Source organism: Papaver somniferum, chromosome 9 (genome assembly GCF_003573695.1).
Source record: "Papaver somniferum cultivar HN1 chromosome 9, ASM357369v1, whole genome shotgun sequence".
NCBI classification, from domain to species: Eukaryota; Viridiplantae; Streptophyta; class Magnoliopsida; order Ranunculales; family Papaveraceae; genus Papaver; species Papaver somniferum.
Window position 1 is genome coordinate 74753025 of NC_039366.1, and position 72089 is coordinate 74825113.

At 36.9% G+C, this 72089-nt stretch overlaps 1 protein-coding gene across 1 annotated transcript; it reads right to left on the reverse strand.

Annotated features, from left to right (window-relative positions):
* Positions 1-23069: 23069 nt before the first annotated feature.
* Positions 23070-26123, reverse strand: LOC113307932 (non-structural maintenance of chromosomes element 4 homolog A-like). The gene is made up of 7 exons (XM_026556402.1): positions 25540-26123; positions 25336-25416; positions 24784-25018; positions 24610-24703; positions 24089-24305; positions 23896-23987; positions 23070-23698 (listed from the first exon to the last, which is right to left on the reverse strand). Exons 1-7 carry the CDS (start codon positions 25748-25750, stop codon positions 23348-23350), a joined length of 1281 nt encoding a protein of 426 aa, XP_026412187.1. The 5' UTR covers positions 25751-26123; the 3' UTR covers positions 23070-23347.
* Between the last annotated feature and the right edge of the window lie 45966 nt (positions 26124-72089).

Genomic DNA, 72089 nt, shown 5'->3' on the forward strand with positions numbered 1-72089 from the left:
TTGTGCTTTATACTCTTGATAATCTACCGGTGATTCTTAACAATAGAATTTTGTATGTCCAATAAATGACATTGTAGTTCGTTTTGTATATTTGTGGGCATATTGAATATGAAGAACAGGGTAATTGCAGGGGGAGAATTGGGAACTGGGTAATGGCAGGGGGAAAGCAATGAGCATTTAACTAGGTCAACAAAGACTTGACCTTTTTTTTTTGTTGCAAAATATAAGCAACATCAATGATTTGTTGCTAAATTAGAAACAGAACCAATAAATTAGAACCATAACCAACGAGGATACGCTGTTGCTAATAGAAAATTTGGTTCCGGGTAGAGGTATTCCTATAACTAGAAACAGGTTAGCAACGAGGATACGCTGTTGCTAATAGAAAATTTAGTAATGGTAGGCGCCGTTGCTGACCGGGGTTAGCAATAGAGCTTATGTTGTTGCTAAAAATTGCGACAGGGTGTTTTTCAACGGAAAAAAATTGTTGCGACCCATGTCAGCGACAGCCAGGGTAGGTTGTTAAATCCTAAAAATGGTGTAGTGTAAACTTACCCAAACTTCTACTAAACTTGTATCGCCTCCTCTGGGACTCGAGCAACCCTATTATACACCACAGATATCATCGAAATTCTGATTAAATTTCTGTTTTTCTTTCTGTGCAAGTCACGACAATAATCTCTTTCCTTATTTTATTTACGTGTTTCAGGACTGTCCCAATCCTTCCAAACTCTCTATTAGATTGATGCAAATCTTATGAAAGCTTATCTGCCCTTTAGTTTCACTTGATTTCTGAAAATCAATCCACACAGAACCCGTGAAAGTCTCCTCCTCTATTTTATCAAAACACGATTATCTGGCCAAATTCATCCCAATCAAACACCCATACCAGCATTGTATATCCATAACAGGTTCAGCCCATGAAAATCATCGGTTGAATCTCCTTAAAACTCGTCCAAATCTTCAAACCTAATTCTGCCTATTTACACCAATATTTCCCGCCAATTTCAAAATTCAAATTTGGGAAGAAGATGGTCTCCCCTATCCTCGTCTGGGGTGTATTTAGCACATTCCTAGGATGCAAATAGTAATTTCTGAGGTGCAAATACTAAAATTCTTGGGTGTCGTTATCAACTCTACTGGGTGCCTTTAACACAATTTTGTGGTGTCTTTAACACTTTTTCGGGGTGCCTTTATTAATTTTCTTCGGAGGTTCAAATACCACTTTTCGAGGCAATTGTTCCACAAAAGTTTATTTCTCCAAAAACACATACAAAGACATAAAAACGGAAATAAGTACAAAAATGAGCACCAACAATATAGAGAATTGAGATTAAATTAGACACAAAAATGTGTCTATCAAATACCCTCAAACTTATTATTTTCTAGTCCTCGAGCAAATATAATCTAGAAAATAAAATTCTAACTTACTGTCGCAGGTATCGCGACTGCACTTAGAATGTGCAACAAGCCTTTGAATCCTTAGGTGGCCCTAATGGCCGAATTATAATCTCTGGAGGGGTTTAAAAAAGGTGTACCCACTAAACCTTTACTCAAAACCCTATCTACCTGTGAAGAATCTAGGAATGACACTAAACAATCTCCTTAGTTGGCATACTCTCATTGACTACGGGAGGAATTACCCTGATGCAGATCCAATTGGTGTACACAAGTTTGCACTCAAGCGTACTAACATTCATATATAAGTGACAGAGCTCTACTCAGATAGTCGCACTATGGACATCAATATCTAAAGTCAAACAAATCACTTGAATAGGTTAAGAAGGTGGATATAGAGATAGATGGTTTGCAATGTTGACTAAGGTGAACGGTGTTTATCAGAATATTTGTTTGATCATCAACACCAAGATGAATCCTAATTGAAAATGCGGGGGTCTAAGAACCACACCCAACAAATCGTTTGGAAATCTGAGAGGATTTACTCCAATATACTTTCTAGAGAATCAACTAGACAGTCAGACTCAATCTAGAGAAAACTATATCCAAGATTTTAATATCTCTAACTCTTAATTCAATCTGCAATCAGCAAATAGAAATCTGCGAGCCCGATTGAATATAAGAGGAGTAACTTGAACGGTACCAAAGACTAATGTTCAAGTGTGAATCAATGTAAATCAACAACCAAAGGTTGGGTATTCTAATTGATTGATCTTAACGCACAACCTGTGATATTTCAATTATATACAAAATATAATGCGGAAAAGAAATAACACAGACACCAGAATTTGTTAACGAGGAAAACCGCAAATGCAGAAAAACCGCGGGACCTAGTCCAGTTTGAACACCACACTGTATTAAGCCGCTACAGACTCTAGCCTACTACCAATTAACTTCGGAATGGACTGTAGTTGAACCCTAATAAATCTCACACTGATTCAAGGTACAGTTGTGTTCCTTACGTCTCTGATCCCAACAGGATACTACGCACTTGATTCCCTTAGTTGATCTCACCAACAACCAAGAGTTGCTACGACCCAAAGTCGAAGACTTGATAAACAAATTTGTCTCACACAAAAAAGTCTATAGATTGAATAAATCTGTCTACCACAGAAATACCCCAAGAGTTTTTGTTCCGTCTTTTGATAAATCAAGATGAACAGAAACCAATTGATAAACCAGACTTATATTCCCGAAGAACAGCCTAGTATTATCAACCACCTCACAATAATCTTAATCGACTAGCGAAACAAGATATTGTGGAATCACAAACGATGAGACGAAGATGAGTGTGATTATTTTTATCTTGCCTATCGGAGAAATTAATCTCGAGTCAATTATTTCAATTGTACTCAATACGATAGAATCGGGCAAGATCAGAACACGCAACTACAAAGAAAATAGTTGGGTCTGGCTTCACAATCCCAATGAAGTCTTTCAAGTCGTTAACCTACAGGGTCTCGATAGAAACCTAAGGTTAAAGGAGAATCGACTCTAGTTTATGCAACTAGTAACACACAGGAGGTGTGGGGATTAGTTTTTCCAGTTGCTAGAGTTCTCCTTTATATAGTTTTCAAATCAAGGTTTGCAATCCAAGTTACCTTGGTAACAAAGCATTAATATTCACCGTTAGATGAAAACCTTATTCAACCAAGCTAATATCTTTCAACCGTTAGATCGAACTTAGCTTGTTACACACAAATGAAATGTACCCTCATTTAGGTTTATGTAACCGTACCCAAACGTGTACACCATGTTGGTTCACAAATAGTTAACCGAGGTTAGCCATATGATTACTCTATATCAACCTTATTCATCTTAACCATAACTAATTCAAATGACTCAAATGAAACTAGTTAAAGAGTTGTTAAATTGTTATATTCCCATAGAATTATACAAGAACACAATTGAAGCAAAATCGGTTTGATTCACTTGAATCAATCATGAACATTATAGCCACGGTTTGCAAAGATTGCATTCCTTATTATATAAATGTTTATGTTCATGTTCATAATCGATTTTAGAACTTTAACCTTCAAGTATGCAAACGGGTACGCATACTTGAAATACCCGGACTAAGATTGGGTTTCGCCAGTACGCAAACGGATACGCGAACTTTCAATCCCAGCATAAATTCTCGGACATGAACTTGTACGCAAACGGGTACGCATACTTAGGTTCCCGGATTTCTCAAACCAACAGGTACCCAAACATGTGCGCATACTATGGTTCCCGGACATGGATTACATATGTGCAAGAGTGCACAACATGACATATCCAATAATGGTTAAGTGTTCTAAACTCTTATTTCAATCATTGAAACTTTCTTAGAGGATGACAATAGTCGTTTTCACATACTATTAGCATCAAAGCAATTTTCAAGTTATTGAAATAATCATAACGAAACATTCCAAGACAACACCAAATGATTGTATCACACAAACCATGTAAGATGTTACTCGGCAATTTTCACATGATATAATATGAACTTGGTCGAAGCGAAAGCTTGCCAACACATATTTCGAGAAATATGTAAGCGAGATAAACTCAGCTCGAAATCTCAAATGTGTATATAGAAAACTATATTGTAATACGACTTATGTCTCAATATAGGAGATAGAGTAGAAATAGACTTTCCAAGTGATAAATGAGTTTCAATTTCCACATACCTTTTGTCGATGAAGTTCCACAAACTCCCCTTAGTAGTTCTTCGTCTTCAAATGATGAACGTCGTGAAGTCTAAGCTCAACTATATACAATCTATGTCCTAGTCCGAGACATATATAAATAGGCTAGAAATCAAGACTTATAGTTTTGATCACTAACATTGACAAACATGCTTGAGATAGCAACGCATGCGAGTTCGACCGAGCAGTGCTCTAACAATCTCCCCCTTTGTCAATTTTAGTGACAAAACTATCAATACATATGGATTACAAAATAAATAAAACTTTGTAGCTTCTCATCCAAATGCTTGATCTCCTTGGAATCTTCAACACGACTCGAAATCTTCGTCACTTACAAGTACTCCATGATTCTAAACGTCTTCAAGTTGTTAAAGATCTGTAGCGATAGCAATGAGAAAACAAATGCTCTCAATCATTGTTATACAATTTCATAGTATTATTACACAGCATCAAAGTTCAATTGTATCACAACTTTGACAATAATACTATGGTGATATGTATCACTCCCCCTTAGTCAATATTTCATCTCAACATGAAAACCACTCCCCCTTACATAATGATCCGTAAACCATGTGTATTTGTAGTATGAAACTACACATCAATTCTCCCCTTTTTATCAATATAAATTGGCAAAGGTACGAAAACTAGTGGCATCATCATGAAATTTTCATAAAGATACTTCATGACCAAAAGAGGATAACATACCAACTTATTTAGATGCAATCATAAAGCCGAAGCTAAATACATTCATCAAGAAGTTTATAAAGATACAAGATAACTCCTATAATATTCCACAGCCGCACTCCCCACAAAGACTTGGCAATTAAGCACAAGTTCAATTAAGAACTCTCCCCCATAATATGTCATTCCCGAAAGAACAATAAAGGCAACCTTGCTTTTACAAGAAAAGAAGGATTTCTTTGGATATAACCAAATCACATGAAAACATGAATTTGAATCCAAAAATCTCAATTGAATCAACCACAAAAATGATCAATTCAATTGGTCATGCTCGACATAAGAGAACTTACGGAGCAACACAGTATATGCACAAAAATGTGGATCGGAGATCGACCAATACTGCGGAATATACAAGGATTCATTCTATTTTTCATCATTATTTGCACAATAACATACAATAGACTTAATCATTTGATAAGCACGTAGGTGCTACATTTTATACCCATATTTATATTAGTTAGGACTCGATATTTTAACTACTAATACTATTTTAGTTTCTTTGTAGAAAGTATAAGAAAATCAATTCACTCGGAGAATAAATGGCTAAATAGAGGCAAAATAAAGTTTGCGACAAAAATGAGCAAAGTTACTCACAATAACATGACCTTAGATGTGGATGGCCTGGTATTTTTATATATCAGGAGCACCAAAATTACTGGCGGCACTAAAAGAGTCTGTAGCTGGTCTGCATGCACTCGGGCTTCTGACGGTTAAAAGAGAGTCTAAGCAGCTGTTTCCTTTCTAAAGCTTCATTAGCAATTCTGTTCGTTACCAAACGAGAGGGAGTATCGTTATCTCTTCAAAGCAGCTGCCGTAAAACAGGTGATGGATTAAGTCAGCCGGCATCAATTGGAATCAGCAGCTACAAGCTGTATGAGCTGTACCATGAACAATGGGGTTCGACCAAAAATGGAGTTGATGGAACTGACAGTGGTGGTTGTCTCGTTTATGCAATGGATCGGGTTTGGTCGTTGGTCTTTGTGGTTGAATAATTGCAGCCGATGGAGTGAAATGATGCTGATGTTGCTGCCATTGTTGACATCGGTTCATGGATGCATACCAAGGAAGAATGGGTCTCAAATTGGCTGTGTGTAGAAACTTGGTTGAGCTGTGGAAATCGGTGATGGCTGAGATGTTCAAGCAACAATGGAAATGGAATTGGGTCTGCTGGTATGTATCGAATGAAGAAGCATCAGTTGGCTGCAGTACACGCGGTGCAGGAAGGAACATGGGTGCGATGATCTGTTGTGAGTTTTAGCTCGAGTTGGGGCTGTAATTCCGTCGAGAGAACTCAGGGAAGGAAGATATCGCCGCTGCCAGAAATAAGAAGAACTAATGGGTTCATGGGGTTCGAATCAGTGAACAGTTGGGATGAAGGAGCTGTTGTTGCTGCCATCGAAGAAGGTCAAAGAAAGCAGGTTCTGTATGTTGGTCGGAGTTGGTGATGTGGCTGGACTTGGGAAGTGCAAAGAACTTCAGGTGCAATCGATGAAGGAATTTATGTTGTAGCCGAGAAGGTCAGAGGACAAGAACCGCACTGGTGGTGCCATACGTGCGAGAAGAGAATGGTCAGTTTGTTAGCCGGAGTTGGTAACTGAATCGGTTGCAGCTGGGTACTGTGAACAATGTGTCTTGGCATTTGCTGATGAACGACAGCAACATCAAGAGATGGGTATTGCGGCTGGATTAATAGCGACTGGTGGAGGTTTTCTGTGGTTTTAATTCTGATCAATTGAAGTACGAGACGTTCATACTCGTGGCTGGAATACCAGGGAGAGAACAAGGAAGAACGGAAACCATGAGGCTTGGTTGATGGCTGCGTCTTCTGATTACATGGAATCGAATAAGGAGTTTAAGGTTTGTATGTTGGCTGGAGACAATTGCTGTCAGAGAATGGTAGTTGGGTTCGTATGGATGTGCAGCCAGTGGTGGTCAACAGCGCAGGTGCGAGACTTTGTGTTTGGATTTGGCTGAAGTGTTTGTTTCTGCGAATTTTGTTCGTGATCGAGAAGCATTTGGCAGCACCAAAGTTTTGGTTCCATGAAAGTGTGCAACATGGTTTAATGGCCTGAAGTTGGACGGAGCTGGATAATTGGAGCTGTGGCCAGTAGTGGACATGGTTTGTATCTATAATTTGGTTCCGGGGAATGGAAGGGCCTGGTGTTGGATTGGGCCTGGTAACAATAGGCTAGGTCTTATTTAGACTTTGGCAGCACTATATAAACGAAGAGACATAGAACAGAAAGTGAAAAGGGAGGCCGGACTGGGATTCTTTGGAGGCGGTTGTGGCTGCGTTTTCTTTGCTATGAGAGCCGCGGACAGAGACGAGGAGAGGAATAGGGTTTGCAGTATATTTTCCTAGTTCCATTTTGATTTGAGGAATCAATTTCTCTTGAATATGTTTATGGCTTTTAAGAAAAAGCCATGTCTTGCTAGACTCTTTGTAACTAGGGTTTTTATGGTTGAAACTACATGGGTATTAGGCCATTTTTGATTGAATTGAATTATGAAGCAATAGACCAATGTGATTTGAATTGATTAATCTTTTATTATTGTTTATCGACTAATTGAAGTATGAGTTGTTGGGTTACCGGTATTATAAACCTTTGTGCGTAATTGGATAGTTTTACACATAGTTTTGGTCTCGTTATTTGATAGTCCATATTTGGGTTGAATCCTTTGATGGGTTATACTTAGAAGAGCCAGATACAATTTGTGAATCAATATGTTAGTTTCGTATGATTTTCTCGCTAATACAATTTGATAGTGCATGTTTGGGTTTAATCTTTTGATGTGCTATGCTTTTAGTATACTAGTGACATTTGCAATACTATCCTTATAATAGGTGATGTCAATAGAACGAAAGATAAACACATATTCATAATTACGTTTCATTTCAGTAATTAAACAGAAATAGTAGTGGATATCATGAAACCCTGGTTACCGACTTTTTCTTTGGATTTATTTTATTAGTTTACTTAATTTTGTTATTTCATTTCAATTCAAAAAAATCCAAAAATATTCTTTTTGTTCCTGATTAGATATATTGATTATCAGTATTTCCACCGCTCCCTGTGGGTTCGACCCATACTTGCCTCTGTCTACTAGTTAGACATCGTGCGATTGCGGTTACTACATATAGGTATCTCCGGATCCTATCATCCTTGTAAACAAAAGTTCATCCTTTCTTCCATTAAAATTTGCATAATGACATAAAAGGCTTTAGCTTTTGTTTGTCAAAAGTTCATTCTATCTTTTATCAATATTTTCATACCGACATAATAGAGATAACTTTTTGAACAAGTATGGGACAGTCACAGGTTCACGGACATAAACAACATATCCCATAACAATTTGCAATACAAAATCATAAAGATTAAAATTACAACCATCATCTTCCAAAAAACTTAGAATTTAAATAAATAAATCTAAAAACATGAAGATGAAAACGTTGGACATAGCTATATGTACTCACAATAATGGTTATTCCAAACCTTATTTATTCTTCTAAAAACACAAGAAATAAATTCTCATACGAAGATTTACTAGACAATGAGGCCTCTGAAGAATTCTTTATCGTCCCTGAACTTCTTGTCGTCAACAGCCATAGGTACATAAGGTTCGTGAAGAAAGGAGTCAATTCCAACAAACCTTCTAGGTTGATGATATCGAACCAGGGTCTTCTGAATTTCGAGAGTTCTCATAACAAAAGCCTTTATTTGCTGGATCTCCTTCCTTGTTTCCTTCAACTCTTCAAGGACACCAGAAAACTTCTGAGAATTTGAAGGAACAGCTCTTGGCTTCCTCACATTCCTTCTTCTTTTTTTTCAAAGTTGGAGGTAACGGAGATTTCTCTTTTTCCTTCATGATTGATGGCTTAACAATCATATTAACAGCTTTTCCATCAGAACACATGATGCTTGGAGTATCCACACCTGTATGGGTTTGTGAGAGGAAATCACAATTTAAACTCAACAGGCAGTCTTAAGATGAAAAGGGTTTCAGAGAAGGAAAAGGAATGTAGGGTTACGGAACATTTAACCACATAGGTTCACGCACGCACAATCACAACCCTAAAGAGAGTAGAATTGTCGAGAATAACCCTCTTTTATTGATTAAACAGGGAAGTCCCTTCCAATATGAAAGAATTCCATTTTCACAAAACACACGACAAATCTAAGAAAACAAAAACATTTTTTTTCTTAAAGCCTGAGGTGTGCACAATTTGGACTGTTTTAATCAGGCACATGAGACAAGATGCACCAAAACAACACAATTAAGTTGTGCTGCGGTGAACAACAATTTGTCCACCATAATCGTTTTGAAAACAATTCATAGAACCATGTCTATCAAAATGTTTAGACCATGCTCTCTTTTCTAGTGGTCTTGTCTTCTCTTTGGAAACTAACTTCTTTGAAGAGGATAAAATCTTACATACCCCATCGGTTTTTTGAACACGTTTGAGCTTGTTTGCTAGCCGATTTGCTCTTCGTTGAAGTTTATTGACATATCTCATCTTGTGTTTTTACTTGAAACACTTTGAGAGTTCATGAACTTTGAGTGAACAATAAGAGCATGTCAATGGATAAGATGATTCAGACGCCCGAGATGTGCAAGCTGATAGACCCAGAGTGGAACCTGGAAAATCAGAAAGAGAGTTTACAATAGAAAGCTCAATTTTCTCTTCCAGATTGCTTGTGTCTCCTTATGAAAGAATATCAAGATTGATGTATGTATTGCTACAATTATCAAAATCAATATCTTCACAAAGAAGCGCAACACTTGATTTTTCGTCTTCATTCGAATCATAGTGATCAGACATTTCATCAAGAGTTACAGCAAGACCTTTGTTCCCAGTGTATTTTCTACGGTTTGGACACTCATTTGCAAAATGACCAAAACCTTTACACTTAAAGCACTGTGGAATATCCTCGTCAGCATCCCTGTTTTTAGGAGGAATGCAATTGTGAGGTTTAACTGATGACCTAGGTTTGTCTCTGGAAAACCGTTTACTTCTCTTCAATAAGAGATCTCCAAACTGTCTTGTGATCAAAGAGACTGACTTGTCAAGATCTTCAACTGATGAATCAGCCTCAGAAAGATCATCCTCAGAGACATAAACACCTTTACTTTTGTCAAGTAATTTAGTGTTCTTTTGTGCTTTGAAGGCAACATCCTTTCCAATTTTGGATGTATGCTCATGATCAAAGATCTTTAGCTTACCAACCAACGTATTTCTGGAGAGAGCATCAAGGTTATTTCCTTCAACGATGGCATGCTTCTTAGAATCGTATCTAGATGGCAGCAATCTGAGTATTTTCATCACAATGTCCTTTTCAGGAATAGTCTTACCCAATCCAAAGGATGCATTAACAATTTCAGACACATTGTGATTAAACTCGTCAAATGAATCTTCATCTGCCATACGAAGGTTTTCCCAATCGGAATTTAGGTTTTGAATCCTAGCTTCCTTTTCACTGGTATTCCCTTCAAATACGGTTTCTAAGATATCCCAAGCATCTTTAGACCGAGTGCACGTAGTCACATGGTGCTGAAGATCTGGGGTAATAGCATGTATGATGGCATTCAAACAGTCGGAGTTTTGCTTTGCAACAAGTATCTCGGCAGCGTCATATGCACCAATATCCTTTGGAACGGTCGCATTTCCTATTGCCACAACGGGAGCATCATAGCCATTAACTACATAAACCCATGATTGAAAATCACGTGCTTGAAGAAAGGCACGCATAGCAATTTTTCACCACAATTAATTTGAGTCATCGAAAACTGGTGGTACGTTTATAGAGATAGCACTTTTTTCCATATCAGATCGCTACAAACACAAACTTATAAGGTCTTTAATGTGTTTACCTGCTCTGATACCAATTGAAAATGCGGGGGTCTAACAACCACACCCAACAATTCGTTTGGCAATCTGAGAGGACTTAATCCAATATACTTTCTAGAGAATCAACTTGACAGTCAGACTCAATCTAGAGAAAAGTATATCAAAGAGTTTAATATCTCTAACTCTTAATTCAATCCGCAATTAGCAAATAGAAATCTGCGAGCCCGATTGAATATAAGAGGAGCAACTTGAACGGTACCAAAGACTAATGTTCAAGTTTCAATCAATATAAACCAACAACCAAAGGTTGGATATTCTAATTGATTGATCTTACCGCACAACCTGTGATATTTTAGTTATATAAAAAATATAATGCGGAAAAGAAATAACACAGACACCAGAATTTTGTTAACGAGGAAAACGACAAATGCAGAGAAACCCCGGGACCTAGTCCAGTTTGAACACCACACTGTATTAAGACGCTACAGACTCTACCCTACTACCAATTAACTTCGGACTGGACTGTAGTTGAACCCTAATAAATCTCACACTGATTCAAGGTACATTTGTGTTCCTTACGTCTCTGATCCCAGCAGGATACTACGCACTTGATTCCCTTAGTTGATCTCACCCACAACCAAGAGTTGCTACGACCCAAAGTCGAAGACTTGATAAACAAATCTGTCTCGCACAGAAAAGTTTATAGATTGAATAAATCTGTCTCCCACAGAAATACCCAAGAGTTTTTGTTCGGTCTTTTGATAAATCAAGGTGAACATGAACCAATTGATAAACCGGAATTTATATTCCCGAAGAACATCCTATTATTATCAATCACCTCACAATAATCTTAATCGACTAGCGAAACAAGATATTGTGGAATCACAAACGATGAGACGGAGATGTTTGTGATTATTTTTATCTTTCCTATCAGAGAAATTAATCTCGAGTCAATTATTTCAATTGTACTCAATACAATAGAATCGGGCAAGATCAGAACACGCAACTACAAAGAAAATAGTTGGGTCTGGCTTCACAATCCCAATGAAGTCTTTCAAGTCGTTAACCTACATGGTCTCGATAAAAACTTAAGGTTAAAGGAGAATCGAATCTAGTTTATGCAACTAGTAACATACAGGAGGTGTGGGGATTAGTTTTCCCAGTTGCTAAAGTTCTCCTTTATATAGTTTTCAAATCAGGGTTTGTAATCCAAGTTACCTTGGTAACAAAGCATTCAATATTCACCGTTAGATGAAAAACCTGATTCGACCAAGCTAATATATTTAAACCATTAGATCGAACTTAGATTGTTACACACCAATGAAATGAACCCTCATTTAGGTTTTGTAAGGACCCTCAAGCTCGTCAATGCTATTTGACTGGTCTAGAGATGATCAATAGACGATTTAACCGTTAATGACTAGATTAGTTTAATACGAACGTTAATTTATAGGAATTAATCTAACAACTATCTATATATGAAACTAGTACTGTTCAATAGATCTCTAAAAGTTGTGCGACAAGGACTGCTCGATCGTGTCAATCGAATACTGGGAGAAGAAGATATTATCATTTTAGTTTAAAAGGGCAAAATAGTCTTTTTGCCTTAAACCGCCTTGGCTGCCCATATCCAGAGTGTCGGGTTCCTTATTAAAACCATTTGGTTTTATCTCCAAATCGTGCGAGAAGAGTTTCGTTATTCTTTCTTCTTTTTTTCCTTCTTCTTTGTTCTTCTTCTTCTACGAGTGTTTGAGAGTAAAATTAGAGAATTCGACTGAGAGAATCATTCTATGATGAATATCATATGCAGTAGAAGTTTTTGATGAGGTTAATTGAGCACGGGATGAAGAGGATTGAGTTGCTGATGTAGATGGAATTAGGGTTTCGAGATTTAGATTTAATTTTGTTTAGAGTCGATTAGTAACTGAGTTGTTAACAGTTAAAGAACGAAGGTGTTGATGCGGTATATTCGTTTTGGTGATTGAATCAAGAGTTATGGTTTTATAAGAAGCTCAAAGGTGAACCAGAAGATGAGGTTGTTGGTTTAGGGGGTTGAATTAAAGGATGGGTTTGATTGTCTTGAAGATTTTGATTGATGAATCGAGTCTGAATTCGAGATTGGAGATAATTAAGGTTCATGTTCTTCCCCAAAATTAGAATTAGAGTTTCCTGAGTTGGATGGGAATTTGAATTAGGTGATGAATAAGAAGAAATTGGAGACTGGGTTCAGTTGATTGAGATGATCTGAGTTGAGGATTCAGGAGTGTTAGATGCATACGATGATGTTGAATAGTTGAGTTTGGGTTAGTCTGTGTTGGATTGCAATTGAGTATGTTCAACTGATATTTGTGGTGAACTATGATGAGTTGCTGAATTGGGTCTAGGTAAAGAAGAACTGGCTTTTATCGCTCGAACAAGACTAACTTGAGGTAATTGTTCTTCAGCTGTAAATTTAGTAAAGTTATTTGATTTATGTTTTAGAGTTGTGTGATTGTTCATGAACTTAAGTTTGAGTTAGATAAAATGAATATGTGGTGGAGATGTAGTTCTAGTACAAGGTTGTGTTAGGTTTAAGTGTTATTGTAGAGAAGAGTGGATTATGGATGTTGTTGGTGGAGATGGAGTCTGGGTGTAGTTTTAAATTACAGAGAAGAGAATTGAACAAGGGGATGGCACTGGTGGATTAAGTTTAGATTGTTGGCTGGGATTGTTGGATTGCAGTTGTAATTCAAGCCGCATGTAGGGGATTACAAATGAGTTGTCGCTGTTCATGACACAAAAGTAGAACTAATACTAGTGGTTGCAGGGGCAGTGGGGAGTATGAGATGATGATGCTGAAATAGGAGTTTCAGATTAGCTGAAGACTTTGTGTTGTTTTAATTGAAGTTTATGTGTGTCTGTAATGGAAGTGGTTCAAGTTAAGGCTTAATAGTGTTGGTTCTAATGAGCAGATGGTAATGAAATTGAGGTACCAAGTTATTAGAGATGCAATGAACCTCTACCAGTGATGCCTTGGTTATAAATGGGTATGGTGGTCCTGGTATTACAAGTATATTTTAGTAGTGGTGGCTGAGATAAGTGTATGCTTTTGAGTATTTAGAATTGACAGAATGAAGATAGGTTAGAGTGGTGTTTGTATAAATGTACAGTGATAGTATTGTGGTTGTTTGAGCCCGAGAGAAGAAAGAGATGATTAGACTGTGTGTTTTTGCAAGTAGAACTAGAAATGCATCTTTTGGTCTTGTTTTTGCTTTGTATTATTTCTTGATTGTGCATTAGAAGTTTGGTTGTGCAGTGCTCAGGCCTTGTGATTCAAACATGTTAGTCATCCTTGTCAGTTTATCTGACTGAGTTGAATCGGTGTTAACTCACCGAATTTCCTGTCTTGACCTGAGTTGACTCAGTTGACCGAGTTAACTCATTTGACTCAGTTGGACCGAGTTAACTCATTAGAAGTTTGACTTGTTGGACCGTTGACCCGACCTTTGACGTGACGTGGACCGTTAATTGACTCCCTATGACCAGACGTTGATCGTTAGTGACCGTTAATAGACCAAATGGACCAGACTTAGACTAATGGGTCGTGTCAGTTCAGGCCCAATGGGCTTGGGCCAAGTACCATGTATTCCTAGTTTGATGAATTGGACCCTTACGGTCCGAATTAGCTTTCGGTTCTTTTTACAAGGTCGTAGTTATTAATTAGACTTATTAAATGGACTATAGAACCAACCTAATTGAATTAGTAAACCTTTAGACATACTAAAGATAGCTAATGAAAAGGTGTTGAACCATAAATGGGTTTAGAACCATTAGATAGTTCACTTAGTCTATAACTAGAGAATTGTACGACATTATGTTATGAGCCTTGTGTGAGACTTTTGGCTAAACTCTTAGAGTGCTTGTATGATGAACAGTTGATCGTTATTAACAACGATCGATTCCTACAACGAACCAGTGGACTGGGGATCTCGATGTAGGCATGGCTTGTCATCAAATCAGGTGGGAACTCTGCAACCTTCTTGTAATCATTAAGTTTACTTTATCTGCGAGCATGATGAGTTTTTAATTTCTGTAAGCATATTGTTTGTAATTCAATGGGTATGGTGTGTAATATGCGTTGGGTGGTTTCCCCGCAAAGAGTTTCTGTGTTTCCCCATAGCTCTTGGCTAAGTTTAGTAGGGTAATGCTACGTTGTTCGAATATTACCTAGTAGTCCGGCTTTACCCTTGTTGATTATTATTACATTTTATTATCTTAAGATAGTAGTCCGGCTTTACCCCGGTTAATTATTACCTAGTAGTCCGGCTTTACCCCGGTTGATTATTATATATACTATTTTATTTGGGGAAGTCACTCATGTGTATATTATACTTGATTGTGCAGTTTTAGTAGTATGACTGGGTTACTATGATCTTGAATTAGGAAGAAATTCTAGGTTCATGACTGGATATGGTTATTATTCGGTGACTTCAGTCTACGAATAATGATTGGGCCTTTTGTGAACCTGTTGTCCGGGGTCAGATTATAGTAATCAAAATCTTATTATATTCTAGACTTAGATGGTGGCATTGGGTTTTATGAGGTGTACGCATTTCACGATAATATCTTACGGTACCTGGATTCATGCTATCATTTGAGACTGGAGTTATTCCTAGCATCTTCTCCTCCATTGAGTGAGACGAGGTTGGGATAACATATGTTTAGGTTGTTTAATTCTTTTCTCGTAGATCCATACGGAGGTGGATATTTCACGGATATTACCACTATGGACGTAATATCTGCGGATATGAATTGAAGCAATCTTCTGCTCTATGTTGCGTGTAAAAGATGTTTATCATTTTTCTTTAGTAGAACTGTGATGCATGTTAGTGATTACTGGAATGTTATAATAATAACCACTGAGCCCCCATTTGGGATGATGTGCTCACTTGTTCTCACTTCAGTTTCAGTTTTCAGAAGAGATGGCGCGCATGAAGATATTCGTTTCGTAGTTTGAAACGTTAGCAGATAAATAACGTTTATAAATTTTTTATATATATGTATTCTTTGTTTATTTGTAAAACAACACATTAATATGTTCATATCATTTGAGAGTTTTCATCTATTAAGTATCAGAGTGTTTGGGAATTAGTTTTGTTTTACTTTATGGGATTATGTTCCTTAAGTTCGAAGATCTAGATTCGTTTACTTCAGGTTTAGGCTATATTATTATTAGTTAAGCAGTTAGTATTTGGGGCGTGACAGGTTTATCTAACCGTACCCAAACGTGTACACCATGTTGGTTCACAAATAGTTAAACGAGGTTAGTCATATGATTACTCTCATATCAACCTTATTCATCTTAACCATAAATAGTTCAAATGACTCAAATGAAACTAGTTAAAGAGTTTTTCAATTGTTATATTCTCATAGAATTATACAAGAACGCAATTGAAACAAAATCGGTTTGATTCACTTGAATCAATCATGAACATTATAGCCACGGTTTACAAAGATTGCATTCCTTATTATATAAATGTTTATGTTCATGTTCATGTTCTTAATCGATTTTAGAACTTTAATCTTCAAGTATGCAAACGGGTACGCATACTTGAAATAGACGGACTAAGATTAGGTTTCGCCAATACGCAAACGGATACGCGAACTTTCAATCTTAGCAGAAATTCTCGGACATGAACATGTACGCCAGTACGCAAACGGGTACTCATACTTAGGTTTCCGGATTTCTCAAACCAACAGGTACGCAAACGGGTGCGCATACTATGGTTCCCGGACATGGATTACATATGTGCAAGAGTGCACAACATGACATATCCAATAATGGTTAAGTTTTCTAAACTCTTATTTCAATCATTGAAACTTTCTTAGAGGATGACAATAGTCGTTTTCACATACTATTAGCATCAAAGCAATTTTCAAGTTATTGAAATAATCATAACGAAACATTCCAAGACAATACCAAATGATTGTATCACACAAACCATGTAAGATGTTACTCGGAAATTTTCATATGATATAAGATGAACTTGGTCGAAGCGAAAGCTTGCCAACACATATTACGAGAAATATGTAAGCGAGATAAACTCAGCTCGAAATCTCAAATGTGTATATAGAAAACTATATTGTAATACGACTTACGTCTCAATATAGGAGATAGAGTGGAAATAGACTTTCCAAGTGATAGATGAGTTTCGGTCTCCACATACCTTTTGTCGATGAAGTTCCACAAGATCCCCTTAGTAGTTCTTCGTCTTCAAATGATGAATGTCGTGAACTCTAAGCTCAACTACAAAATTTATGTCCTAGTCTGATACATCTATAAATAGGCTAGAAATCAAGACTTATAGTTTTGATCACTAACATTGACAAACATACTTGAGATAGCAACGCATGCGAGTTCGACCGAGCAGTGCTCTAACACTAATGGATTGAGATATTGGTCTGAACTCTAATATCAACACAGCTGGTATATACAAGGGTCCCAGCGGTCGATAATCCTAATTCTAGATCAACTCAGCCGGTATATACAAGGGTCCCCACGGTCGATTTGTTTATTAAATAATAATATTCTTTTTTTAATCTGATTAGTCTGATTGGTCTGGGTTTTTTTTTCTAGAGTAACTTAATCACTTTAGTTTATCCCAATGGAAATCAAGGCGATACTAGTGCCCACCAAATCACTTAGAGAAATAAAAAGTTTGCAAAAATTAAAACAGAAAGTGATATGACGACTCCGAGATACAGTGAAACTACCATGTAATTTCTAACACCTGAACTCTGTCCTTTTATGAATAGACACTTAATTTGGGTCCCTTAACTCATACAATCAAGATGTTTCCATCCATTTAGATTGGTTAGTTTCATCCTGAATTGGCAGAAGTTTCTAGGCTTTGGAGTTCCATATATTATTGCAACTAAAAGTTTCTCTCATACCCCCAAAATTAAATCTAACATTCTCCTCAATGTTCTAAATATGATATTAAAAGCATGAACAATGAGAAACTGTTACCACTTGCAAAAGAGGAGTTAAGGAAGGATATTATCGTGCCGCATGAGAATGGATTACCTCCCAAGAAGTGCTAAGTTTAAATTCTTCATCCAGACATCAAATACCACAAAATGGATAGTCATCTTTCGAATCATATATACCAGTAGTCGAAACAACTACGGGTCACCAAAACCAATTAAAGCTGACACAATTATGAGACAACTGTATATTTTAACCAAAATCGGTGAGATATGACTAGTCGTAGTGATGATAGCTTATGATTGAAATATCCAAAATAAATAAATTAAGTATAAACTTTCTGTACGAATTAATCGTGAACCCACGACGATTATTATTTGGTTTCTTCAATATTTCTTCCCAAAATTTCTCAATTATTAGTGGTGAAACCGTTCATGATTCCTGTCAATTTCGCTCGGTTAAACAGGAAGGCGGTCAAAGTTAGGATTAAAATAGTGAAAAAATACTAGAACCCCCTACTATATGGGTTCAATATATAGAATCCCCACTAAGTGGATCATACACTATCAACTCCATACTTTAGGAAAATGATATTGCTAGCCCCAAAAAATCAAATTTTCTTCAGATCTGGCCCATAATTAATTATTATGAATTTTCACAATGAAAACACTACCCTTATCTATAAATACAAGAGGAATATCAGAAGATTCTTTTCATTTCTCTATTCTCTTTCTCTCTCTTCTTCATTCTCTTCCCCACTCGGGAGCTTTTCATTTCTGGTTTTTTTCTCTCTCTCCAGTTCTTTCAGAAACACATTTTAGAGTTCTAAATTATTTTGAGCAGAGATAATCAATTGAAAAACGTAATCGATTAATTTCGTTTTCCAGTTTGATTAAATTTAGGTTTGAATCGATTAGTTTCAACATTTGATCTAGTTTTCATTGTATGATTTCGCGGTTGTTGTTGTACTTTGTTCTTGGTTTGTTCTCTGAAATTGGAAAGATCCAAGAGTTTGAACAAGTATTGTAATCGATGAAGACGATAGAGATCATAAATCCACCACCAAGAGAAGGAGGAGCATCAGTTGCAGTTGAAAACACAAATCCGAGAAACAGATTTCAATAGTTTATTTGCAGCTTCAATACGAATTCATCAACAAGCTAAGTATCCTCCTCTCTTTTTGATGATGCTTCGATTGAGAGTTTTTAGTTGATTTAAGTCAGATATTTTTCTTCAGAAAAGAATATTAGGATTTTATAAACCTAAATCTTTAGATGCTTCTCAATTAACTTATCTGAATCGAAATCAAAGCTTAGATTTACAATCATCTGCTTACTTTGGTTGTTTTAATGTAAATTTTTTGAAAAAATTTGAACAAAATTCTCGGATTTGTTCTTCGTTAAAATCGGTGTATGTATTTATATCTAGTTTCGATCTATCTGTTGTTGTTGATGAGTAGGTTTTTGATTATTCATCTACTGGTGATGCTTGGATATGTGGTAATTCAGTTTGAATCTGTTTAGAGTGGATATTGACAGGCAAGATTGAGATGTTCGTGGTTGACTATGCTGAATTTCAGGCATTGAAACTGATGGTGGTTGCAATTGAAACTGCAGAATGGACTTGGTGGTGAGGTTAGGTGTATGCTTAGGTTTCAGTTACAAAGTTCAGGTGCAAGCTAGTAAGGCAGCAGGATGAGCTGCAGTGATGATTGAATTGAATTTCAGATTGCAGGAATGATGAGGTTGAGTTTAAGTGACTGATTGCTTTGAGTTATTTATTCATATGGTTTGGTTTTCATACTTCGGGTTAGGTTTGATATGTGTACTCTTAGTTGTTCAATTTTAGGTTTAAGTTCTCATACTTCAGCTGAGATTTTTTGATGTTTAATTTTGTTGTTCAGATAACTTTTCGTGTTGAATTGGTAAAGAAAATAGAAACGCAAGGTGTTAGCTTCCAAATACTGCAGTACAACTATGGGAGGTAAATAATGAACTCTAGGAACTTTGATTGTCTTCTCATTTCTTAACATCATGTGAGCATATGTAACTCTCATTTATATTAGGAGGATGCATGTGTAACTGTGAATCATCTGTAACTCTTTATGTCACTATATGTTGATTGTTATAGAATTATATGAAAATTCTGGAACCTTGTATTCATAGGATCCCATTTTTGATGAAATTGTGCTGCTATAAGCATGTGTATCTGCTAGTTACACATGCTTTTAGGATGTGTATTTGCTGGTTACACTTGCATATTTGATGTGTATTTGTTGGTTACACCTGTATTTAGGGATGTATATCTACCATCATTAAATGATTCTTCTCTTAAGCAAAAATCAAGTATCCTCTTTTTTCATTTGGACCTTGCTGCATATAAATGGGTTCTTATTTATTATCATACAGTGGATAAGCCTACGGATTTCGTATTTACATTTGTAGGAGGGTTCAGGGCCAAAAGTTACATAGATAGGATAATTGTTGCTTACCTTCTAGTTACACAAGCTAAGTGGATGTGTAACTTCTAGTTACACAAGCTAAATAGATGTGTAATTTCTAGTTACACATGTTAATTAGATGTGTAACCTTTACTTACACATACTGATTGAATGTGTAACTTCTGGTTATTACATAGATTTTACTTACATATAGTAATGGTTGTTACTGATTGAAAATGTTGTATTCTTTCCACGAAGGTTGCATTCTTTTTATTTAAAGCTTTTGGTGAATACTTGTTGCATATGACCTTGAGTGCTTGTGTTTTGTATAGTTATTGAAGAAGTTGATGGTGGTAGTTATTCTAATTTCAGAAAGGATGTGTTGGTCTGGACCTAGTGGTAGTATTAGCAGGGTACTAAAAGATGGGGAGAAAGATGGTGTTAATGATTCGGTTATTTATGGTGCAATTTATGCCTCCTGAAGCTTATAGAGCTGCCTAAGGGCAACAATTTTGCGTCAACCAAGCCTGGTCGTGCATGTATTTCTTCTTCGTCGTTGGGGTTAGCTCTGTAAGTAATTGTGTTTCTTTTTTGAGTGGCATGCTTTTTGTTATTAACTTGTCGCCATGAATATTCCCTCGTGAATTCCGCCAGGTTATCCATTTTTCGTAAATAAACATTGTTCTTTGATTTTAGATGTTTACTAGTAGACATTCTGATGTAAACATGCTATATGCATGTGTAACTCCTAGTTACATAAGTCGTACGGATGTGTAACTAGAAGTTACACATGCTATATGCATATGTAACTCTTAGTTACACTGGTCACATGCATGCGTAACTACTAATTACACATGCTAAAATGAACAAGCATTAAATCCAAAAAAATTACATATGTCAGGTACACAAGTCATATGGATGTGTAACTTTCTAGTACACATCCATTTTTGTAGTCCTATTTTTCTGATTGCTTTTAAATTGGTTTTATAGTTTTTTCCTATTTTTAATGTGTTCCATAATTTTTGTTGTTTAAGAAGCTTGTATCAGGAAAAAAAAATTGTCAAGGTGACATAGTCCCATGAAATAGTGTTTATGTAGTGTTTCAGTGCATAATTTTAATGTTCTTTTTCAGATTCGACACTAATTGAGAGTTATACTAGTCATTTCATGAATAACTGCTAGTTATATTTCAGGTAACACTAGTCATTTCATGGATATTTCAGCTTTTCCACATATATAACTGCTAGTTACACTAACCAGATGCTTCTTTAATTTTTATTCTTTTTTATTTTTGATGTGCATTTTTCTTTTGACACTAGCTTATGCTTGTTTGTTGTTATATTTCAGGTTTCAGATAACTTCATAAAAGCTAATTGCTTAAATGTGGTAATGGTCTCGCTGGAATTGGAGTTGACGCGGAATACACAAATCAGATGCATGTGTAACTCTCAATTACACTAGATAGATGCATATGTAACTCTCAATTACACTAGACAGAAGTGTGTGTAACTTCTAGTTACACATGGTAAGAAAATATTGTAAATGAATATATTAAAGTAATACATGTATTTTTTGTATCCGTTATTTTTTATGTCTATTTTTCTGATGTGTAACTTTGAATTACACATGTCATACGGATGTGTAACTTCTGGATACACATGTCATATGCATGTGTAACTTCTATTTACACATTAACACTATACCTTAATAATTTTGGGCCTAGATTTAATAATTTTGGGCTTAAATTTAAATTTTATTTAATTTGGGGCTTGACAATATATAAAAGGGCATGAATGTCTTTTAATAATCAGGGCCTAGATTTAAACTTCTTTTAATTAAGGGCCTGATATCATGGGTTATACATGAGTGGGCCTTAGCCTAATTTTCCCATTAAAATATCATCAAAAGTTTTTTTTTTTTTTTTTGATGGAAAATATCATTAAAAGTGATGGGATGTATTTAGTGAAAATATATTTTGCACAACTATATATACATGTAGATTATATTCAACTCAAACACTGGTTTGTATTTAGTATATACCTTCATTCATAATGTGCTCGTTGGATCTATTCTCGCAAAATCGTAAGTGTTTGAGATGTTTTGAAATTTCTTTACACGAACAAGCGTATTTTCTTTCATTTTTGAGTTTTTCACTATTTTTAATAAATTTTAAAAATCTAGAATTATGTGGTGACTCCGAGGATTCGTGTCGATTTTTACAGTTTTGAGTTTATGACGGTTTGAAGTATTAGGTTTCTGAGTACAATATGTTTGGATTATTTTCTATACAACTAATCACTGATTACCGCATGTCTTTCCCTCGATTCCGCTGAATTTTTCAGAGATACCTGTTTCAAGAACCTAGCCAAGACAAGTCCCCGAGATCCAAATATTTACCTCTGGGCTACAATAATAATTATATTTAAAAAAAGAAAAACAAAAAAAAAAAAACAAATTCAATTCAATGGCTTGGACCTTAGGAGAACCTTAATTGATGGTCAAAATTCCAAAGACTTCTAAGTTCAAACATACCAACTCAAATCTTCTTCAGCTACTGGAGAAACCAACCAGGTTTTATGGAACTTGCAAGGTTCACTCTGTCAATTATTATCTTCAGATTATAAACATACAGGCGAAACATCAGGCTAAAATATTCATCTTCTTACTGACCCAAGGAGCTACAAGCGCAAAAGTAAGCACAAGGAGATGGGAATTACAGTAATACGCAAATTAGAGTAGCGTTCATAATTGTTAGCATGGAATTACAGTAATACGCAAAAGTCAGTGACTTTTAATTGGAAGAACCAATTTTACATGTCAACCCACCAACTAATCAAAATGGTCATCTTAAAAATGATATACAGAGCCTACATAGAACTGCAGAAATAAAAAGTAAAAAACAACAAACTAACTTCAAAAAGATTCACATGCAGAAAATTATTATCAAACAAAACAAGCAAAAGTAATACTAAGATATTTGGTAGTGACAAGGAATTGCAGAGCAAGTCAGTGACTTTTAATTGGAAGAACCAATTTTACATGTCAACCCACCAACTAATCAAAATGGTCATCTTAAAAATGATATACAGAGCCTACATAGAACTGCAGAAACTAAAAAGTAAAAAACAACAAACTAACTTCAAAAAGATTCACAAATATCTACCAAGCTGTGCAAGACAGTACTAACCAGACGTGGTCACCTAATTTCATCGAGGTTTGCGCTTACCCTTTCGTATGGCTGCAGCACTCAAGTTAGGGTTCACATTTTCAGGTGAGTCTTCTATCACTGAATCTTCTTGTATAATTAGACCTCGGTTCCTTGAAAACTTTCTAATTGGTGTTGTTGGGTTACCAGCTGTGGCACCCTCACTACTTTCACTGATCACTTCCTTCTGAGTACTAGCCCTGGCGCCATGACTACTTTTGCCAGTCACTTCCCTCTGACTATCACCCTGTGTATTTCCACCTATCACTTCCCCCTGAGTATCACTTGAGATATTTGCTGGAGTTCGATGGGGCATAAGCTCCTCACCAACAGTAACAGTATCCTTCATCAACTGCAAAACACAAATTATAGATGATAACAAAAACCAAATCATGTTTTATAAAAACGCACCAAAACCAAATGCAACTGGCTTTACTTTAGGAATTCATTATAATGACCATTTTACTTCATGAAAAATATATATTGTGACCCTTTAAAAAAAATTCAAGCAAATGTCAAAACATTTAAAAAGGGACTTATGTGAAGTACCTGCCAATCTTTGAAATCAAGCCGAAGAACAAAATGGTTGTAAGCAGCAACCCCTGAGGCAACTTGGTCAGGTGTAGGTCCATTTCTTGGAGCTGTATACAAAAGAGAAAGAATGTGTGAATCGCCAAGGTCATATACATGACTATGGTTACCAAGGGAGCAACATATCAAAAAGGTACAGTATGGAACTTACTAACTAAGTGGCGACCATTTGAATCAACAGTTATCTTGACTCGACCATCTTTCACCAAAAATGAAAGAGCAAATAAATTCTCCACCGTCTGTGCAAAAGAAACTCTGTTGAGAAGTAGATTATCAAGCATAACTCTCTTATTATTCTTCAATATGTCATACATAGTGATCATGTTTCTGTCAGTATCAGTTGTCTGCTCTTCTTCAGCATCATCAAGCTGCACACAGCATGGAGGAACTCATTAAACCACACAAAACAGGAATGCAAATTCCAACAAGTGTTGGTCTAGAGACTTTCAAAGTGCTAAGAAAGAAGATGAATCAATTAAAGTGGTACAGGATCAAATTAACTGGTTCATATTGGTAAAAACAATAGTTTTTCTAACATCCAAATATATCCTATCAATAAAAATATATACTATCAATAAATAGATAATCAAAAAAAAAAGAAAAAAACACAATAAGTGGTTCATCTAGCATAATGCAAAATACTAATTTGAAGATTAAAAAGACAAAACATACATCTTCAGGGCGTTCAGTTGTAGTTGGTTTCCTAGTCCGCTTTCTCTGAGTAACAATTTTCCTTTGCTTGACCTCGACATCCATAGGTCCAACCCTGAATATAAAACTAACAATGAGCCAAAGAAGTAAAAAGAAAATAAATAAGAAAGATGACCATGGTGTTATTCTGCTTACATCGTACTGCATCCTGGAACCTTCATGAAGATGTGACATACTTCAAGACCTACATCCTTCCAACCCAAGGTTCTGGCTTGTCCACCATTTTGCTTCCCAAATTTTTGAAGCATACAGCTGATGAAATCATTGGGAGTAACACCATCACTATTTTGTGCTTTAACAGATGTCACCAAGGTGTTGGCAATGCCTAAAAGAGCCTCAGCATCTGCAACTTGTTCTCTCGGCTTTGTAACTGTAACCCAGGATTAAAAAAAATATTTAATACACTTCAAAGAAACACAAATGAATCACAGACCAAAAAAATAAAACAGTACAAATTCCTCAACACATTGGCATAAACTCATTCTGACTACCAATCTTGTAGCCAGATGAAAAGGATAATGCTTTCAAGCCATACCAATGAACCAATAAAATACACTTCTACAAACAGTGAATTTTAAGATGAAAACATGAGTGATGCCAATCAAGAGATAATCTAATAGAAAAACAGAAACTCTACATATTAACAGTAAAGCTAAAGTTACAGACGGAGATATCTTTTCTACATACCCATCTGGTGCAAATTCTCCACTTCATTGAAGATAGATTTGAACTTATCAGAGTTGGCATCCAAAATATCTTCTCTTTCATCTGCAAAACAATCAAACACATCTTAACAATCAAACCCTAATAATTACAAAATTATAATCAAAACCCTAGCCTCCAAATTTAAAAAAAAAAATGTAAAAGAAAAAGAAAAAGAAAAAGACTTACCATGTATCGTATTCCTTAGAGCAAGATACTTCGAACGTAGAACTCTTCGACCAGCAACACCATTACGAGATTCACTAGTTTCGGGTTGTTCTGATTCAACTCCATGCCTTCTTCTACAACCTGGTTCTGGTTTAATTCTACGTTCATTAACCCCACCTTCACCTCTATTTCTGGTACTACGAAAATCAGATTCTGGTATTCTAGTAGACATGATTAAAACCCTAAATCTTTGAAGATAAACAAATCCTCAAAATACGATTAAACCCTAGAACTGATTTCTTGATCTGTAATTATAGAAACTGTATACTAAAAAAAAAAAAAAAATCGAGAGAAGAAAAAACTAAACCTAATATGAAAAGAAAAGAATGGAAAGTATTGAGTTGGGTTATATATAGAGGTTTGAAAAGATTTGGGCTCTATCACTGTTTCTATTTCTAAATTCAATTTTCAATTTGTGAAAAAAATTGGAGCTCTTTTCTCAATCCGGACTTCCCTCTTCTCTCTCTAAAATTTTGGAAGTTGAAAACTTGAAAAACAGTTTTTGGGGAACTTAAATCATCCCAGATCTGTCACGTAACAGCCACGATTGCTTAATTCAAACCTAAAATATGCCTCTTTTGGAATAAACGGCAGAAGATGAGGATTTAAGAGATTATTTGGTACACGCTTATGTATCAAGCGGTTGATGCTGTCATAGAGACTTTTCGGAGCCTACACCCACAAATAGAGGTGTAAAACTGCCGGCCCGGCACAGCCGGCACACGAAATTGCGTGCTTCACGTGCCATGTGTCGTGCTGTGATGTGTCAACGATTTAAACGTGTTGTGCCGTGCTGTGTTTTACTAGTCAAAAGCTAGGCACAGCACAGCCCACGGGCACAGCACACGAATAAATGTGTCGTGTTGTGTCGTGCTGGCACACGTGTTATAAACAATTTGAAATCACTTAATTATATATTAAGTCAGATATTATCATAAGAATTTAATTAGACAACATATCATTTGAAATTATTTCAAGTAAAAATTAACAAGTTTATTCAACAAAAAGAAATAGCCCGTCAAATATAAAATTGGATTATTGTCATATAAATTAATGTTCTAGTTAAATATAGGACGACATTACAACAATGATATTGAAATATATTTTCCAAATATTAAGGTATTATATGTGTTGTTATAAATAAGCTAATATAAAATGTTAAAAACTAGCTAGAATAATGACTTTTTTGTGAAATATACCAATAATGTGATGTGTTATGCCTTGTTATATGGTGTATTTGTACATGTTATGACGTGCTTTCTTAACGTGCTGGGCTGGGCTGGGCCACGTGCTTATCCGTGCTGCTTGTTGTGATGTACTACTTTGCAGTCAAACCCAGCACGTCCCATTTAACTAACGTGATGTATCGTGCTGGGCTAAGTCACGTGTTGGCTCGGGATGGGCTCAAATTTTAGCATGATGTGCTGGGCTGTGCTCATGCTGGCACATCCCAATTTACACCTCTACCCACAAACGTTCCAGCAGTTAGATTTATTAGATGCTTGAAATGGTTAACCGACAGAAGAACTGTTTGGAGTCTCGACTTTATATCCAGATATCAAATATGGCGGATTATGATGTGATCGGTATATGTGGCCCCTCTTAATAATTCGACACGTACTCAAAAAAAAAACTGCCCCTCTAAATTCTCATAATTACTTTATCTTTTTAAAAAAAAGTAGGAAGTTAAAACAAAAAGTTAAGTAATGAAACTGTTTTGGAAAAAAAAAAAAATCTACGTGTCACTATTTTAAGATGGGCCACATACTTAAACGATGTGGCCCGACCACATCGTTGCCGCACCGCAATGCCAGTGGAAATTTGATGGCGCATTTTTGCTGCGTGGGTGTGGGAAATGAGAACGTGTTGTAATTGTAGCCATAAAGTCTCTTTTGTTTCAAGGGGACCTTCCCTATTAAGGCTTTTAAACGTTTATGCTTTGATGATTTGGTATACAATTGATGGCGATCCCAATTGATGGGGATGAAGTTTAAGTCAGTATTATGTTACACGTCAGTATTATCCCAATTGACTACCTGAAGGCGATCCCAGTTGATGGGCTCAACTAGTCCATTAGACCTCGTCAGTTTAGGTTAGTATTATGATACAGGTTAGGGATTCCACTATTTCCAACACATAGTCGTTGTCCAAGTTGTAATGGAAAAATGGATGTTCATGGCGATCACGCGTTACATTGTGTAAACGATGTGGGGATGAAGTTCAGACATGACTCGGTAAGGGATGTTTTTGCGGATATTTGTTTAAAAGCGGGTGTTTCGGCTAGAAAAGAAGCAGCTGCGGGGTGTCTATCAGACAATGACAATACTCTGAAGTCGGTAGATATCCTTGTACATAATTGGGAAAATGGCAAGGATGTTTGCTTCGACGTTATGGGTGTTTCACCATTTACAGGGAGTAGGAGCCGGAATTTCACCCTGGGACATGCTATTTCTGGTGCAGTTTCGCGCAAACTTACTAAATACTTAGATAAGTGCTCTTCTCTCGGATATGGTTTCGGTGTTCTAGCTTTCACAACTCTTTGTGAATTGGGGGACGACACAGTGGCCTTTTTAAAGAGATTGACAAGTTGTATCGCTTGTCATGATACCAACTATAAGATAGACAGTTCTCTTTTTCATAGATTAGGACTTGCCATTCAGAAAGGAGTTGGTGCCCAAATAGTGACTAGGCTGCCCGCCAATTTTGTATCATAGTATACAATTAGGAAGCAAAGATTTATATGTAATTGCGTACCCAATTAGCTAATTTTGTAGCACTGCTAGTCTCCTTAGATGGCCGAGTGTTTTATTGTATGTTTTTTTGTACCTCTGTTTGGATCAATTTTAACTTTTCTTAAAAAATCAAAATAGAACGGTGTTATTCATAGTTTCGAATCTTGTGACATGGGATACAGGATCTTCTAATCTAATGGTGTATTAAAGTTTTCTGGGTCAACCTTATACGAGGAAAAAAGAAAATCAAAATCATTCTTGCGTCTTACAAAGCGTCCAAATATAGAACCGTGCTACTTGAACGCTAGCTAACCGCTGTGTAACAGCGATGATGACGTTGGTACGTACAATGGCAAAGAGATGAGTAAATTCCCCTATACACGTCATGTACAAAAAAAAAAAAAAAAAAAAGCAAATTACTTTCTCTTTCTATTTTCTTCTCACTTTTTTCTCTTTCTGCTGTACAACCATATTTTCTCTTTCTCTTTCTACTGTACAAAAACACCATGAATTAAGATGAAAAACCAAAATCCAGATCGTAAGAATATGCTTGTTTTACTATTTTTCGTAGCAGTAATGGATCAAAATTATAATATTCCCTTATCTTCAATTTCTTATCCATTTTTTATTCTTGATTTGATTGAATAAATTGTTGTTGTAGATCTGAGAACAATGAAACTTCAAGCAAATAAGTGTAAAATTCTTGAAAAACAACTGAAGTAGCAGAAGAAGAATTGATAAGCAATAAAGAGATTTTTGATTATAATGCAATATGGGTTCCTTACTATTTAATCAAACACAGATGCATGGGCTGTTTCTGTTTGATTGATGAAAAAAGTGAAGAAAGAAATTGCTAAGGAGTAAGGAAAAAAATTGAAAGAAGGTTTGCTTAATACTCAGTCGTTAGTTGTCTCCATTATGACTGTTAGATTCTCTATATGACTTATCCAAACACGAAAAATCTTTATCATTTTCTTTAGCATTAATCCCGATGACCTGGATAAACTCAAAAGACACGAATTGCTGCCACCATGTCCGCCACATAGGATCACCTGTCATTCAGCAGTTATCACTTTTTTTTCTTTTTTACAAGATACAGATTAAAATATCATGAAAATGAACGAAAATGAAAGCTTCACACGGTGGCCTCAAGCATATTCTAAGTTAGTTACTAATTTACTACTCCGAACCCATAAGAAAATGTAGCTTCTCAATTCATGAACCCATAAGAAAATTGAGCTTCTCAATTCATTGATGATAGTCATTTTTGTTTTGGGGTTTTTGTTTGCCATAGTTCTTCAATTTCACTCACCTCCTAGGTGCGGATATGAGCGCAGGACAAATCTTTCGATCCTTATTTCGACCTTTTCTAACTTCCAAGTCATGAGTTGTAAAGCAATATTTTCATTATGCATCATCTTATTTTATAGTCTGCCAAAAATAAAAAATGTTGCTAGAGATTCTGCAATGTATCAGTAAATGTTTGACTAATTTTTCTTCTTCATTTCAAAGGCTGCACATCACGCACAGAAGTATGAAACCTTTTCTTATCAAATTGTCAGTTGTTGGAATTACATTTTGCACAGTTGTCCCCATGAAAATTTGGGCTTTTGGAAGAACCCCCTTTATACAGACACTTATGAGCAACTGAAAAATTATCTTGAGCTTGTCATGCATTGATTGTTTGAGACGAGCCAGTTGTTGCTTGTTATTGTTGAGAAGCCTAAAATTAAGTTACAAATAAAAATCACAACTTCCGCTTGTAAGAACTTGTTTGTTTGCAGCTGACACGGCGTCTGAATCTGAATCAACCCCTGACTCGGAGCGAGTCAGCAGTCAGACCGTTTGTTTTCCATTTTGAGTCAGATCTGACTCGACCTCTGATTCAGACATAATCCCTGATTCGGACTCATTTGAGTCAGGTAACAAAATACCCCTGACTCATGGGACCAAACCACTGACTCACTTATTTCCGAGTCAGACGAGTCAGATCTGACTCAAAACAAACATATCGACTCAGATTCAGATGAGTCAGGTGATTTCACTCAGATCCAGATGATTCAGATCCAGACGACTCAGATGAGTCAGGAGTAAACAAACATGGTGTAAGATAAGAGGATTGCCAATGAAGCTGAATAGAGCTTTTATTTCTTCGAGTATAACTTCCGTTGGAATTTTTCTCATTAGGATGTCTCACTGCCCATCATGCACCATTTCATTTAGCTTGTTATTTTTATGGTTAGCTAGATAGTTTACGCCTTCGGAAATCTTGACTTAGGATAATCTTTTCCTTCCATTTGTCCCATCAAACACTATTAGAAAACCCACTTTTCACTTCAATGGTGGTGATATTCTCAACTACATGCTTCTTTTTTCTAAACGCCGTTCCATAAGCTTGTTTTGTATGGTTTATATATACGGAAAATGGGTTATTTGTCCAAATATTTTTAAATCACGGTTTAAATGGACGAGTAAAAAATAGTTTGGGTGAAATGGCCAAAAAAAAAATAGTAAGGATGAAATTGGTTTCATCCTAGTTTAAATTTAAAAAATAGCAAGGATAAAATTGGATACATCCTGTGTAAATTAAAAATAAGAAAAAATATTTGAAAATGGACACGATGAAACTGGTTACATCCTGCCTACTTTTACATTTTTGTCCATTTAAACAGTATCAAAATTTAACTGTCCATTTCACCCAAAAATTATTGATTTTGGTCTTTTTAACTAATTTTATGTTATATATTGATATCCTTTAATAACAAGTCTTCAAGATATACCTTCATCTTTTGTTTAATTACTTTCCTCCTTTGAAAAATGAAAGATAAATCTACCAGGCCATGGACAATGGTTTCTCGCAAATAAGGGAAGCAGTTTATTTGAAACTTAAGTGTAAACATAAATATGACGACACATATATGGATGCTTGTAACAAAACTAGGGCTTAACCTATGTCATTACATGCTTTTTTCAAGAAGGTTATTATTGGGGCGTCACATTTTATTAGAGGGACGTCATCTAATAGAACAAAAACGGGTCACCCATAAATAATATCAAAAACCCCTTATCTAAACTAATTTTGTAATGGCTAAACAACCCTTATTTAGTTAATTTTAATTTAATTAGTTAAAAATTAAATTAATGAATTTTGTTGTATACTTGGTGAATTCTGGGACAAAGTTTTTGTGGGAAGAAAAACTGGTCGTAAAATAAACTTCTACGGTTGGAAATAATCCAAACCTGGACGTAAAATCACTTCTACGGTTGGAATCCCATAACCACTTTTTTGGACGTTAAGAATCCAAAGAATAAATTTCGATCTCAAGCTTGTCCTGTATAAATTCTCAGTATATGATCCGAGCAACGGATGTTCATAGATCTTTAGCAATCTTAGTTAAAACAATTTATTATTTGAAAAGTATTTTTATTTAAATGATCTTTTGAAAATTTCCCAAGCAAGTAGTGCGAACTTCCTATGGATATTGGGAATGTTTTGAAATTGAACTTCCTATGGATATTGGGAATGTTTTGAAATTGAATATGAGAAAAATACATGAACTACTTGGATGTACGCTTACCTATTATGTATCCCAAGTCGATCTGAATTCGTGAACTGCATAAGGTATGCATATCCGGTATGCATTCCCTTCAGATATCAGTTCGGGAATTTCTAAAGGTAAGCATATCTTTACGATCTGACTTCGTGTATTGGCAAGATTACACATACCTGGTATGCATACATTTTGGATTTGATTTCGCAACTACCAAGGGTGCGTATACTCAGTATCCATACCTGGTCAATCTGACCTAGTTCCGGAGCTTAATGTGCGAAGAAATTTTTTTGTGAACTTCCCGACGTCAGGCATACTCGTTGTGCATACCTTGACCATGGTCACCAAATATTTTTGGGCTCGTGGATTATTGTTTAGTCTTAAGTGTTTTTGAACACCATCACTGCTTGTAAGTTAAGGGGCTTACTTAGCCGCAATGGACTATCATTGTGGATGATTTCATACTATCCAGGCCATAGTGCATATTCTTTTGTATATTTCATGGCGGACTTTTCATATGCTTACATATATTCCTAGCCTGAAATTTCATCTAGACTGGGAAAGTGTTTACTTGGATTCCAGCTACCTTAGCTTGATTCAAAGATACTTGTAGGCTTGAAAATTCTTAATCCATAGTTTTTTATTGTCTTGTTTACAAATATATTGTCGTCCTCTATAACCTAGGTTTGTTTATGAAATCGTATGAATCTATGACTTTGAAGACTTCACCTAGGTTTCATGAAGCCTGGTCAAACTATCTTTTGACCTGATAGTTCTTGATTCGGATCTTGTTCTACTAGCTATTGAAGTTTTCATACTTTATTATTATGAGCAAGATAAATACAAATCACAAAGTTCTCTCTGTCTCAGACTTTGTGATTTCAAAAGATAGATATCTAAACTCTTCTTCGATTTGTTTGGATTGTTCTTGTGACGTATTAAGTGATATAGGATTCTCTTTGATAAGAGTATAAGTATTATGCATCCTTGAGGTTAAATAAACTTATATACTGCAAACAGACTTATAAACATTGATTGAATATATTGAAAGGGAAATCAATAGGCTTGTCTATTATAGGCAGATAAGTATCAAAAGTCTTCGCTGAGGTTAAAGTAAATCTTAGGACGTAATGGACATCATCTAAGGTAATCAAGTGCGTATAACCATGTTTGGTTCAGAGACATACATGAGCACGACTGGAGCCAAATAACTTCGAAGGTTAATTTGATATTAACTACATTCCAGTTTGAAGTCTGACAATAGGATAATGTCTGTAGCGGCATAATACAATGTGGTGTTCAAAGATGGACGAGGTCCAGAGGTTTTTCAACCAATGCAAATACTTGGATTCAGTTTTCTCACTTGAACAATATTGATTTATCATAAAAAGATTTATGTTGAAAATGGGTGAAGCTTCAATTATTGATATTGATTCTCAACCACAAAAGGTTGAAACATATAACACAACTTAAATCAAGTATTATTACTCGAAAGAACATAAGAGGAATTAGTTATCTCTTGAACTTATGTCCATGATTATGCATGATTTCTAAATAGCTTAAGAGAAACTTGATGCTTCCGAGAAGAATGATGAAGGGTTTGAGTACAAGATAATGAGAATGATTGTCGAAATGAACCTATTGACAACATGGTTCGATTGATTGAAGTAAAAGTGTTAGAGAATTTGCTCTGTTGAACCCACCAAGGAGTTCGTATGTCAAATTTGGTGTCATATTTTAGTATCAAAACTCAATTAAAGTTGCTTGATTAAACTTACTAAAGTCAACTTCGTTTAGGTTAAACTAGAAAGTCTAGGAATGTTGATACATACAAGTATTACTCTAAAGACCTGAAGAACGTGAAGACGTATCGACTCAATGAAGACATCATCCTTCCATTGAGGTTAGTGATACTGACTTGACTTGTTTCCGTTCCTATCGTTTCTTTCAAGTCGTTTAAGATTGGAAACATAACACGCGAGGTTATATATATGATACTCTAGTATTAGACTTGGTCATATTAGTATGATCAAAGTGAAGGAAGAATATTGAATTACGAAGTATAACGTTTATCTTTTGAACTTCGTAAATGCGACATCGACATAATCTATGTAACTTTTTACTTGATTGTGCATTGGATATAAGTATGATTTCATCCTAGGAAACTATATTTCATTACATAAGTTTAAAGGAAGTACATACACGAACTTGCTTCGTAACCGGAAAAAAATCAACAGGTGTTTTGGTCCGATTCCTACCTATATTAGGAGACTTGGTAGAACCGATTCCTACCTATATTTGGAGACTTAGTAGAACCGATATCAATATGTGTTGGGAGTCATGGTAGAACCGGTCCCAAGAGCAAAACCGATTTTCAACATTCACATATGACTTTATGGTTTTATGTGAGTTTGGAATTAGGGTTTGCTAGATAGGAAAGTTCTAGATGGCGACATAATTTGAACATGTACATAGTTCTTATTATTAATTGTTCAAAGATATTCCTTGATACTCAAGGTGATCCCAAACCGAAATATTGAGAATATTTTAATTAAGATTTTCGAATTATATGTTTTTTATTTTCCCGCAATCAAAACATATCTATAGAAAAATTATATTAGTTAAGTGATAAACTAATATTATATATCTTATAAAGAGATATTTCAGAATTACAGGTTGGATATTGGTTGGAAATATGAAAACCTAAATTAGGTACTTTATTGCATATCTTGAGAATCTTTTAGTTTTGTAATTCCCTTGTTGTCCAAATAACCATGGTTTATAAATAGAAAAATTTGTTCTTCTTACAGACTATCCTTAGCCAGGTGAACTTCATTGTTTCCGGAGAAGCCGACTACTAGTATTACTTGTAATACTATACCAGAGAGGAAAGTATCCTGATTAGGCGAAATCGCTTACATCCGCTCATTTGAAGACTTATTTTGGATCAAGAAGCTCTAGCAAGTATCGTTGGTGGGAAACTAGACAATAACATTTTTATTTAGTTTTCAGTTATTGTTTTGATTGACTAACGGTTTTTGAAACTTTGATTGCACCCAGTTTGATAATTCTTGAGTGTTAGAGCATTGCTCGGTCGAACTCGCAACCGTAGCAATCTCAAGCTTGTTTGTCAAGTTTAGTTGATCAAAACTATAGTCTTGATTTCTAGTCTACCTATAGGAGTTTCGGACTAGGATAGATTGTATAGTTGAGCTTTAGATTTCACGGCGCTTACAACTGAAGACGAAGATCTACTGAAGACCTCGGAGGAATTTTATCAACAAAAGGTGTGTGGAGACTAAAACTTATTTATCCTCAAAAGTCTATTATATTCTTACTTATCTCCTATTGAGACAAAAGGCGTATACGATATAGTCTTTCGTATCATACACATTTGATATTTCGAGTTGAGTATAACCTGCTTATCTATTTCTCGAAATACGTGTTGGAAGTTTTCTATCTTAGCTACACTCATCATTAATCTTGACTTTATGTCAAAAGATGATCATGTAAAAATTGCCTTGAAACATCTTACATGATCTGTGTGAGACAGTCATTTGATGTCGACTTGGAAAGTTTCGTATTGATCATTCGATCACTTGAAAATTTCTTATTAGCTAATGGTGTGTGTGAGACATCCATTGTCGTCTTCTAAGAATGTTTCAATGATTGAAATGGGAGTTAAAAGCTAAAACCCATGTATGGATACACTACGGTTTGTGCACTTAGTGTGCGAACTGTTTTGATATAATTCAGGACCGGAAACTAAGTTTGCATACCCGTTCGCAAACTTTTTCAACTGTTAAGTCAGTGTACTTAAGTTTGCATACCCGTTCGCAAACTGATTTGACTGTTAAGTCCGGGAACTAAGTTTGCATACACGTTTGCGAACTTATTCACCTGAGTTTCGTCTGTAACTAAAGTTTGCCTACCCGTTTGCAAAATGTTGGTTCATGACGAATGTCCGGAACTTAAGTTTGCGTACCCGTTTGCAAACTTAAGTGGTTCAAGTTCTAAAATCGGAAAAGTATGATTTCATAGTCATGAACAAATACATTTATATAATAAGGAATGCAACCTTTGCAAACCTTGGCTTAAATGTTCATAAATTGATTCTTTTGAATCATTCCGATTTTTCTTCAATAGGATCATATATACTTCTATGTGATTGTTACAATTGAACAACTCAATGAAGAACACAATTAGATTCTTTGGCTATCATTCATGATTGATTGATCATCATAGTTGATCTAGATGTTTTAGATGAATGTGGATTAGACAAAAGTGTTCATATGGATAACTTTGGTTAACTACTATTGAACCAACCTTATTACACGTTTAGGTACGGTTACCCATATCTAAATAAAGTATATTTCATTTGTGTGTGAAAATCTACGTCCATCTAACGGTGGAGAGATATTGCTTTGGTTTCAAGCAAAACTTAGTTTGCATCTTAAATCAGGATTTCATCTAACAGTGAATAATGAATGTTTTGTTTCTAAGCTAACTAATCAAACCCTGATTTGAAAGCTATATAAAGGAGAATTATAGCAACTGGGAAACCTAATCCCCATACCTCATGTGTGATACTAGTTACGTACTAGAGTCGGTTATCCATTAACCTAAGTGTTTATGGGTGAAAACTATTCCTACCGAATTTGGTAATTTGGAGTGTGGATGAGGAATGAATCTAAACCCTAAACAAATGCACTGCACGAGAGTGCTTTGTGATTCGAGAAATCAATCTGTACAATTCTGTCCTAAACCAAGAAATGGTCGTTCCAGACTTGCTTCGGTCACAAAGTGAAGGAGATTGGGTTGATCTTAGGGAGGGAAGCGAAGAAGGTGTTGAGATTGTAAAGGTGTTGGCTATGTATGACTTGTATCAGAAATCTGAACTGGCTTGCATAATGTAAGCTATTAGTTCCGGTGTTTGAATACGGATGTATCAACACTTGCTTCTGTTGTCTTGTCTTGTCTTAAAAATAGGAAGGAGAACCTATTTATACAAGTCATTGAGCCTAACCCACGTCTCTCATGGGAAGTGGAGAAAGTGGAGTGATGAAGTAGTGGAGTTGCGTGTGTTGGTGTTACACGATCAGTCTTGCCCACTTCTCGCATCATCACTATCCGTCCATGACTTCCTGACACGTTCTTGTGATGGCGCGTTGTGCGCTGCACGCTGTAAACCGCCAGACCAATACCCCAATATGTATCCCCAGTTTGTGACATGATTGATGTCTCGAGTGTGTGGATCGTGGGACCCAAACAACTAATGTTACTTGGGAAGTCGATACTTGTAAAATATCGTGTGTAATCTATGCATGTAATGCATCGAATATACTCAGCATGTATGAAGCATTGTTGTTTTAAGGCTTAACGGAGTAAGTCACGAATTAAGCGTCTTCAAATAGCATCATGTCCAGCGTACTTCATGTGATGGTTTGGAGGCTGCGCAAGCAAGTCCTCTCTTGGCCGACCACATGGTGTGGTAGATGGCGGATGGTAATCACCACGACACCTTATTGACCAGTTAACTCCTGACCAGGGTTGTATAACCAAGCAGGTGAAGTTGAACGGACGAGATGATCTTTGAGACACTCATCTGCGACCGTTAGTGGAATTAGGGTTTATGAAGAGGTGCGCAAGCATCACTCTTCAGCTTGGTCGAAACCAAGCTTGGAACATGTTTTTGGCAAGGACGGTCGTACATGCGTGTAGACGGCATAACAGTAGGGCTGTCAATGAAAAATATCGGAACGGATAGTGGCTAAACCACTGCCATTACGTTAATTTTTTATCGGATATCTGTTACCGGAAACTTCCGTCGGAATTGTAATATTCTAAACCATTACCGTTATGTTGGAATAACGGTTATCGGATAATTTTAACGGTAACTTACGTTAACAGAAAAGACACAAATTACACTTCAAAAACATAAGTTCAAAGCTCCAAACAGAGTTTCTGATCATGTCTTCCAGATATAAGTTCAAACAACTGAAACAAACACTGAAACCCACACAAACACACACAACAGAAACATTGTTTATCTTTCAAAAGTTCTAAGGAAAGTTCTAAAGAAGAAGTTTAAAGGAGAAGCAAATTCAACTATTCAAGCCTCGAGGCAATTTCTTGCACTGCACAGTCTGCACATCCTCTGTCTGACTGAGTGACTGTCAAGACTGCTGCTCCATGTCCATCTCATCTAGAGGCAACACATCTTCAACAATTTATAGAGCTGCAGCAATAGTTCAAAGAAGCAGTCAATGACTACAAATAAGAGAACATATGCAACAAAATACAACATAAATAAAATAATAGATGAGATGAAAAGTAACTTACATTCATCATCAAGATCTGGTAACCAATCACTTAAGCAAAGAAGTGCTTGAACACAATATGGAGCTAATGAGCTTCGGTGAGTTGTAAGAACCCTACCACCAGCACTGAATATGATTCAGAAGCTACACTGGTCACTGGAACAGCCAACAAATCTCTTGCAATCTTTGCAAGAACTGGGTATTTAGGAGCATGATTCTTCCACCAACTCAATATATCAAACCTCAGTTCATCCTGTGGTGTACCTTTAAAAAGGAGTGGTTCTTCCAAATATTTCTCCAGTTCATTCTTGCACACTTCAATCTCACTGTTTAGCATCATAAACTCATCATATTCATCACTTCTATTACTTCTAGAACTTCCAGAAGTAGAAACTGGGACACTGTTTGTGTTGTTGAAGTAGTCAGGAGCAGAATTCATAGCTTCAGATTCATAGGATGCAAAGAGTCCATTTAAATTTGTCCTGAAGTTGGAGTACTCTGTCATATAACCCTGTGTACCATATAATCTCTTATAAACAAACTCCACCCATCTTGCCTTGAACCTAGGATCTAGAACAACTCCAATACTCATTACAGTGTTACATTTACTCCAATAAGAATCAAACTTTGACCTCATCGAATTTCCCATCTCTCTGATATACACATGAGGACTGTTTTCCCACTGCTTGATGCTTTTATTAATCTCATATACCTCTGTGTAATACATATTTGCGGTGGGATACTTGATCCCTGCAAATTTTGTTGAGATTTTATCAAACAGTTCCAAACATTCACATATGTTTACTCCTTGTTCCCATTCTTCGGCAGTTGGTAGTATTTCAAAGTCACTGTCTAACTCAGCTAAGCTATTAAACCCTGGCCTTAACTCAATAGCATTCTTAAGCATCTTGAATGTGGAATTCCATCTAGTATCAACATCTAAAGTCACACTTTTTCCCGTTGCAATCCTAACTTGTGACAATGCATTTTCAAACCTCTCTTTTTTAGGTTGTGAAGACTTGACATACTTAACACAGTTTCTGATCTGAGTTATGAACTTAGCTGCTACTTTCATTCCTTCAAGAACCACTAAATGCAAAATATGATTGCTGCACCTCATGTGAAACATGCTCCCATCAACTAAACAACCCTTATTTTCTAGCCATCTACTGACATTCCTCATCATTACACCATTTGCAGAAGCATTGTCAGCCGTTATAGCAAATAACTTTGTATCTATGTTCCAATCTAAGCAAACTTTTTTGATAAACTCTGCAAGTACTTGTCCTGTATGTGGTGATGGAACTAAAATGTATGCTAAAGTTTTCTTATGTAATTTCCAGTCATCATCTATATAATGACATGTTACACAACAATATCCATCCCTAGTATGCTTACTAGTCCACATATCAGTTGTTAATGAACATCTAGAACCCAAATTGTGTAGTTCAGCTTGCATCTCAATCTTCATATCACCATACAAATTAACAATGTCATCTCTAGTTGTATTCCTAGAATACATCTTAGCAGAAGGATTCAATGACCTAACAAACTCTCTAAAATAAGCATGCTCAACCATATTGATGGGATAGTCATGCTTAGCTATCATCTTAACAACAAGTAATTTAGTTGCATCAGGATCATACTTCCAAGGTGTTAATTTAGTAACTTGATTACCTGTTTTAGCCAATGCTAGCTTCCTTTGTCCCACCTTGTTCTGTGGCTTTTTCTTGCAAGTTTTTAGATGAGCTTTCAAACATGAAGTTCCATTGGCACTCTTTGCTTGAATTAGCTTGGAACAGTGATTGCATTTACCCAAAATCTCAGTCTCTTCCAATTCCTTCCCATCTACTCCTTTCTTCTTCTGAACAATCCTCTCAAATTCATCCCACACTTTAGACCTTATTGTACGTAGTTTCTTCTTTGTAGCAGCTATAAGTGGATCTTCCTCTACAATTTCCTCAGCTTCCTGAGTTTGTACTGGTTGTTCTACTTCATCTTCTCTTGGACGAGTCCTGTTAACAGGCGCTTGTGATCCATCAGCAGTTCCTTCTGGTGCTTGTGATGCAATGTATGATGTACTGGTTCTGTTTGAACCATAATGGCTAGAAGCTCTTTGGCGCGAATGTGACATTGTCCTGCGATATAATAAGAGAATAAAGTGAGTTTCAAAACTTAACTTCAAGTCGATTTCAATTGAAACCCAAGTTTTCTAATCAAAATCTAAATCTATATTACAAACATTTAAAACTTATATTCTGAACTCAAAATTTGTTCCCTAATTTGTGCCCTAATTTAACTGAACTCTAAAAAAATTGAAGAAGAGATTGAAATATAACTTAAAGATTGATAGAGACATAGAGTGATACCTTCTGATTAGTCTTCTAATCAATCGAAAATTGATTGAAAGTGATGAAATCTCATAAATCAGTAAGGATTAAACGAGAGAAAAAAGAGGAAAGAGAGAAGGGAAGAAATGAGAGAATTTTTTTTGAGGTATTCTTCGGCCGATAACCCCTTTAGTTACCCTAACCCTAACACATATTTACACCCCCACTTCTTATCGGTATGGTAATTATCGTTACGGATAGTAGCTCAACCACTGCCGTTACATGAAGAAGTAAATATCTGTTACGTTAACGAAGTGGATATCCGTTATCCGGTATACCGGAATTATCCTATAGGTAACGTAACATAACGGTTTCGGTAATCGGTTTTCGGCAGCATATTGACAGGCCTAGGTATAGGCTCCCGTACCTCATTGTCTCGTGAAAGTGTGATCTAGGCCACTCAATTTGTCCGGAGAAGTTGAGTGGTCGAGAATCAATTTGCGACAGAAATCCAGTGCGGCAAAGGTCGCGCGTCATGCCAACTTTGGGCGCGCGTTTCGAGGCGACCAAGCCTGGTCGGTCTTGGCCGATTAGTCTGGTGTGCAGACGACGGGTTGGATTATACGCCTGTATTTCATTGTCCCATAGAAACGTGACCTAATCCACTCAATTTGTCCGGCAAAATTGAGTGGTCGAGATCAGTTTGCAATTGGGAGGTGTGACCACACCTAGTTTGGGCGTGCGAATCGAGGCAACCAGGCATGATATGCCTTGGCCGATCAGGTGTGGAGATATATGGGCCCACGGTGATCATGTTGATGCGCACCGGACCTGCCTAGTCTATTCTTGGGACCTTCGTTCGTGCAAGAGAAAATGGACTCTCGTGATGTTCAAACCCTAATTAGGGTTTCACCGGCCGTGCGTCATGCCTTGTTTGGGAGCACGAACTGGAACGACCAACTATAGTTGGTCCTGACCGATCGGTCATGTATGTAGGCGGGCCCACAGTGATTATGTTGATATGCTCTGGGACCTTTGAATCTACATCTACACCCTCCATCTATGCCTGCGAATATGGATGGTTGAGACTACTTTGAGACACATGTAATGTGCCGCAGACCCTAAATTAGGGTTTCACGTCCGCGCTGCTTTGGCTGGACGATTTGGAAATCCATGCTACCCTTTTGGAGAGGCCGACCATGCGGGGCCCGCATTGGATCGGTGGTGAATACTCCAATACCTGCCTGGGGGTTATGGATCCGATCTAAGCCATCCAATCATGCTGGTGAAGTTGGATGGTCATGATCGTTTCTGAGACTGATACGGATAGTCCAGATGCTCGATCGGGCTAGTATAACACTCCGAGAGTTATAGACTGTACGTGTATTTCGTACATGCCTCCTTATTTAATGCTTGGAGATTCGTGTTGCTCTGCTGAGAGCGATCACTCAGTCGTCATGCCGCACCAATAATGAGAATGGAGTAGTACAGGAAATACAAGGCTGGTCATGCATTAATTGGTAATGCATGAAGTTTATAGTGAAGAAGTATTCTCCACTTTATCAGTGGCTTTATCCTTTGAAGGATGTTAGCGCATAGTTTTGGCTTTTACAATTTTATCCTTAAATGAAAATCCACCAACAACATTAAGTCCCCTGCCTAGCACATGATGGTTACACTATTGTGGGGTAGGCATGAGATGGTGACATACATATGTGAGAAAGACATGATAAAGGAAGCTTACCCGGAAGAATTTTGACCGACCGCTAGTAATTGTTCATGTAAACACCGTCGTGCAAACATGGAATCCTTTGGTGGGACCGGTTTCCTTCCTTGGGTGTTTGAATTAAAAGAAGAATCCAAAAAGAGGAATCCTTTTTCTATTGGGATTCTTCCAATTTTTTGTCTATAAAAGGGACCGATCCCTTTTTTCTTTTCTCACGAATTTTTTTTTTTTTTGTGTCCAGCTCCCGTCCGTGATCTTCACGCCGCCGAAGCTTGCCGTCGTCACCGCCTCCGTCCGTCCGCAGCAAGGTAAGTTTTCCGTTTTTTTTTTTTTAGGAAAAACCCTAATTTCTTAGGTAAAAACCCTTTGGCAAGATATATCATGATTAGTTCTTCCACCGAAATTGATAGCAAAAACCGCCGATATTTGCTAGGATTGCCTAACGAGTCGTGAATCCATGAATATATTGTTTTTTGCTTATTTTCTTCCATTGTTGCATGCAAAGCCTAGCTTTTAGGTTATGGCTTGAAAAACCTTTCCCTTGAATTTCGTAGACACGACCCCCATGAACAAAGTGAAACCGTGTTATGATGTGTGCGAATGAGTGCGGACCCACCATATGCACTCGATTGAACGGGGACGATGTGCTTGGACTGAAAACCGATCTTGCACCTATTATATTATACAGGCCTTATGTCCTGATTAATACCGGCCTTTGTGACTTGAGCAATACCGGACTTGAAACTTGAGCAATACCAGACTTGAAACTTGAGCAATACCAACCTTGTGACTTCGTCATTTGCTGACGTGGCCCAATACCAGACTGGCGACCTTCACCGGCCCTGACTAATACGGATTTGACATGACCCAGTACCAGCCTATTAACATGATATCGATCTTTCTTGCGTGGACCGATACCTGCTCGACTACGTGATATCAACCTCATTTGGGGGTATTAGCCCTGACTTTGTAGAATTGAACGACGGTTTCATTTGTTGACATGGCTCAATACTGGTGTTTGGACCCAATACCAGCCTTGTGTACTCCAACGTGAATGTGTGTTCTGTCGTGTGTGACTACACATCTCATGCATTTTTATACAATCAATGACTCTCTCGTCTTTTGTAGGATGAACAAAAAGACTCCTGTTGAAATGCCTTCTGAAGATAATGCTGGTGCCAAGTCAGGGAGTGTTAACAGCTTCAAAGATATGCCGAACATAGATGATGAGTTGTTCACTGTGCCTTTTGCGAATATTAGGAAACATCCTAGTCACAAGATAGTCCTGCTCTCTGGTTCAGAAAATATGGAAGTTGATCCATCCTCTTCTTCAGCACTTGTGATGAGGTTCTGTCTTCGGAGAAATGAATATCCGACTTCACCTATTGACTTCAAGATTTGTCACACTCCACTGGGCTCTTATGAAGGATGGATGAGACGCATGCTGAGTAATAAAAAGATTAAGGCTAATTTAGTTAAGGCGCAAATCCTTGATGCGGTCATGGCGTCCGCCACTCTTCAGATTAAGAAAGATGTTGAAGGCTTGATCACTTTCATTTCTCGGTGGCGTCCTTCTACTCATACATCTATATACAGATGGGGAGAGATGACCATTTCTCTGGAAAGTGTGGCTGCGTTGATGAACCTGCCTGTTTCTGGAAGCTTCTTTCACAAACTTACTGATGCAGAACGTCGGTCTTATAATGCTATACTTCGAAAGGCGGGAGAATTAAATGATCTGGATAAGGAGAAGAAAGACACAAAATGCTTTTACACTTGGTGGGTGTCGGAGTGGTCTCCTGCAGACCCGAAACCCGGTCAGGAGTTGGAAGACGAGCTCAGCGTGATTGCATTCCTGTCTTTGTGGTTATCCAAAGACATATTCGGCAATGGTTCTGAAAGAAAGACCATAAGAGGCGACCTTCTTATGTTTGCTATAAGGCTGGAAAAAGGTGAGGTCCTTCCCCTAGGTGCCTTGTTTCTTGGATCACTGTATTCTCATCTGGATGCCTTAGCGACGGACATGCATGCTTCCAATGGGTATAAGAGGGTGGAGTCGCATATCCACATTGCTTTTCTTCAGGCGTTTTTATGGGAACATTTCAAAATCTATGCTCCTGTTCCCGCAACTTCACTCAGCAGTTTTTATGGTGGTTCGAGAATACTCCGTTGGCAGAAGAGACGTCCTAAAACCGGTGTGAAGCTCGTGGATGTCTTCGACAATGTGTCCTCCATAGATTTTCGTCCATGGGGGCCGATCCACCCTTTCATTTTTCAGCCAATGACTTTTGATATTGTTCCTGATTCCGTGTTGCGTACTGATGCTGAAACCGCAAGTCTAGGAGAACTCATTTACTTGCGAAGCTGCACTCCGGGATATGTTCCGTCTTTATTTGACGAATAATTTACTGTGACTCCGTACAATATTGACAGGGCTGCTCGGCAAATGGGATTTGACCAGGGTGTTCCATTTCTTCGTCCGTCGAAGGCTCCAAAAGAACTTTTCCCAGACATTCTTAATGCTGACACATTTTCGTCAGTGCAGAGTCTTCCTTTCTGGCCTATCGGAAGAAAACCAGCGGTAACCGACAGGTATAAGGAATTTTGGAGGGAGCAATTGTTAACCTTTCAGAAATTCTCGGAGGAGGTTGTGACAGATTCCCGCGGCGAACCATCTTTTGACGTTTTGAAGGAGCATTTTCGGTTGAAACCACTCCCAGGTAAACGAACCAGAGCTGATGACTGCAGTCCCCAAGAAGGAGTGAGGTCTAAGAAGCAGGCATGTGGTTCGGTGATCCTCAATTCCTCCAATATGCAGGTATTTTAAATTTCTTTATGTTTGATCCCTTGGTTTCGTTCTTCCTGAGCAACTTTCACTAAAGGTAATCCTTTGTTGGCGATCAGGGAATCTCGAAAGAAAATGCTTTCGCAAGACTGGCTCGCAGTCATAACGAGAGGTCTGGCGATATTGGTCTTCATGAGAAGTATGACGATGCTGGTCTTCATGAGAAGTCTGGCGATGCTTTGAAGGAAAGGTCTGGTGATACTGATCCTCTTCAAGATAATGACCAAGATGGTGCAAGATCGACTGAACGGAATGCCTCCCCAAATGGTAACCTTAGTGAGCTTGTAGACGAGGTCGTAACGGAAATCAGCATTCAGAGTGAAGTGGACATCCGGAGGAATGCATGAGAGGTAATATCTGCTAATGCTGAGGCGGCTCCCCTTAAAGATCTTCCTGAGCAGGTTCCCATTGATAAGGCAGTCATGGTGACTTCTTCTGAAAGGCCTCTTGCAGCTGACAAGGTTCCTGATGAAGTATTGGCAAGGAAACCTGTTGTTCCTGGGGCTATCTTCGATCCTCCCTTTGATACCCCTCATGCAGGTCATGTGTTGGTTGGGGTATTCAGTGTGCCGGCTCAGTTCGAGGAGTTATACACGGTGATATGGAAGAAGAACGGCCACATTGGTACCACTACGAAGCTCAAAAGTCGCCTTGCATTGGGCAATCGCGTCCAAAAAGCTTTATTCTCTATTCACGGGATGAGCGTCACGACCGGTCGCAGTGTTTCTGAGGAGGTGATTGAAGACTAGAAGTGCCATCGAGATGTGTTTGTCCAGTATGACTATAACGCTCCTTGGTTCTTCAAAGGGTTTTCCGAAATCCAGGAGCTTCAGAAATTGCAAGGTGAGGTTCCCTCCACAGAATGCGTTGCTCGCCGGGAAGAAGAGGTTGAGAGGTTGTCTAAGGAGTTGAAGCTGAAAAAAGACGCGCTCCAGAAGATGAAAGCTGCTCTTGCTCAGAAGGATGAGTTGCTTCTGAAGGACTTTCCTTGAAGGATTCGTGCCGCCTACTTGTATTCTTTCTTTAGATGCTTTTGAATGATTGTGAGGATTTTCTTTCACAATTTGATTTCAGGTTTTGAACTAATAGGTGGTTGAATTTTGAATTGGTTTTTGAGATAGTTTTGTAAATAATTAATTTTCTGAAAGAGATTATTCTAAATAGAATTTGCATCTTGGCTATGAATGATTATACATGTCACATGAAATTGTAAACATCATGTGAAAAGTAAACAAACATGATGTTTGATCACCGAATCTCTTTCTCTGTGTGTGGGATGTCAAGTCCCCGGTAAACTCTAAAACTATCTTTGTCGTAAAATTGTTTAATAGAACTTACTTGCTCTTTGGAGCCTCATTTGCACGAAACTGAATCATCCCGAGCAACCTCTCCAAGGAAATCGTCCGCACTAATTTTCAGAGAGGGAAAGCTACTCTCCTGAATTAAGCTTCTTCTGAACAATGCATTTCAAGGCGTTGCATTCACTGGTAGGGTGGTGAAGGAACCAGTGCTAATGACAATATCTCAGATCCATTACTTCTTGATCGGTCGGTGGACGCCATACAGGAGGTAGTTCTACCTCTCCATTTCGCACCCACGCCTCCAGCATCTCCAAGATCTTCTTCATCGGGAATGGGAAATGTAGATACCTTGAGTTTAGCTTTTCCTGCGTTAGTGGACGTCGTGGTGTCTCTGTCGCTGACTGTACCATGTTGTTCGTCTCTCTTGAGTTCCCTGCGGCTACGCGCTCTCTCTGTATTTCCACTGGTAAAGGCATGACTTTTAGATAAGGATTCAGCATTTCTTGCATTTTCTGGGTAAAGGCTTGCCGATCTTTCTTGTAATTGAGTTGTTATATCATTCAAAAGGCGGAAGGTTTCGCTCTGCCTTCTAGCGATACCGGCTTGATTTTCCAGGACATCCTCCAGCATTCTTGCCACACTTCCCATGATATCTGAATCATTTATGGTTTCCGAAGAATCTAGCGGGTGAAGATACATCGTGAGATGAAAACCGAAGATGAATAGGTTTATGATTGAATCGAAACCAAGATCTATCCCCAAAATTGAGAAGGTTGGAATGAATATTGAGAATCCAATTTTGCAACCGATAGATTAATCTCCCACTGTGGTCGCCAATTGTTTATGGGTGAAAACTATTCCTGCCGAATTTGGTAATTTGGGGTGTGGATGAGGAATGAATCTAAACCCTAAACAAATGCACTGCACGGGAGTGCTTTGTGATTCGAGAAATCAATCTGTACAATTCTGGCCTAATCCAAGAAATGGTCGTTCCAGACTTGCTTCGGTCACAAAGTGAAGGAGATGGGGTTGATCTTAGGGAGGGAAGCGAAGAAGGTGTTGAGATTGTGAAGGTGTTGGCTATGTATGACTTGTATCATAAAGCTGAATTGGCTTGCAGAATGTAAGCTATCAGTTCCGGTGTTTAAATACGGTTGTATCAACACTTGCTGTTTTTGTCTTGTCTTGTCTTAAAAATAGGGAGGAAAACCTATTTATACAAGTCATTGAGCCTAACCCACGTCTCTCATGGGAAGTGGAAAAAGTGGAGTGATGGAGTAGTGGAGTTGCGTGTGTCAGTGTTACACGATCAGTCTTGCCCACTTCTCCCATCATCACTATCCGTCCATGACTTCCTGACACGTTCTTGTGATGGCGCGTTGTGCTCTGCACGCTGTAAAACGCCAGACCAATACCCCAGTTTGTGACATGATTGATGTCTCGAGTGTGTGGATCGTGAGACCCACAGAAAGTAGCATGTAATGCTAGATTAAATAACTAATGTTATTTGGGAAGTCGATACTTGTAAAATATCGTGTGTATTCTATGCATGTAATGCATCGAATATACTCAGCATGTATGAAACATCGCTGTTTTAAGGCTTAACGGAGTAAGTCACGAATTAAGCGTCTTAAAATAGCATCATGTCCAGCCTACTTCATGTGATGGTTTGGAGGCTGCGCAAGCAAGTCCTCTCTTGGCCGACCACATGGTGTGGTAGAGTGGCGGATTGTAATCACCACGACACCTCATTGACCAGTTAACTCCTGACCAGGGTTGTATAACCAAGCAGGTGAAGTTGAACGGACGAGATGATCTTTGAGATACTCATCTGCGACCGTTAGTGGAATTAGGGTTTATGAAGAGGTGCGCAAGCATCACTCTTCAGCTTGGTCAAAACCAAGCTTGGGACACGTTTTTGGCAAGGCCGATCGTACATGCGTGTCGACGGCATGACGATATAGGCGCCTGTACCTCATTGTCTCGTGAAAGTGTGATCTAGGCCACTCAATTTGTCCGGAGAAGTTGAGTGGTCGAGATCAATTTGTGACATAAATCCGGTGCCGCAAAGGCCGCGCGTCATGCCAACTTTGGGCGCGCGTTTCGAGGCGACCAAGCTTGGTCGGTCTTGGCCGATTAGTCTGGTGTGCAGACGACGGGCTGGAGTATACGCCTGTATTTCATTGTCCCATAGAAACGTGATCTCAGCGACTCAATTTGTCCGGCAAAGTTGAGTGGTCGAGATTAGTTTGCAATTGGGAGGTGTGACCACGCCTAGTTTGGGCGTGCGAATCGAGGCAACCAGGCATGATATTCCTTGGACGATCGGGTGTGGAGATAGATGGGCCCATGGGAATCATGTTGATGCGCACCGGACCTGCCTAGTCTATTCATGGACCCTTCGTTCATGCAGGAGAAAATGGACGCTCGTGATGTTCAAACCCTAATTAGGGTTTCGCCGGCCGTGCGTCATGCCTTGCTTGGGCGCACGAACTGGAACGACCAATTATAGTTGGTCCTGACCGATCGGTCATGTATGTAGATGGGACCACGGTGATTGTGTTGATATGCTCTGGGACCTTTGAATCTACATCTACACCCTCCATCTATGCCTGCGAAGATGGATGGTTGAGACTACTTTGCGACACATGTAATGTGCCGCAGACCCTAAATTAGGGTTTCACGTCTGCACTGCTTTGGCTGGACGATTTGGCAAGCAATGCTACCCTCTTGGGGAGTCCAACTATGCGGGGCCCGCATTGGGTTGGTGGTGAATACTCCAATACCTGCCTGGGGGTTATGGATCCGATCTAAGTCATCCAATCATGCTGGTGAAGTTGGATGGTCATGATCGTTTCTGAGACTGATACGGACAGTCCAGATGCTCGATCGTGCTAGTATAAAACTCCGAGAGTTGTAGCCTGTACGGGTATTTCGTACATGCCTCCTTATTTAATGCTTGGAGATTCGTGTTGATCCGCTGAGAGCGATCACTCAGTCGTCATGCCGCACCAATAATGAGAATGGAGTAGTACATGAAATACAAGGCTGGTCATGCATTAATTGGTAATGCTATAAGTTTATAGTGAAGAAGTATTCTCCACTTTATCAATGGCTTTATCCTTTGAAGGATGTTAGCGCATAGTTTTGGCTTTTACAATTTTATCCTTAAATGAAAATCCACCATCAACACTAGGTTTTTCCTAAAACCATTTAGGTTAACGACTTTAAGACTTCATTGGGATTCTGAAGTCAGATCCAACTATTTTCTCTGTATTTGCATATTCTGATCTTACTTGTTCTATCGTATTGAGTATTATCTTCTCTAAGATTGGCTCGAGATTTATCTCCGATAGGTAAGATATAAAAATTAATCACAAAGCTCTTTGTCTCATTCTTTGTGATTCCATAATAACTTGTTCTACTACCATATAGTTAAGTTATTGTGAGGTGATTGATATTTCTAGGCTGTTCTTCGGGAACATAAGACCAGATTATCAGTTGGTTCCACTGCACCTTGATTTATCATAAGACGAAACAAAACTTCATAGGTATTTCTGTGGGAGACAGATTTATCTATATAAATAGACTTTTCTGTGGGAGACAAATTGGTTTATAAGTCTTCGACTTTGGGTCGTATCAACTCTTAGTTGTGGGTGAGATCAGCTAAGGGAATCAAGTGCGTAGAGTCCTGCTGGGATTCAGAAGCGTAAGGAACGCGACTGTACCTTGATCAGTGTGAGATTGGTTAGGGCTCAACTACATTCCAGTCCGAAGTTAATTTTGTAGTAGGCTAGTGTCAGTAGCGGCTTAATACATTATGGTGTTCAATCTGGACTAGGTCCCGAGGTTTTTCTGCATTTGCGGTTTCCTCGTTAACAAAATTTCTGGTGTCTGTGTTATTTATTTTCCGCATTATATTTGTTTATATAATTGAAATATCACAGGTTCTGTGTAGTTCAAGCAATTGGTAAATTCGACCTTGATTGTTGGATAAGAATTGATTGAAACTTGGATATTGGTTTTTGGTACCATCCAAGTTATTTCTCATACCGATCCTGCTCATACATCTCTATCTGTTTGATTGTAGATTGATTTGATAAATTGAGATATAACTCTTGGATAATTTTCCGTGATTGAGTCTGACTGTCTAGTTGGTTCTCTTGGAATTGTATTGGAGTTGTCCATATAGATTGTCGAACGAAATATTGGGTGTGGTTGTTAGACCCCCGCTTTTTCATCGAGATCCTTCTTTTCTGGCATAAGGTCACTCCAACTAGATTAAAGTATCGAAGATATATTCATAACTGTTTTTTGATCTAAAGGAAACCTGTGATCATCCATTGTTAATGGACTCCGTTCTGCGTGATCGATCATAAGTGGAATCAAGTTTGTGATGTGCACGTACAATTGAAAATTTGAAGACAAGAAGATTTTTCTGATTGGTTTCACATCTTGTGATATTACTTTGAGCACACATCTTGATTGGCTGTGATCCAACTAGATCTTATCTTTGAAATACTTGCGTTAATCTAGTTATATAGACCGACATCTCTTTGTATTTATCTTTTGAGATCTATTTAGATTGATTGTGAATCTAGATCTAATTACTTCGGTGAAAAGATCTTGATTGATCTAACCCGACAAAGGAGTTTACTTATTAAACGGAAAAGCCTTTGTCAAAACTCAATATATCTATATCTTGAATAGAGTAGTTACCAGACAACTTTGTTTCTTTACTATTTGGAATATGATCAAAAGAAGTTGAGTTCTTAAGACTTTACATTGATAAAGAAACTCAAGATAGTGATTTATATCTTGGGATTCATGTGCGTTGACCAAACGGTTGTAGGCGCAGGGATACTATGGGAACTAAGTAACTAGGGGTAGATTACTTGGTCTCAACTATACGAAGCTGGCTTTTTTCTTTGTATAACGACTTAATTCTGAGAGTATTCAAAACTGGATTAGGTCCCAGGATTTTTCTACATTTGCGATTTCCTCGTTAACAAAACCTTTTTGTGTGATTTACTTTTACTTTCCGTGATTATAATTAAAAGTAAATACACTCTGAAAACGCGGTAGTACCAAAATATACCACCAACTTTTTCTTAGGCAACCTGTATGGACAAAATTAAATACAACTCCGAGAGTTTAACTTAATGAATCTCAGTTAATGAATAATATTTAAAGTTATATATCTTTTTTCTCACAATCAGAAAGTTTACAGAGACAAGTACGTGAACCTGATTTACGTGTGAGAGTTCTTGGACGATTCCATAGATCAATATCCTAGAATCAATCAAGTTGTATCTAACAAACAAGGATGGATGTTTCTACTTTGATTGATTTACTTACAACCTATGATATTTCAATTATAAAGATAATATAATACGGAAGAGAAATAACATAGACACCCGAAATTTTGTTAACGAGGAAACCACAAATGCAGAAAAACCCCGGGACCTAAACCATATTTGAACACCAAACTGTATGAAGCCGCTAAAGACTCTAGCCTACTACCGATTAACTTTTCACTGGAATGTAGTTGAGACCGAATTAAACCCTCACAGAAATTCAGTTTCAGTCGCGTTCCTTACGCCTCTTGAATCCCAGCAGGACTCCGCGAAATTGATTCCCTGGCCTGACGTCCTTTACACCCTAAGAGTTGCGTCAAGTCAGTTGAAGACATTAAACCAATCTGCCTCCCACAGATAGGCATATATGTGTGATTTCATTTTTTTTTATCATAGATCAAGATGAGACTGGAAATCAATAGCAATAGACAAAGTCTAGCTAACCTCAAAATACAGACTTATGCTTCCCGAAGAGCATCATAGATTATAATTTACCTCACAAGTATTAAACCTGTGGAATCACAAAGTCTAAGACGAAGAGAACTTTGCGATTTCTATCTATCTTGTTTGAGTGAGTAGCTCAACAATCAAATAAGATCAGGATACACGAACTATCAAGATAAAAGATAGTTGGACCTGGCTTCACGAATCCCTATGAAGTCTTTTTAGTCGCTAAACCCTAGAAGGGTTTGAAGAAGAGGAAGACTCTAGTTTACGACTAGGACACACAAGAATAGTGTCGAGATTCAAAGATCCAAGTTGTTTGAGGTTCCTTTTATATAGACTTTAAAAGTATAAGTTGCTTTAGGTTTAAGCTAAGATAGCTTTGGAACCAAGCAAACAATATCCACCGTTAGATAGATCTTTGAAATGTGATTAACATATTATGATATACAATCTGGTTAGGATGAACCGTAACCGAACCGTGTACAATGATATTGTTCATAAATAGTTAGCTGAAACTAGCCGATTGAACTATAAACTTAATCATTTTCATATAACATTTAAGAGTTTAAGTTTGAGTCACAACCATGAGTTATAATGTGATCAATCATGTATATATAGTGTTCTTAGAGATTTATTCAAATGTTAATTATCTCACAAAAACAATTTTATGTGCATCTGAAAATATTTGATGGGGCAAGCACGTGTACCAGGTACGTCTACTCTTCCTTGTTCGTGACTATATTTGTCATGGTACATGTACCGAGTATGTGTACCCCAAAGACAAATATAAGTTTCGGAACTTACAGAACTTTTTTCGGTTTTCCTACCGAGTATGGATACCATACCGGTTTCAAAACCAACAGTTCTTTTTCGGTATGCATAATAGGTATGCGTGCCATTCCAGGTTCACGAGTTCAAAGACTTTTTGTGGTATGGATACCGGGTATGCGTACCACTAAGTCATTGTCGATATATAGCCATGCCGGTACGTGTACTGGGTACATGAACTGCGACTCCAGATCTATAACAGTTTTCCCAGTTTGTGAAACTGGTATGCATATTTTCGTGTATCCATATCTACGGTAGTTTTGTATTTCTCTCTAAATCAATTCGAAATTTCCCAAATAACATCAATGGCACATATCATTGTTCCAGGATATTTTCGAATGATAATCTTGAATCACAATTTATATTAAGAGCAATAAATTGTTCTTAACCAAAATTCATCAAGTATGAAAAAATGTTCATTAAGCTTAGTCATATATATTTCGAGAACTAATTAACAAGATAAACTTGACTCGAAATTCTTGATATGCTTATGTTAGTATAATTAGTCATACGACAATGTCTCATAGATAGAAGGATGAATATTACTTGAGAAACAGGTGAATCAGTCTTCACTTACCTTTTGTTGAATAAGTTCTCCAAAAGCTTTGGTTGATCTTCGACTTCAAACGGTAGAACGCAGTGATGTCCAATTCTCAATTACATACTTTTATCCTAATCCGAGACTTAACTAATTGTAGATTAGAAATCAAGATATAGTTTTGACAACTAAATTTAACAACAAGCTTTAGACAGCAACACTTGTGAGTTTGACCGAGCAATGCACTAACACACTTGTACGTTAATCTAAGACACTTGATTGTGATCCTATAATATATCTGTTTCATACCGTAACTATTATGAAGTGTATACCTTGTTTTTGTATTGTATCTACTTTGTCCATAGACGATCACACTTGTTGTTGAACTTATAGGTTGAAACGAAGAAATTGTGGCGTACTTGGTACCCTCGTTATTTCAAAAAGAATAATATCAAAAGAAATTTTGAAGAGTTTGTAATCAAGCAGAGCACATCAAAATATTAATAAAATCTTCTTATTTTTGTGTTTTTATGAATAAACTATTCAATTATTGATTTTTATCAATATTTGTATAACGTCTATTTAAACTACAAATAAAAGTTAATGATGAGCTTTATTTTGTAAATCTCATGTCATTTTGTTGGTATTTTTAGTTGTGAAACTTATTCAAACTTAATGTTTCGTTGTTTTGCTTTCAGATTATGAGATAAACTTTTGTTTTCAGTAATCACAAGTTTCGGTCTTATATTGGCTTGTTTTTATTAATGATTTTGTAACTTTTTGATTTGGTTAATTTCATATGTAACCTTTTGGATTGCTTTATCAAAGAATCATAAGAAGATGGTGGTGATTTAACTCATATGTGAGTCATATATATACTAATATCGATTTATGTTCTATAAATTGTGTATTCGGTATACATATGAGTTGTTTCAGTTTTAGTCTTTCTCTTGTGGCACCTTTCTCTGGTAGAGGTTGTTTTTGTGTTATTATTTTATTTTGCATGGAATAATACAAACAAGGGGAGAGTTCTGCGTTGAACTGGTGCTTAATGATCTATATTTTTTGGGGCGTGTGGTTGTGGAAATTAAGGGAAGGATTATTTATGAGAATCTCTTTCACAATAAGTAACTAGATCGATTTCGATTCTAGTTTGGCTTATCGAAGTTAGGTAACAATTAATCTGGTTAATCATTTTCCTGATAAGAAGATTAAGTTAATTCTAATCTTAGTTTGACTTATTAAAAATAGGTATAATTGGTTCCTGATAAGAAACTAGTCATCTAACCTAGTTTACCTTATCGAAATAAGGTACAATAACTTTGTTATAACTGAATCCTGATAAGTAACTAATTTAATTATGATCTTAGTTGAACTTATCAAAATAAAGGAAAATTACTTCGGGTAATTGTTCCTTGGTAAAAATCTAAGAAAATTACTTATATGGTTTTTCTTAGGGTGGTTATCAAAAGTAGTATGTTAGACCTTCGATTTGCTTAAGGTATTATAGGTTGTATTGAGTTCATATGAACTTGAGGATCCTTTCAAAATACTTATCACATTAATCGCACCTTTGTCATTTTTGTGACAAAAAGGGGGAGAAATATATGAAGTACAAGTGGTTTGATTATCATTGAGAAAGGATATATATGCTGAAAAGTATATATCTAAACATAAAAGAGTAAAGCATTGATCAAGGGGGAGAACATTCCATGATGCACGGTATTTCATACTACGAAATTGAATAACATATTTATTTGGATTGAATATATGCCTAGCTTATGTTTAGGGGGATCAAATTTATTGTTATTCAAATGCTTCAACATCTGCATTTATTTTTGAATATTTGCATAACTTTGAGTTGTTGAAACTTGGGATCAAGCGTAAGAAGATATAGTTTAGAGATTGTTATGTAATGTAATGTCTTTGTCTTTTAATTCTTGTATTCTCCATATGTAAAAGGTCATGTTGGTTAAACCCATTAAATATTGGTATGTCAAGTTTGCTTGTCATATTTTAGTCCCAAAACTCGAAACTGCTTGATTTGATTACTAGAGTCAACTTCATTAGGTTAGATTAGGAACAATAGAAATTTTGAGACTCGCTCATGTTACTCCGAAGAACCTGAAGACGTATCGGCATCAACGAGTACACTATCATCTGTTCGAGGATAGTAATACTATCCTTAAAGTCGATTTATATTGAAAACATAATATACGAAGTTTGTTTACATGTCTCAAGTATTAGTGACTTAATCATTTTATGATGATCAAAGTATCAAGGAATGATATACTAGTTGTTTTATACAACTTTGGTATATGAAGTTACGAAGTATAGTTTATTTATTGGACTTCGTGAATTCGACATAACACTAGTTGGTAATTCATTATTACTTAGTGTGTTGGACTTTCAGGTTGATCCATACCTTGAAAACTATGGTTTCATAGTTTAAGGAAGTATAATGATCTATTCTTGGATTGATCCCTTAAACAAGGATCTTTACTAGGACCTATCCCAAGGATCTCTAGTAGGACTGATCCCTTACAAATGATCTCTACTAAGACCGGTCCCAAGGATCTTTACTAGGACTAATCCTATGGATCTCTAGTAGAACCGATCCTTAGTTAACCAAGATTACGTTTCCGGTTTGTCAATCACTTTAGGGTTTGCATATATACCGAAAATGTATTTGGTTTAAAATGAAAGTTCACAAGATGTCGACATATTGTATTTAAACATGTGCTAAATTCTTATTATTTAATGCTTAAGTATTTTCCTTGATACTCAAGGCGAGATCCCAAAACTGAAATATTTTAAATATCTTTAGATATCCGAACTTATATGCTTTCCATATCCAAAGGATAAGCATATCTCTTATTGTTATATTATTAAACTATATGTTATATGGTAGCTAACATTTGTTATCATCTAAGAAAAATTTCGGTATGAAAGTTGGATTACAGTTGGAAGAGAACAAAACCGAAAACATACATTTATTGCATATCTTAAGAATTTTTCGAATTCGATAATTCATTGTTGTCCAAACAAGCCTTGGTATTTGACTATAAATAATAGAGCTTGTATTCTTACAAACTTATCCCTTGGATACACTGAATTAATCGTTTGTGTGGGAAGCCCACTAGTAGTGATACTCTTCGGAGAGTATCCTAATCCGGTGAAATCTCTTACGTGGCCTTCGTTGAAAGTCTTTTTTGGGATCAAGAAGCTTTTAGTAGTATTGTTGGTAGGAAACTAAATCATATTGTTATTCTAGTTTTCGATCATTGATTTGATTAACTAACAGTGAAGTTGAATAGATATAGTTGTTTATTTTGTGATCCTTCTCTTCTGGTATAACATCACTCAAACTAGTTCAAGGATCAACAATTTCAGATTTGCTTTATTGATTCAAGATATGAAGATATGACTAGTGATCATCCATTATTATCAGACTCCAATGTCCGTAATGAATCATTAGTGGGAATAAACTTGTCTTGGGTACTTTGAAGATTGAAGACTAGAATGTTTTATTTATGGTATTCCGATCTTTGTGATATACTTCTTGCATACCTGATTGACTGGGATCCAACAAGTTGTTTATCTCGATTAGACTTTCAAAGCTTGTTGTGTAGATCAGAAATCTATATAGGTGTTTCTCTTTCAGATTTAATTTGATAGTTTGTAAACTAAGATTGATTATTTTGATAATTTGTATTTTAGTTGATCTGTCCGAGAAAAGAGTTTATATTATTTAAACTAGCCAAAACGCACGCGCGATGCGCCTGCATTACGTTTCAACTTTGATCGAAGTTTTCAATCAAAAATATCTATTTAGACAAAAAGTAATTCCAACTAAAATCAAAATTTTCATTTACATCAAGAATTTTGGTAAACACTACGATCATTTTCCCGTCTTATTCTCTTTTCTGCAGAACTTTGCAACTTTTAAGGTGTGTAGTTTATTTGCGTTTATGCTAAGGATTACTTGTGTACATATTAGCTCCATCATATATACATACCACTTTATTTCAGAAGTTTATATAAACCCTATTGATCCATCTCAAAGCTCCCACCTTTCACTGGCTACTTCTTTCTTTCTCTAAATAACTTCGATGTATCTCGTATCCATTAAAGCTAAAAAAAGTCAGTTCCTTGAAAAGCCACAAAATCATTAGCTGTGCGATGATTAATTAATAAAATCAAAGCAATGAGAATGGAAATGAAATTATGTGAATTCTCAACGAAACATGCAAATAAGTGAACTGCTAAATGCCTCACCACCAACCACACTTATATATACCATTTTTAGAGACATATTTTGATGGAGTACCAAATTCATTATTGCGATACTTGATAAGTCTTACCATTCACAGTAAAAAAATAAATCATTGCCCTCAGCTATAGCCACCAAAAAAATCAACTAAGTTTTGTGGGTGCTTAAAAATCTGAAATCACTACAATTCTCGCAGCAATTTGAATTTGAAGCGCTGGCAAATCAAATAAATGGCAATGATTTATATACCAATATCCTTTAATCCATGCTGAGGAATAAAAAGAAGAGATTAATAAAAAGGACCAATATCCATTGCCCTTTTTATTCCCTTAGGTAAATGGTGGCTCTCTAAAAGAGTCACAAACATTATACCTGCAAGTGCACAGGGTCTAGTGTATAGAACAGGGCAAGCAGGGTCGATCCACAGAGACAAGGTGTGAGTAAGCTAAAATCTTCCTAAGCTAAAGTTATCTAAACAAGTAACTAAGTGACAGTGAGATAGTGACAGTGGAAATTAAACAAAGGCAGTGAAGTTAAGAGACAAAGAAACAAAGAAAATTCAGTGGCAGTGAGCCAAAGGCAGTGGCAAAGAATAAGAAAAACGTAACCAAAACAGAACATGGGAGAGAAATTGTGGATGGGAATGAAGTGTATGGAGATGGATGAGAATTTCCTTCACCTAGCTAGTTCACCTGGGTTAACCTTGTCATGTGTCTAGTTAACTACCTAAAGTCCTTGGATTAACCCCTAACATTGCCTATCTGATTAAAGCATAAACAATCACAGGTCAATTAGGTTCTAGGCCTCTAACTAATATGGCTTTGTTAATCCCTCAGACTATCACTGACCCCTAGCATTAATGGTCTGTTTAAAGCACCACTAATCACAAGCCAGTGAACCCTTGGAATGTCACTAACCTAAGTGTTTTGAGCTCAACAGGATGTAACCCAAATGGCTAACCAACATGGTTCAATGGTCTTCTCACCCTAGTGGTGGATTAGAACAACAAACATGGTGATTAACATAACATGATTAAAGTATCAAACATCACAAAATTAACAGTAACAGTAAACCCTAAAAATTAAAATTGAAGAACCCTAAATTGATTTGAAATGGAAATTGAAATTAAACATGAAATTAACCCAATTAGGGGGTAACTCGGATGACCCAAGAACAAGTTTTAACATCCTACATCAGTTCCTATTTATAGTTTACAACAAAACCCTAAATTGAAAATCCCCAATTTTGCAAACCCTAATTTTTAAATTCGAAATTAAACTCACTGATTCTCTGAATTTGTCTCCCCTGTGCTCGACCCATGCTTCCTTTTCGTCCTCTCCTTCTTTTCCCATACTCTCTGATGCTCCTGTCGACTGATACTCAAACCCTAGCTCTCTTAGATTTATCTCATAGGGTGAATGAGATAGAGGTGAGAGAGATAGAGTTTAGAGTGATGGGTTTTGGTTTCTGGGATGTCGGGTGAAGGTGGAAGTGGTGAAGCTCGAGAGAGCAGCTCTGCCATGGTCGGGGAAAGGAATTTGCAGGCTCTGCAAATTTTGGGAAGAAGGGGAAGAAGAGCTCGAGAGAAGAATGGGTTAGGGGCTGTTTGTTTTGGGGTATAAGGGTTCGGTTGCTAGGGTGTTGAGCGGGTGTAGCTAACTTTGATGAACAGCAAGTAAAGAGCGTTGGATGATCCCATATAGATTGAATCTAACGGCTACGATGGAGAGGTATGTAGCGACCGTTGGATTATGAGATACAACAAAATTAACGACACCAGATGGAGTTAGGTGTTGTAGTGTTAAGCGGAAGTATCGAGGTTTGATGCGCAGGCAAAGAAGCGACCGTAGGATCTAAATGTGATCTAATCTGAAGGCTTGGAATTTAGGTACTTTGGTGTTTTGCAGGGACTTCAGATTTTGATGAACGATGAAGAAGCGACCATTGGATGATGAGATGGATCCGATCTAACGGCTGAGAATGGAGGCGGGTATGGATATAGAAAATGGGTTTGGGTAAGGGTTTTGGGCCTTGAGTATGCCAAGCCCATATCTTCTTTAAGAACAATTCTTCCTTCTTGAGCCCATTCCTAGCTTTTTGGACGTGCGCTCCATTCTTTGCGTCTTCCTTGCGTAATTTCTTCCGGCTTTTCACTACTTTTCTGCTCTTTTCCGCTCTGCTATTCATCCAAACTTTATTTATTACCTAAAAATGCAAAAATTAAGTAAGAAAAATATTTATTCTTGAAAACAATGAAAATACATAATATGGGATAAAATGTTGAATTAATGCACAAAAGATGAGTTAAATGCCAAGAAAAATATATAGAAATATGCACTTTTTAGCACTCATCAGTAAATATCTTAAAACATGATGATTTAGTTATAACAGATCCCTGTCACAATACACAACCATACAGTGTTATGAACACAAACAGTTACATCAAGGCTAACTAATTAAGTTAATGAAGGATTACTCTGAAGCACATAATATTCATTTGATTTGATGTTGGTAAGCAAGATACCAAAATTGAAAAAGGAACTGAAGTGATTCAGTCTGTAACCAATATGCAGCATGTTAGTGTACTGACAGTTTCATCAGCATTTGAAATCTTGAAGAACCACCTCTCGTTTATGTGAAGAACAGTAAGAACCATAAACTTGACCAATCATTCAATCGCAACATTAGATTTAAACCCCCCAGTTTGATATACAAAATTAAGCGGTAGAACATGTTGAAGTGAACATTTAATCCCCAAATGAATAGTTTTACTTAGAATTTTTTCACTGGAATATTTCGTCAAATACTTGAAGTTCATGTAAAAGAAGTTGTATTTTACACAGTGGGATCCAATTGGAATCAAAACACAGAGTAATATAACACTTGAAATTGAGAAAATCATAATTCGAATTCAAGATTGGGAAAATCAATATTCGAATTCGGAACTGAAAATTAAAAAATTGAAATTGGAGAAAAATATAGACCTGAAATAATGATTAGGGTAAAGATTAATCACAGTAGGTGCTGGCGGAGGAGGTTGGTGCTGCTGGTTCCGGTGGTGGTGATGGTGGAATGATTATTGGAATCTGGTTCTGGTGGTGGTGATGGTGGAATAATTATTGGAATCTAATTTGATTGAGAATAACATTATTTGGTTGTACTGCTAGTTATGCTGGTTGGTGCTGCTGCAACGGTGGTGGTCCGTTTTGCTGCTACGGTGGTGATGGAGATCGTGGTGCTGGCTACGATGACGGCGGCGGTATGTTGTGCAAGGAAGAGAGATTTTTTTTTTCTTTCGTCTTTCTTAGGTTAAAGTTTCATCGAAATTAGCCAGACAGGAGGAGATGAGCCATATGTAAAATATGTAGGGGTATTTTGGACTTATCAGGTGCACATGACCACCAAAAAAAACCTTTTTATTTATTATAATAAGATGGAATAACCTTTTTACTCAACTTATCTCTGATTAACTCTTGGAGATTGATAAAGAGGTTACTTAAACAATCTAGTTTTTTATAGTTTTACATTACGATCCAAAGGAGTTTAGTTTTGAAGTCTTCTCAACAGGTGAAGAGACTTAAGATAATGGATTATATCTTAAGATTCACATGTTGTAGTTGCAGGGATACTGGAGGAACTGAATAACTTGGGAAGAGGTTAGCATGAAACTGAATATCTTGGGACCCAATAGAAAATTATACTTCTTTGTTTCATAATAGTTGAACTTTTATTTTATATTTTTTTTCCACAAAAATTGATACCCTTCATTAAACAAGATAATATTTCTAATATTACCCCTTTGATTGATTATTTTTAATAAATTTTATTATAAAAAATAATTATAATTTGATAGTCATATTTATATTCTTTATGTAGGTGTTTTAAAGAAAATGATATAAAGTGTACATAAATCTTTATCGTAGTTTTAGAGGTGTGATATTTCTTAATTTTACTATTTTGTTATCCATAAGGATTTAATTAGAAAAAATTCTTAAAAATATCCCCTTCTCTTTCCTTAAAAATTATGCAAACACCAAAATGATCAACTATTATATAAGAGGAGTATGTGAGAGGCAGTCTTAGAGGGGTTTGAGGAGGAAATTCATGAATCAGCTCTCTCTCTCTCTGACTGTGTGTGGAAGCTTAAACTGAGACTGGCAAGTTAGAAAGATAGTTTGCTCAATCCAACGGGCAGACCTGCTTTCATAAGCACCATCACATCTAATTCTAACATATATCAAATGAATTATTTCAAGCTACCAAAACAAACTTGTCAGGACATGATTCAAAAAGACTTCCATTTCTCTTGATCAACAAAGTTCGCAAACTTTGGTTCAAGGAATAAGGACTTATGCATATATGTGTTTCCACAACAATGCTTATATCCTACCAATGGTTATGTAATCTAAACTCTCATTTCAATCATTGAAACATTCTCAAGGAATGTTATATATCCGTTATTCACATACCATTTTTCGTCAGAGAAATTTTCAAAGTGATTGAAACATAACATGACTTTCGTCACTTGTTAAAGATGAATTCGGCTAAAGCGAAAGCTTACCAACACACATTTCGAGAAATAGATAGGCGAGATAAACTCGACTCGAAATATCAAATGTGTATAATGAAAGTATATATATCTAAACGACTTTTGTCTCAAGAGTAGGAGATAGAGTAAATAGACTTTTGAGTGACAGATAAGTTCAAGTCTCCACATACCTTTTAGTCGATGAAGATCCACCAGTTCCTTGAGCAGTCCTTCGTCTTGTATGATGATTTCCATGGAGTCTTGAGCTCAACTACACTTTCTATCCTAATCCAAGACCTTAGCTCTAATAAGCTAGTAATCAAGACTTATAGTTTTGATCACTAATATTGACAAACATGCTTGAGATAGCAACGCATGCGAGTTCGACCGAGCAATGCTCAAGCAATCTCCCCCTTTGTTAATTTTAGTGGCAAAACTATTAATACATATGGAATACAAAAAATAAATAAATTAACTTTTGTAGCTCCTATTCCACATGCCTAATCTTCAACAATACTCGAAATCTTCGTCACTTCCAAGTACTCCAATGATCCCAAAGGTTGTAAGTTTAGCATCTATGTTGTTGAAAATCCGTAGCTATAACAACAAGAAAACAATAGTTCTCAATCATTGTTATACAATGTCATAGTATCACTATACAGCATCAAAGTTCAATTATATCACAACTTCAACAACAATACTATGGTGATTTGTATCTCTCCCCCTTAGTCAATACTCCATCTCACATGGAAACCACTCCCCCTTACATAATGATCCGAAAACCATATGTATTTGTAGTGTGAACTACATATTAATTCTCCCCCTTTTTGTCAATAAAATTCGCAAAGGTACAAGAACGGGATCCTAATAAAATTTCCGAAAGAGACATTTCATGACCAAAAGAAAGAACACACATCATCTTATTTAGATGCAATCATAAAGCCGAAGCTAAATGCATTCATCAAGGAGGTTAAAGATACAATATAACTCCTATAATATTACACAACGACACTCCCCATAAAGATTTGGCAATTAAGCACAAGTTCAAAAAGAACTCTCCCCCATAAAATGTCATTCCCAAGGGAACAACAAGAGCGACCTTAATTTTGAAAGAAAAGAAGGGTTTATTTGGACATAACAAATCACATACAAGTATGAATTTAAATCCAAAAAGTTCAATTAAATTAACCACATGAGAACTCATGATTAATTTAATCGACAAGTGCTCAAACATAAGTGAACTTATGGAGACTTAAAAGATACAATTAGATTAATCACAAGAGAACCCATAATTAATATAATTGAAATACATAATCACATAAGTAATCAATTTAATTGGTCATGCTCGACATAAGAAAACTTACGGAGTAACAACTAAATAACCAAACAAGATGATTAACTTAGTTGAAAATGCTCGACATAAAGTACCTTACGGAACAACAACATAGCTAATCAAAAATAATCAAATTGGTTGTTTAATGCTCAACATAAAACACTTTACGGAGCCTCACAATAATACATAAAATATGGATCAGGGAAGATCAATTACTGCGGAATACTCAAGGATTCATTCTATTTTCCGTCACTATTTGGATAACGACATTTAATAGAAATAATCCTTGTAAACAAAAGATTTTAACTTATCTCGCATCAATAATTGACAATATAGGCTTAACTTTTGTATTTGTCAAAAGTCCATTCATTCTTTTATCAATACATGCATATCGACATACGAAAGACTTTACTTTTAACAGGATATGGGATGGTCAAGTTCACAGACGTAAACACACACATCCCATAACAATATTGCAATATATAAAACCATAAAGATTAATACTGCAGAAATCATCTTCCAAACAATTTAGAATTTAAACCAATAAATCTAAAAACATGAAGATGGACATATCTATGTGTAATCACAATAATGGCTATTCCAACCTCTAGTTATTCTTCTAAACAAAAACAGAAAAATACAAGATTTACTAGGAAAATAAACTCCTATAGAGAACATGATCTGAAAAACACTAGATCCGGTAACCAACCAGAGATTCAACATGGACGAGCTCATCAGATGCTTTCTTCAGTTCATTTTTCAAAAACTCAAGATTCCTTATTGCGATTCCGAGTTGTTCACGTACGACTTCAAAATCTTGAAGAAGATTTCCTACTAGTTGTGATGATATTTGAACTGGTAGTCTGTTTTCATGATCAATGGCATGAAGGCATGTTATGAAAACAGGATTCTCATGAAACTCAATAGTCTTCCCTTTCTTGACTTCATCATCTTCGTTTCTTCCATTCATTGTGCACACCAAATTGGTAAAACCCTTTGACCTTTCAGAACAGTGTAACAGGGGATGACACCCAAGTATATAAATACGTTCCATGGAAAAACCTAGGAAACTTGTACACGTTCGTGTGGGACGGGAGTTCGTGCACTGGTAGTCACGGCCTTAAGATGTGACCAAAAGAAGAATGGAGTTTGAAGGTCATGACAAATAGTTGAGAACCAACTATTTATAGGAAGTACATGCAAACAAAAAAAATCTCAAGGACAAAAGATCATGATTATCTACAAGAGAGAAACTGGAGCGAAGCTCAACAGAAATTTAAAGAAAAAAAAAAGAACTAGAAGAGAAAAAAATACAACATGGACAACACTTCTCAAGACACACTTCTTGAGAACAATGAGCATCCTTGTTAAATTAAAAGAGGGATGATATATTGGGCAGTCATGGTGTATTAGGATGAGCATTTTGCTCATTAATTTTGACTTCTTCTTTTTTCCTTCAGAAGGATTTAAAGACAAATCACATGACATAGTTGAAGGAGTTTTATTAAGAGAGGAACTAGGATTACCTGAGTCAATCGCTTTCCATGATTTTTTGATGCCCCGTTTGAGTTTGTTTATGCTTACCTTTAGTTCTGAGACTCGATTATTGATATGTAAGCAATCTGGATCTGAATTCTTGGAATTGCGGCCTTCTTCAGGGAGAGACAAGAAACTTGACTTTTCTTTCTTTCTCCTATGTCTTTTCATCTTTTCAGAGTTATTTAATAAGTCAGTTACTCTTTGACCATTCTTCCTTCTACCATTTTTCGTTGCAAAAACACGATTAAGAAAAGACTTATCATAGTAGTTTTCTTGATTGTCGAAAGTGCCTTTTACTCCAATAATGTGAGAGAGCGGTTTGATAACTTCTTTAGACATCCATGCAAGCATGTTGTGAAGTTTTTCATTCCTTAAACGAAACCGACATCTTCGCTTAGAATGTCCTTTCTTTCCGCAGAAATAGCAGTTAAAGGATTTATTCTTAACCGTTCTCAGATTTGGAAGAAGTATACTTCTTGTTTTTAGGTGCATTACCAGCTGTGAAAGTTTTTTCACACGAAGAATTATCAATGGCCTTAACAAAGTTGATCTTACTAGTTTTTGGAGCGTCTATTCCTTTATAGCCCAGACCACGTGTATCACGATGTTCTTTACATGTTCCAATCATAGAAGATAATTTTGTAGAGCTAGAATTGAATCTTCTCAGACTCTCTTCAAGTAATTTCACTTTATTAAGAGCAGCTGCAAGGCCAGTCTCCAAGGATATTTTTTTTTTTGGCAAGAAGACTGAGTTCTTTGTCATCAAAACGTTTTTGTTGAGAGTCATATCTTGATTCAGATTATGCAAGTTTCTCTTCCAACAAGAAGTATTTTTGAAAAACATTATTACATTCAAGTGACTTCATACGTAGGTTTTCCTCAGAATCCTTGAGGATTGGTTCGTTAGAACAATTCGAAAAATAAACACCTGCGTAACATCTTCTCAACTTCTTGTTTTCTCGACAGAGAGGAGTCGAAAGAGGTGAAACATGAGAAGTTGCAATCTTCTTCATATTCCACGAATCCAAAAACTTAACATACTCTGAGACTTCCTCATCAACATCTCTATCAATATCTGAATCACCTTCATCAGAAAGTTCATCCAACTGTTCTTCTAGGAGATTTTCCCAATCAACAGTTTTTACATCAAGAGAATGTTTAGATATGACAGTTCTCTCAAGTGAATCCAAGCTTTTAGGAACATCTGGTAATTTCTGAACTGGTACGTTATTAGAGATAGATTCTTCCACAATCAGATCGCTACAAACACAGACTTGTGAGGTCTTGAACGTGTTTGCCTGCTCTGATACCAACTGAAAAAGCGGGGGTCTAAAAACACCACACAATATTTCGCTTAGCAATCTGTATGGACTAACTCCGAAATACTTTCTAGATAATCAACTAGACAGTCAGACTCAATCTAGGTAAAAGTATCTCAAGGAGTTAATATCTCTCTCTTGATTTGATCTTTACTCAAGCTAATAGAAATCAGCGAGTCCTAATCAAATACAAGGAATAACTCGGATGGTACCAAAGACCAATATCCTAGGATCAATCAATGACAATCAACAACCAAAGGTTGGATTACTCTAATTGACGATCTAACGCACAACCTGTATTATTTCAATTATAAAGATAAAACAATATAATGCGGAAATTGAAATAACACAGACACCAGAAATTTTGTTAACGAGGAAACCGCAAATGCATAAAAACCCCGAGACCTAGTCCAGATTGAACACACACTGTATTATTCCTCTACAGACATTAGCCTATTCCAAATTAACTTCAGTCTTGACTGTAGTTGAACCCCAATCAATCTCACACTGATCCAAGGTACAGTTATGCTCCTACGTCTCTGATCCCAGCAGGATACTGCGCACTTGATTCCCATAGCTGATCTCACCCAAAACTAAGAGTTGCTACGACCCAAAGTCGAAGACTTTAATAAACAGATCTGTATCACACAGAAAAGTCTACGATAATAGATAAATCCGTCTCCCACGAATATACCTACGAGTTTTGTTCCGTCTTTTGATAAATCAAGGTGAACAAGAACCAATCAATAATACCAGACATATATTCCCGAAGAACAGCTTAGTATTATCAATCACCTCACAATAATCTTAATCGAGGCAGTGAAAAAAGATATTGCGGAATCACAAACGATGAGACGAAGTTTGTTTGTGATTACTTTTTATCTTGCCTATCGGAGATATCAATCTCAAGCCAATTATTACAATTGTACTCGTACGATAGAAGATACAAGATCAGATCACACAACTACAAGAAAAGTAGTATCGGTCTGGCTTCACAATCCCAATGAAGTCTTTAAGTCGTTAACCTGGTTTAGAAGAAGAAACCAAAGGTTAAAGTAGAATCGACTCTAGCTTAGCACAACTAGTATCACACAGAATGTGTGGGGATTAGGTTTCCCAGTTGCTAGAGTTCTCCCTTATATACACTTTCAAATCAGGGTTTGCAATCAATGTTAGCTTAGTAACAAAGCATTCAATATTCACCGTTAGATGAAAACCTGATTAGATTCAAGCTAATATTTCTCAACCGTTAGATCGAAAACTTAGCTTGTCACACACAAATAAAATTTCCAATTTTGGGTTTATGAACCGTACCCAAACATTAACATTTGTTGGTTCAACAAGTCAACCAAAAGGTTAGCCATATGATTACTCTCATATCAACCTTATTCTTCTTCACCATAACTAGTTCAAATGACTCAAATGAACTAGTTAGAGAGTTGTTAAATTGCAAGGAAATCTTATATAACTACACAAGACATAATTGAAGCAAAATCGGTTTGATTCACTCGAATCGGTTCATGAACTTTTGTAGATGGGGAAAAACGATTTGCTGGTTTTTAAGGAATTGAGGAGACGACCGTACGGAGGAGACTCCTCGAACCGAGTGAAATGTTAAACCTTACACAGATGCACCGCTGCAAAGGGGGTGCTTTAGATTCGAGAGATCAATCTGTAGTACTCCGTCCTAAATCAAGACAATGACCGTTCCAGAGTAAATTCGGTCACAAGAGAGGATGGGTTGATCTGTAGGAGGGAAGCTGGGAAATGTGTGGAATCAATGGTAATCAAAGATTGTGGGTGTGTGAATTCTGAATATGATAAGCTCTGAATGATTGAAATTGCTCAATCGAGAGTAGTTGCTCAATTGATGAGTTGATGATCTCGTGTTGTCGATGAGACGTGAGATTGATGATACTGTTGATGCCTCAATCATGATTCAGATACTTATTTATATTGCTGGAATTTTAGACACCATGATCCCATGAAGTGTGACAGTTGGTGAAATCAAGGAGTGGGAAAGTGGAGATCGTGTTTGAAACCAGTTGCTCAACATGTGGAGACTTGGTCGATTTTCCACCCACTACCTCGTGAATTCCTTCAACTGACTGCACGACTTGCTCACATTCCATCGTGTGTTTGAACACACGTGCCGTAGACCACCAGACCAAAACCCTAAGTGATATCCCCCCAAGTGACACGATTGACGTCTCATGGTTTGTTAGTCAATTGATGACTTCGTGGTTTGATGGGACGATGAGTCCATGTAGTTGCTGAGTGTCGAACATGATGTTCTGAAACTCCTGAATTGAACATGTCATGAGACAGAGGTATAATTCTTACGATGAAGTGAGCAAGTATTGCTCATTCGATGGATCGTTGAATATTGATTGTTGAACCAATATTCCTTGGTTTGAGCAAATATTTATCATCTCAGCAAGTGTTACTCATGTGATGAATTGTTGAATATTTGATCGTCTGAGCATGTGTTGCTCATCTGATGGATTATTGGCAACACACCAAAAATATTAATTAGAATAATGGTCGTTGAACCGAGCATAATTAATAAAATTAATGACCACGAGGCCGTCGTAAAATTATTAAGGTTGGAATCTGGAATGATGATCCTTGGATTCAGAAACCCTAATTTGATCAATTGATGATCAATTCATGGTTCGTCAGAAGTTTAACCATAGGATGAAGAAGGGGGCGACTATATGGGACCGTGGATCAACCATGTAGTGTCCATATGCTCACGTGAGCAAATACGAAGAACTCCTGAAGAGTTGACGATTTGTTGGTGGAAGAATGATTAAATGTTGTCTTAATCATTTATTCAAAAATGCTCGTCTGAGCCTTAGGTGAGAAAACCTAATTAATTATGACGAGGCGAGGGACCGACCATGGAGTCATGAAACCGGCCCTGGGTTGTCACGTGACCGCCTGACGATCACTTCATGAAAATGCAAAGTGTTTGGAAGAGTTTTGGACCTAATACGAGCAATTGTGCAAATTAGGTCAAAATTGTGAAAATTGATGGGACCGGCTTCCGTGAGCCAAAGATCCAATCTTGGTTGGTCAAGATAGCGTGCTCGTGTTAACAAGGCACCCGCGTCTCAGTCCTGAGAATTTTGATATTTTCTGGCGTGCAATTGAGCATCAATTCGAGAAAATATGCCAAAATTAGGGTTTCGACGAAACTGAGGAAAACACCATGAGATGATGAAAAATAATTATAAAATAAGGAATGAGGAGGCGTGGGACCGCTGTGGTCAAGGCATGGTCGGCCGTTCATGACCACGGTCTCGTGGTGCCTTTTCCTTAATTTTATAATATTTTGATGATTTTATGAAAAATTCATGAATTTTGAGAAATTTGATGAATTTAGGAAGTTTCCATGAATTGAAGGAGTTTTCATGAGTTCATGGAAGCAAAATATTAAAATAATAAAAACACGGGCGTGTGGGACCATGGAGGCATAGCCGGCCGGCTATGGACCGGTCCCACGAGTTTTTCATAATTTTTTAATATTTTTAGGTATTTTTGATGATTTGAGGGATTTTTTCCTAATTTAAGAGAAATACCATAAAATCAAGGAATTTGATGAATTCAAGGAAAAATAGGATAAATAATAATAAAATAATAAAACAAAGGGCGTGTGGGACCGGCTAGGGCGTGGCCGGCCGGCTAGTGGCCCGGTCCCACAAGTTTTCATAATTTTATTTTATTTTATTATTATATGATGATTTGTGCAAAAAATACCATGAAATCAAGGAGTTTTTTCATGAAATTAGAGAACTAATAATAATAATAATAATAATAATAATAAAATAATAAGGAACCGTGGGGTGTGGGGCCGGCTGGGACCAAGGCATGGCCGGTTGGCCAATGGTCACGCCCCACACTCCTTTCCTTAATTTTATATTATTTGTTATGGATTTATGGAAGTACCATGAAACCGAGGAGCTTCCTCGAGACGAAGGAGATTTGATCAGATGAGATAATTTTCATCAAATCATGGAAAATAATAAAAATGTATTAAAAATATAAAACTGGCGTGGAACTGACCACGGCACGGTCGGTAGGTCATGTGTCCGTGTTCCCAGCACCTTGGTCAATATTTTTAATTATTTATTATTTTCTTCCCTATTTTGCATAGGTTCATCATTTCGTTGTATTTTGAAATACTCGTTCGTGCGGTGACTGTTAGTGTATCGTCGTTGAATACACCTTCACCATTTGAATCGGGGCTTACTTAGAGGTAGCTCAGATGCCCGGTTGTTGATTATTTATTACTAATTGTGGAATTCGGTGGAGAATAATCGACAAAACTGAGCAATAAGATGTTTATTAGTAATTCATAAGATCAGCCGAGGATTCGACTACAAATTCAGAATAATAAAGTGAGCATTACCATTCCATGGGATCATAGATTCGACCGTAGAATCGGAGTAATTAAGATTTATCTATTAACATTTATGAGACCAGTTGTGGATTCGATCATGAAATCGGAGTAATGAGATAATATAGTTATTGCTATTCTATGAGATCAAGCTGTGGATTCGATCATAGAATCAGAACAATTGTTTATTGCCATTTCATGGGATCATGTCGTAGATTCGACCATGAAATAGGGGCGATTGTCATTTCCATTCCATGGGATCAGGCGTGGATTCGACCATGGAATAGGAGCAATAATAGATTATTCTGGGAATTCAGTAGTGAATGTCACGACAGAATTAATCTTAATTAGAAATAATTAACTTTGTGGCTCTATACTAGCAGAGCGAGCTGTCTAGGAGCATTAATTATCCCGATATGAGCTTGTCGGTAAGTCATATCCTTTATATAGTCAGGGTAAACTCGTTGTTTGTTCCTGAAGACGTTATCGATCTATACTAGCAGAGCAAGCTGTCTAGGAGCCGTCCATCTCGTGATACTATATAGAAATAATCACTGAAAGGGTTCAGTATTCATGAGATATGTCGTTGTCCAGTCGTGAGACTACATATCTACATGTACTCTGAGAGAAAGTACTCTCCGTTGAGAATTCGATGAGAGACCCGTGTCTCCATACTCAGGTCTGATTGCTGGATCAGAGCTTCGTATAATTATGAGTTTACGATTTTAACCCTTGTCGAAAATCCACCATCTACAACTTTATAGCCACGGTTTGTAAAATCATTCCTTAATTTATTTATAGTTCAAGAACAACCGACTTTAGATATAACCTGTTCAAGTTCGCGGACTGGGTTCGCGGACTTAAGCTCATTGAAGGAGTACACAAACTCCAGCAGAAAATCTCGGGCCAAGAAGTTCCGCAAGTTCGCGGACTGAGTTCGCGGACTTGGCTCACGCCACTTCCATTTCTCTTGATCAACAAAGTTAGCAAACTTTGGTTCAAGGAATAAGGACTTATGCATATATGTGTTTCCACAACAATGCTTATATCCTACCAATGGTTATGTAATCTAAACTCTCATTTCAATGATTGAAACATTCTCAGAGAACGTTATATAGCCGTTATTCACAGACCATTTTTCG

Excerpts from the sequence above, each read along its gene's own strand:
- LOC113307932 (XM_026556402.1), bottom strand. The coding sequence starts at position 25,750 with ATGTCTACTAGAATACCAGAATCTGATTTTCGTAGTACCAGAAATAGA. Across the intron at positions 24,306-24,609 it reads CAACTGAACGCCCTGAAGAT|CTTGATGATGCTGAAGAAGA; the intron begins GTATGTTTTGTC and ends TGCTGTGTGCAG. Across the intron at positions 23,988-24,088 it reads AAATGGTCGCCACTTAGTTA|CTCCAAGAAATGGACCTACA; the intron begins GTAAGTTCCATA and ends TTTTGTATACAG.